Consider the following 71652-nt stretch of genomic DNA (forward strand, 5'->3'; position numbering starts at 1 on the left):
GAGGAAGAGAGTGATAGGAGAAGGGATGAAAATTGAAAGCATAGGAAAATAATGAAGAATGGGAAGATGAGGTGGAAGAGTGGAATAAAGGAAGGGAGGACAGGTGGAAGAGATGGAACAGTGGGAGGGAGATAGAGATTTATACAGGAGATGAAAAAGGGAGTTATGTGGAGAAAGAAATGGATGGAGGAAAGGAGGAGGAAAGGAGGGAGAAATGGAACAGGGAGGAAAGGGAGAGTAAGAGATTGAGGGAGGGACGTGGAGATGGGTGGGTAGGTGGGTGATTTATTGGAAGAGAGAGAAGTGGATGAGTGGAAGTATGTAGTGGAGGGAGGGAGGAGGGGAGGAAAGAAAGACGGAGAGAGAGAGAGAGAGAGAGAGAGAGAGAGAGAGAGAGAGAGAGAGAGAGAGAGAGAGAGAGAGAGAGAGAGAGAGAGAGAGAGAGAGAGAGAGAGAGAGAGAGAGAGAGAGAGAGAGAGAGAGAGAGAGAGAGAGAGAGAGAGGAAAAAAAGAGAGATAGGAGGAGGGAGGGAGAGAATCGAAGAATGTGGAATGGAGGGAATAAATGGTTGAAAATATGGGAGGGAAAAGGAGAGGAGGAGGAGGAGGAGAAGGAGGAGGAGGAGGAGGCTGAGGGAGGAAAAGATATGGGAAGAAGAATTGCTGGAGGGAGAGTAGAAGGAGGGAAGAGGCGGGGAGAGAAAACTGGAGGGAATTAAAGGAGGGAATTGAGGGAGAGAAAATAAAGAAGAGAGGAAAGCAAGAGGAGGAGGGAAAAGGAGAGGTGGAGAAAACTCTCTCTCTCTCTCTCTCTCTCTCTCTCTCTCTCTCTCTCTCAATTGATCGAGGTCGAGGGAACAAAAGAAGAAAATTTGAAGCTCAGAGTGTAGAGAGAATTCGATACAATACCTCCTCCTCCTCCTCCTCCTCCTCCTCCTCCTCCTCCTCCTCCTCCTTTTGTAGTACAGTCCCCTATTAGTGTTCCTCCTCCGGTTATTATTACTATTATTATTATTATTATTATTATTATTATTATTATTATTATTATTATTATTATTATTATATTAGGAAGGTGACGATACGGCTGACTTGTATTAAAGGAATGTGAGAGAGTAAGTGAAAGAGGAAAAGAGAGAACAATTTAAAGAAAAGAAGAGATACGAAACTAACAGACAAAAAGTTAGGAAAGAGAGGAAAAGAAAGAAAGAGAGAAAATCAGTGAATGGATGAAAATGGAAGGAAAAGTCGGGCAGTGAGAGAAATTAAAAAAAGAAAAATAATTATAAAAGGAGGAGACAGTGATGGAAAAAAGGCTCAAAAATATATATAAAGAAACAGAAAAGGGAAAACAAGAAGGAAAAAAATAGAGATGTAAAAATGATATATTAGAAAAAGGGAAAACGGACTGAGAAAACGCAATAAAAAATAATAAATAAAAGAAAATAAATGAAAAAAGCGAAGAAAACAAGAGAGAGAGAGAGAGAGAGAGAGAGAGAGAGAGAGAGAGAGAGAGAGAGAGAGAGAGAGAGAGAGAGAGAGAGAGAGAGAGAGAGAGAGAGAAGAAGAAAGAGAGTTTAAAGTTAATAAGACGCTCCAGAAGTTGAGTTAAAGTTAAATCAGTTTTAGTTTTGGTTACTTTCCAACGTGTGTGTGTGTGTGTGTGTGTGTGTGTGTGTGTGTGTGTGTGTGTGTGTGTGTGTGTGTGTGTGTGTGTGTGTGTGTGTGTGTGTGTGTGTGTGTGTGTGTGTGTGTGTGTGTGTGTGTGTAATCACGTCTTGCTTTCGAGATATTTCTATTGTGAAACTCACGTAGCTCAAACAACATATTAGAGAGAGAGAGAGAGAGAGAGAGAGAGAGAGAGAGAGAGAGAGAGAGAGAGAGAGAGAGAGAGAGAGAGAGACAGACACACACACACACACACACACACACACACACACACACACACACACACACACACACACACACACACACACACACACACACACACACACACACACACACACAAATAATAATAATAATAATAATAATAATAATAATAATAATAATAATAATAATAATAATAATAATAATAATAATAATAATAATAATAATAATAAGACCAAACCATTAAAACCTCAGAAAACAAATAGCACAACACATCAGTAAAACACACCTCCTCCTCCTCCTCCTCCTCCTCCTCCTTCTCTTCCTCCAAAAGGTGCTAACAAGGGAGAGGTAAGGAAAACGGTCGATCACTAACGAGTTATATTTAAGACCATGAAGGAGGACGAGGAGGAGGAAGAAGAAGAGGAGGAGGAGGAGGAGGAGGAGGAGAAGAGAGTAGAGGTGACGGTGGTGGTGGTGATGGTCTTAATTTGTATAGTCTATTGAGGTCATTCGTGTTGTTGTTGTTGTTGTTGTTGTTGTTGTTGTTGTTGTTGTTGTTGTTGTTGTTGTTGTCATCGTCGATATTACTATTTTATTACCATTTGTCTCTACCATTCTTCTTTTTTATATTTCGTGTTTTTTTTTTTCAATCCTATATAATAATAAATATCGTGGTGGTGGTCGTGATCATAACGTGTGTGTGTGCATGCGTGTGTGTGTGTGTGTGTGTGTGTGTGTGTGTGTGTGTGTGTGTGTGTGTGTGTGTGTGTGTGTGTGTGTGTGTGTGTGTGTGTGTGTGTTCTAGAGCGGTAAACAAACAGGGAATAGAGAAGACATACCTGGATTGAAATGGAGAGAATCGAAAGAGGAGGAGATAAAGAAGGAGGAGGGAAACGATACATAAGAGGGAGGAGGAGAGACGAAAAGGAGATGGAGGATGAACATAAAAGGAAGAGAGGGAAGGGAGAGAGGAAGAGACAGAGAGAGAGAGCGAGGAAAAGGAGACCAACTAACTACCTAAATAATAAATAAATAAATAGATAAATATATATATAACGTTATGACGGTAAGAGTCGCATCCACTTTCCCGTTCCAACACCTTCACCTCACCTGTGTATCGGCGCGTTCACCTGGCCAAGTGTGTGTGTAGAGCCACTTAATTAGAACATAGTGCCACTGACCCCCTCGTCTCTCTCTCTCTCTCTCTCTCTCTCTCTCTCTCTCTCTCTCTCTCTCTCTCTCAGGATTAGATATCAATATTACCAAGTGCTGAGAGAGAGAGAGAGAGAGAGAGAGAGAGAGAGAGAGAGAGAGAGAGAGAGAGAGAGAGAGAGAGAGAGAGAGAGAGAGAGAGAGAGAGAGAGAGAGAGAGAGAGAGAAGAGAGAGAGAAGAGAGAGAGAGACAGCCGAGAGAGAGACAGAGACAGAAAGAGAGAAAGAAAAATAAGGAAAATGAGAAATTGGAGAACACGGTAAAAGTTTGGAAAAGATAAACAGGTGAGAGAAAACAATTACCGGAAAAGGAAGATGAGGAGGGGGGAGGGAAGACTTATAGTGAGTTACAGATGGAGTTCAATGCCAGAAAGTAGTATTCTGAGAGTAGGAAGAAATAAAACCTTGCAGCAACACTCCCCTATGCAGGTCTAGCTATGAGAGACAATTATGCGTCTTACTGAGCTCCGAGTACCGTCTAAGGAATCAGCTACATTGAAATTCGGAATCGAGCAAATAGGGTACTGGGTTTCAGGTCTCAAGAAGAATCAGCGACGAAAGTAGTGAAGTCATTATTAAGATTTATTTAGCATTACTTGAACCTCATCTTGATTATGCAGTGCAGTTCTGATGACTTTTTTATGTAAGGGATATTGAGGCGTTGGATTCTAGGCAGAGAGGAATATAGTAAATAACATCTCATGGGTTTGAAACTTACCCTACAATGACAGACTGAAACGGCTATACTTGCATACGATTAATATTTGAAGGGTGAGCAAAAACTTGATTGAAAAGTTATTGGATGAAGGGTTCCTATACGGGCCATGGAAAATTAATAAGTCTCTGGTTGTAAAGGGGCAAAGTAGAACACGTAGCCATGGGTATAAGATAGATCAATGGAACTTAACAGAGGAGTGACCTGAATTACTTTGTTAATATACGAGTAGTGGTGGATGAGTGTAGCATACCTGTACTGATCGTGTGGAGTGTCAGTATGATAATAATTCTGATACACGGAAAGAGTGAGTGGAAAAGGTTGTGTTTGTAGAAGCTGCCTCGTGTACCTAATCCAACTGGCCTTATGATGACCCCTTACGTCCATATATTCTTTTGTTCTTAAGAAGGAGAACGAGGACAGGAAAAGAGAGATGGCGCCAATATAAACACTTGCCTGCGCCATGACGAGCTGGGGCCGAACACCATCCAGGCCCCTCAAGCAAGCCTACCGGCGCTATAGGCGTAGACGTAAAAGAAGGAGAGGGGAGAGAGGTAAAGAGAGGAGGGAGGAAGCTTATCAGATGTTGAGGCTGGTAGAGAAAGGAGAACACAGGAGGGGGGAAGATGAGAAGGGGAGGAAAATGAGGAAAAGAGAAGAGGTGGGAGGAAAATTGTATAGCTAAGGACGTGGAGGCTGGTGGAGGAGGTGGAACTTTGGAGGGAAGAAGACTGGATCGTGTGGAGGAGGTTGGAGGGGAGTGGGAGAGTGGGTGGGAGATGAGTGCGTCGTGCGTCATAACAGTATCCACGTGGCTGGGGAGACTATTATTGTCCTCCTTTCTCCCTCCTCCTCCACTCCCCTCTCCTCCTTCCCCTTCCGTCGCCATGTCTCTCCTTCGCCTTTCTTCCTCCAATCCTTTTTAATCCTTAGTCCTCTCTCCTCTACAACTGACTTCATTTTTCCTTCCATTCTCTTCCTTCAGTTCTCTCCATCTCCCCAACACCTCCATTCCTCCACTTCTCCCTTTTATTATATCCATCCCCTTTGCTCCTCTCTCTCTCTCTCTCTCTCTCTCTCTCTCTCTCTCTCTCTCTGTTTTGTTTTCTTTTTCTCTCTCTCTCCTCAGTCCTCCACCCAAGCCTCACTCCTTCAGGCTAACTATCTACCCCAGTATCCCCTTTCTCTTCATTTTACTCTTCCCCTTCCCTCTCTTCATTCCATATTTCCCGCTCAGCTTCAAAGAGATAGGCATGAATTGGTTTACTAGTGGAGTGGTGGGTGAGTGGACCAGGCTCTGAGGGCCAATACGTTAGATACATTCAAGAAAAGGTTAGATAAATTCATGGAGAGTGGGGTTAGGTGGGGTGAGGTTTACAGGAGCTGCCTTGTATAGACCTGACAACCTCCTGCAATTTTTTTTTTAATGTTCATGAGTGTTTTTTCACATTCATGGTAGAGAAGCCTTGTCGAACTACCACCAGGGTCATAAAACTACCCATGGAAATGCCCGCAACTCCTACGAAAGCCTTGCCAAATGTGTGTGCTAGGGCGTAATGTTTAAGAATAGACATTAAATTAGATATGAAATTAAAACAGGAGCAAGATGGAGAACGCTAACATCAGAGAGTGAGCTGGAGAACGTTGGGAAAGGCCTTTGTTCTGCAGTGGACTAGAAATGGCAACCCAGGAATTATAGAGGTCAGAACAAGCAGAGGACCAGGTGGAGAGGTGAAACTAGAACAGGAACAGGATGGAGCACACTAACATCAGAGAGTAAGATAGAGAACGTTGGGAAAGGCATTTGAGCTGCAGTGGATTAAAAATTGCAATCCATGAATTGTAGGAGTCAGAACAAGCAGAGGACCAGGTGGAGAGGTGAAACTAGAACAGGAACAGGATGGAGCACACTAACATCAGAGGGTGAGATAGAGAACGTTGGGAAAGGGTTGGGAAAGGCCATTGAGCTGTAGTGGATTAAAAATTGCAATCCATGAATTGTAGGAGTCAGAACAAGCACAGGACCAGGTGGAGAGATGAACTTAGATAAGGAATTGGATGGAACACACTAACATCAGAGAGCGAGGCGGAGGACGTTGGGAAAGGCCTTTGAGCTGTAGTGGATTAAAAATTGCAATCCATGAATTGTAGGAGTCAGAACAAGCACAGGACCAGGTGGAGAGATGAACTTAGATAAGGAATAGGATGGAGCACACTAACATCAGAGAGCGAGGCGGAGGACGTTGGGAAAGGCCTTTGTAATAGTAATGACGCAAGATGATTCCTCTGTCAACTTCCTCCCTTCATCCTTTTATACCTCCCTGACTTTCCTCTTTCCCTCCCCCTCCTCTACCTCTTCATTCCTCCCTCACACCCTCTCTTCATTCACCCTCCTCACCCCCCATACAGAGCTGCCCTTTGCCCTCTCTTCCCTTTTCTCTCTCCCGCCTCCCCCTCCTCCTCCTCCTCCTCCCCCTCCTCCTCCTCCTCTCCAAGCTTCTTCTTTGTCTTGAGAGTCTTCGTGAGCATCCTTGTATTTTTTGCCCAAATTGGGGGAGAGAAAGAGAGAAGGGGAGGGAGGGGGAGTGAGGGAGAGTAGGGGAGGGAGGGGAGGGAGGGGGACATGTACTCTTAAACAGGATATTTTCACTCTTACGTGTATGAGGCGGAAAAGCGATTATCATGTGTGAGGTGTTTGCGTTTCTCACTCTTGACGGTGTATATATGGGGAAGGGAGGAAGAGAGGGAGGTAGGGTGGACAGGGAGGGAGAGAGAGGGGACGGAGTAGGAAGGAGGGGAATTGGAAGGAGAGGGGAGAGTAGAGAGAGAGAAGGAGGAAGCAGAAAGGACAAGGAAGGAGAGATGAGGATGGGAAAAAAGATGAGGAAGGAGAGGGAGACAGGAGGAAGAGGAAGGGGGAGAAGGGGCGAAATAGGAAGGAGAGAAAGGAGGAATTGGAAGGAAAAAGGAAAGTAGAGAAAGGAGGAGGAAGCAGAAAGGACGAGGAAGGAGAGATGAAAATGAGAAAAGGATGAGGAAGAAGAGGGAGACGATGATAAAAAAAGGAAGGGAGGAGGAACATGAAGAAGAGGAAGAGAGTGTGTCAGCCTGGAGATAAGATAAAGAGAGAAGGGAAGAAAGGAATGGAGGAAAAGGGAGAGGAGAGTTGGAATAGAAAGGGTGAAGTAGAGGGAGAGGGAGGGAGGAATGAGGGTTAGGAGAGATGCTTGTAGGGGGAGCAAAGGAAAGAAGAACTGGGGAGGGGAGAGAGGAGGGAAGGGAGGAAAGAGTAAAGAGTAAGGGAGAGAGAGAGAGAAGAGGTTGATAAAGTGAGGAAGAAAGGGAGAAGGGAGGATAGTAGAAAGTTAGTTAGAAACGAAGAAAAAAAGGAAGAGGAGGAGGAGGAGGAGGGATAAGGAGGAAGGGAGGAGGGAGAGGGGTGATTGGGGGCGGATTTCAAAACTTAAGGGATGAGAGGAGAGGAGGAGGAGGAGGAGGAGGAGAAGGAGGAGGAGGAAGAGGACGTGGAGGTCTCTTCTCTTCTCTTCTCTCTTCTCTTTGGCGTTTCATTGTCACAGAAAGATGAATGAATGGGCCTGATGGAGGAGAGGAGGAGGAGGAGGAGGAGGAGGAGGAGGAGAAGGAGGAGGAGGAGGAGGAAGAGGAGGAGGAGGAGGGATTCTTTGCTATCAAGTGTCTCTCTCTCTCTCTCGACAAACACAAAACCAACGTGGATTTAGCAAGTCTTCTTCAGTCACAATGCTCTCTCTCTCTCTCTCTCTCTCTCTCTCTCTCTCTCAAGGGTCGCACATTTGTTGGTATCGTTGTGACTGCTGTTCTATTCTTCTCTCCATCCCTCCCTCCCTCCTCCTCCTCCTCCTCCTCCTCCTCCTCCTCCTCCTCCTCCTCCTCCTCCTTCTCCACTCTTCCTTTCCCTCCTCCATCTCTCCAGTGTACCCTCCCACTAGCAAAAACATACATACATACATACATACATACATACAGAGAGAGAGAGAGAGAGAGAGAGAGAGAGAGAGAGAGAGAGAGAGAGAGAGAGAGAGAGAGAGAGAGAGAGAGAGAGAGAGAGAGAGAGAGAGCACTGCTGCGAGAAATAAATTAATAAAAAGAAGTAGAAAAATGTATAGACGAAATAATCATAATAATAATAATTCAACTCGTTATAAATTACGAACACTCAATATTTTCCTTTTCCATTCAGACTCAAATAAGTAAATAAAAAGTATATAACCAAGTAAATAAGTAAGTAAATATAAATAAGTTAATAAAAAGTAAATAAGTAAGTAAATAAGTAAGTAAATATAAATAAGTAAATAAAAAGTATATAACCAAGTAAATAAGTAAGTAAATAAGTAAGTAAATAAGAAAATAAGTAAATAAGTAAGTAAATAACCAAGTAAATAAGTAAGTAAATAAGTAAGCAAATATAAATAAGTAAATAAAAATAAATAACCAAGTAAATAAGTAAGTAAATAAGAAAATAAGTAAATAAAAAGTATATAAACAAGTAAATAAGTAAGTAAATATAACTAAATAAGTAAATAAAAAGTAAATAAACAAGGAAATAAATAAAGTGACGTAGAACAACTGACAATGGAATGAGAGTCGAAGAGTAGAAGTAGAAGGAAGAGGAGGAGGAAGAAGAAGAGGAGGAGGAGGAGGAAGAGGAGGAGGAAGAAGAGGAGGAGGAGGAGGAGGCAAGAAATTAATAGGGGTTTCATATCTATCCACTTTTTACCTCCCCTTTCTCCTCCTCCTCCTCCTCCTCCTCCTCCTCCTCCATGCCAATTAATCTCCCCAGAAACTCCTCCTCCCCACCTTTACTCTTTTTTTTTCTCTCCCGCATTTTGTTCTCTCCACCCACAACCTCCTCCTCCTCCTCACTCTCTCTCTCTCTCGCTCTCTCTCAGTCTCGCGAAGTCTCCCAAAACCTCCATTGATCTCCAAGTCACCTCCAATCCTCCCCCTCCGCCTCGTCCTGGTCTTCCTCCTCCTCCTCCACTATTTTTCTTTTTTATTTCCTCTATTTTTCTTAATTTTATCCAGTTCTTTTCTTCATTCCCTTTAATTCCCTTTTTTATCCTCTCCACTTTCTTCCTTGCTCTCTTTCCTTCCTCCCTTTCTCTCTTTTTTTCCTCTCTTTTTCTCTCCATTCCTTTCTTTCCTCTCCGATCCTGCATTTCGTCTCCAATCCCTCCTTCATCTCCTCCACTCCCTTTCTTCGTTCTCTCTCTCTCTCTCTCTCTCTCTCTCTCTCCTGCAATCCTTTAATAAGTTTCCTTCCATTCCTCCAACTCTTCCAATCCCCCATATGGCCCCCTCCCCCTCCTTCTCCTCCTCTTCCTCCTCCTCCTCCTCCTCCTGCTCCTGCTCTCCCTCTCCCCTTCTATGACGAATTTCCTTCCTCGTGTATTGGCTCCTCCTCCCCCTTCCCCACCCCTTCTCCCTCCCCTCTTCCCCTCCCCATCCTCCCCATCCTGCCCTCCCCGGCTGGCGGAATGGCGGATAGTAAGCTACGACAATGCCATCATTCTGTGTAAAACGCATATGAGGACACAAAATGCCTTCACTTCACTTCACTTCTTTTTATCGTCATCTATTTTGCTTTTAATTGCCTTTCTGATTCCCCATTTGTAAGAAGGTACTCGAGCTCGGGTTTCCATGGCAACCGGGCTTGCGGAGTCTGCGGCGCCAAACCCAGACGCCCATTGGTCGATAGCCAACATAAATTCAGGCGCGGGCCAATGAGCGGAGAGCGGGTGAGGACGGCGGGGCTGGCGGCGGCGGGTGGTTGGGCGCGGGCCGTGACGTGGGAGTCGGTTTGGTGACGGGCGGGAGCGGGCGCCTCAGCCTGGCCGGGAAGGGCTGAGTGTGCTTGACTGAGAAGTGGGGCAGGAGACGCTAAGGGAAGCTTCTGATTCTACAACTTCATTATTCCACCTCCTCGGCGCAGGTTTATTTAAAATCGAAAACGTCCTCTTCTTCCTCCTCCTCCTCCTCCTCCCTTCTTCTTCCTCCTCTTCTTCTTCCTCCTCCTCCTCTACTTACTACCTCTTTTCTTCTCTCTGTCTCTCTGTGTCTCTTTGTGTCTCTCTGCTTCTCTCTCTCTCTATATTCACATTTTTCTCTCATCTTACCTTCCTTATCCAGTCTTTTCTATAATGTACAATACTCTCTCTCTCTCTCTCTCTCTCTCTCTCTCTCTCTCTCTCTCTCTCTCGCTCTCTCGCTCTCTCTCTGTCTCGCCTCTTCAGAGCCGAGACGCGCCACTCCAGCTAACAAGGTTTTCTGAAAGATTATTAATGGAATATGTCAAATGATAAGTGACTCTCATCCCAAGGCCCATTTGCTGATAATACACCACATAATGTTAGAAATAAAACCCCCTCTCCCTCCTACCATGACCCGCCCCTCCTCCCTGCTGTGCCCCTCCCCATTTCCTCCTCCTTCCTTCCTTGTCTTTCCCCTTCCCCCTCTTCCTCCTTCTTCTCTTTAAAATGGTTGTGTCTCTCTCTCTCTTCCCTTCCTACTCCTCCCTTCTCCTATCCCATTTGGTCTTCCTTCCATTCCGTTGTGTATTCCCCCCTATCCTACTCACTCTATCCCTTCCTTGTCTTTCCTCTTCCTCCTCTTCCTCCTTCTTCTCTTTAAAATGGTTGTCTCTCTCTCTCCCCTTCCTACTCCTTCCTCCTCCTTTCCCCTTTCCTCCTCCTTCCATTCCGTTGTGTGATCCCCCCTATCCTACCCACTCTATTCCTTCCTTGTCTTTCCTCTTCCTCCTCCTCGTCCTTCTCTTTAAAATGGTTGTCTCTATCTCCTTCCTACTCCTCCCTCCTATCTCCTTGCCCCTATCCTACCCACCCTATCCCTCCCTAGTCTTTTATCATTCTCCTTCCTCTCTTTAAAATGGTTCTCTGTGTGTGTGTGTGTGTGTGTCTCCCCTTCCTATATCTCCCTTCTCCCTCTCCCTCCTTCCCTTCCTCTTTAGCGTCGTCTGTCCTACCCATTCCATTCCTTCTTCTCCCTCTCTTTAAAATGATTCTGTGCGTGTCTCCCCTTCCTAAAACTCCCTTCGTCCCCTTCCCTCTTAATCCTTTCCCCCTTTATCCAGTTATTCTCCCCCTTTCCCCCCTTTCTCTCTCTCTCTCTCTCTCCCCCTTTGCTGTTTTTTTTTCCCATTTCCCTTTATTTGTCTCCCTTAATCTTTATTTTTATTTCCCCTCCCCATTTATATTCCTATTTTACTTCCCGTTCTCTCTCTCTCTCTCTCTCTCATCACCCCATCCTTCATCTTGAACCAACATCACCACCAGCACCACCACCATCATCACCATCATCACCCTTAGAGGTATTCGTAAAAGGAACATCAACTACAGCCTCCTCTTCCTCCTCCTCCTCCTCCTCCTCCTCCTCCTCCTCCTCCTCCTCCTTCTCTTCTTCGCCGTCCATCTGTCATAACATTTAATGGCGAAGGAACATCCAACAGACCCGCCACTCTCTCTCTCTCTCTCTTAGTCTTTCCTTATCTTCTATTCCTTCTTTCCTTCTCTTCCTCCCCTCTTTCTCTCCCTCTCTCCACTTCACTTATTATTTCCTCCCCTCCTCCTCCTCCTCCTCCTCCACCTCCTCTTCTTTCATTAAATTTTCCTCCCCTCTTCCCTCCCTTCTTTACCTCCCTTCCTCTCTTGCCTTCCTGTTTCTCATCTTTCTCTTTACTCATTTTTCCTCCTCTTCCTCCTCCTTTCCCTCCTTCCCTTCCCTTCAATTTCCATCTTTCTCTCACACTGTTTTCCTTCCTCCTTCTCCTTCCTTTCTCTCCTTCTCTTCCTCCCTCTCGTCATCTTTCTCTCTCGTCATTTTTTACTCTCCCGGAATGATGGTAGTGAAGGAGAGGAAGGAGGGGAGGAAGGAGGATTGGAGGAAAGGAGGAAAGATAGGAAGGAGCTGGTACAAGGACTCAGTGACCTTCAGGATTTCCCTCCGAGGACGAGGAGGAGAAGGAAGGAGAGAAGAAGGAAGGGAAGGAAGAAGGAAACGGAGGGAGGAAAAGAAGGAAGGAAAGGAGGGAATGAAGGAGGAGAGAAATTAGGTAAGAGGAGAAGAAAAAAAATAGTTAGTAAAGAAGGAAGAAGGGAGGAAAGGAGAAGGAGGAGGAGAAGAAGGAGGAAGGAGAAGAAAGGAAGAAAGGAGAGGAGAGAGAAGAAGGGAGGAAAGAGGAAGGAGAGAGAGGAAAGAGAGAGAGAGAGAGAGAGAGAGAGAGAGAGAGAGAGAGAGAGAGAGAGAGAGAGAGAGAGAGAGAGAGAGAGAGAGAGAGAGAGAGAGAGAGAGCGAGAGAGAGAGAGAGAGAGAGAGAGAGAGAGAGATAGAGAGAGAGAGAGAGAGAGAGAGAGAGAGAGAGAGAGAGAGAGAGAGAGAGAGAGAGAGAGAGAGAGAGAGAGAGAGAGAGAGAGAGAGAGAGAGAGAGAGAGAGAGAGGAAGAAAAATGACTCCCACTAATGATCTGACGAAGGAAGGAAGGATGGAAGGAAGGAAGGAGGAGGATGCTGGTACTCCTTCCTACTCTCCCTCTTTCTCCCTCCCTCGTACCTTCCCTCCACCCTTCCTTCTCTCCCTCTATCCCTCCCCCCCCCCCCACCACCTATCAAGACGAAGGTAATTAGTAGGTATTTTACGGTGTCCACTCCCACTCCTCAACATCACAGGAGGAGGAGGAGGAGGAAGAGGAGGAAAAAGGAAGGAAAGAGGAGGAAGAGGAAAAAGGGAGGAAGAGGAGGAGGAGGATAATGAAATGAGCCAATCACCTACCATGAACTGCTGCCCTTCTTCTTCTTCTTCTTCATCCTTTTCGTCCTCATCCTCCTCCTCTTCCTCCTCCTCTTCACACGCAGCTACAGGATCTAAGGAAGAGCACTCATTAGCGGCACTCTTGATCCCTCACCGTAAACAAATAAACACCACTCAGAACACACAGAGTACACACCTCATAAAACACACACCCCCAATAAAACTATAAGGCAACGAAATATATCCTGAAGATTCAATAAATACAAAAAAAAACAAAAAAAAAACATGAACAGAAAAGTAGTAGTAGTAGTAGTAGTAGTAGTAGTAGTAGTAGTAGTAGTAGTAGTAGTAGTAGTAGGTAGTGGACTTTTTTTCATTATTGTTTTTTTTCCCTGTGCTGTTTTCTTTGCTGTAAAAAAAAGTACAGTAGCAGTAGTAGTAGTAGTAGTAGTAGTAGTACCAGCATAAATAATAGTAGTACCGATAGCAGAGGCAGCAACAACAACAGAATCAACGAAGGTGAAAGAAGATGAGGCGAAGGAGGAGAAGGAGAAGGAGGAGGAGGAGAAGGAGGAGGAGGTGGTGGCGGCGGCGGCGGCGGCTTTGGCGGTATAGCGGTTTAGGTGGTGATTTTCGCAAACCATTGAAAAGCGGATGGAGCCAAGAGGCGGTAAAAGATTCATGGATCAGATAAGAGGAGGAGGAGGGGGAGGGGGAGGAGGAGGAGGAGGAGGAGGAGGAGGAGGAGGAGGCTTAAAGGGCTTAGCACCGTGCAGCACTCCAAGCCTCTTCATCATTCACCTGGACAAACACATGCAGGTGCTGTGTGTGTGTGTGTGTGTGTGTGTGTGTGTGATGTAGGACTGTGTAGGTAAAGGGCTGTGTGTGTGTGTGTGTGTGTGTGTGTGTGTGTGTGTGTGTGTGTGTAAAGCAGCGCCGGGGGGGTGGAGGTGGGGGGTGGGGCGGCACAACTAAGGTAAGCCGGCCCCAATAAGGTTAATTACCGGTGAGAATATCGGTGCGGCGGCGAAGGCATTCAGGCAACATTACTTTAGAGCGGCGAGCAAAAAATATTAAAAAAAAAAGTTATATAGTGCAACGGAAAACGTGTCGGGGAATAGCGTAACTTGATTATGGAAACTAAATATACGCAAAAACGCATAAATCACTAGAAAAAAAGAATGGAATAATTAGAAACCTTACGTAAAATTGAGGAAATAAAGGAAACTAATTCGACTTAAGAAACCGCGCACTAAAAATATATACAAGTCGGGAAACTGTATCAAAATAACCCAAAAAAATATGAGTAAGGTGTATAGAGAAGGGGTAAGGTATGGGGAAGGAAAATAAGGTAAAAAGGGAAGAGGAGAGAAGGGAAAAAATGGAGACAGTGGAAGGGAGAGAATGGGAAAGGAAAGAAAAGGGAGGGAAGGTAGAAGCAGAAGGGAGAGAAAGGAGAGAGGGAAGCGAGGAAACTCAGGAAAAGGAAGAAATATATAATGAAGAGAATTAATAGAAGCATAGCCAGGAAGATGGTTTTAATGCGTAGGAAAACGACATAGATATAAATAAAAAGTTTAATGGAAAAAAAAACAATAATGAACTAGACCAATAATAAAGAACTGAATATTGTGATGATTAAAAACGCAAGAGAAAACCATACAGGGAGAAAGGGAGAGAGAAGGTGAAGTGGGGGAGGGAGGGCATGATGGACAGAGCGGAGGTAAGGAGGGAGAATAGAGAGAAGGGGAGCCATTGAGGGAGGAAAATGAAGGGGAGAAAGAGGAGGAGGAGGAGAGGAGGAGGAGGAGGACGCTGGGGTGATGGCGAAGACGAACTAGGAATTATGAAGAATGAATAAAGGAGAAAAACAGGGAGACTCAGAGAAAGACGAGGATGAAGGGAGAGACAGAAAGAGAAAGGGAGAAAGACGTGGATTAAGGAAGGAAGAGAGAGAGAAAGACGAGAAGAAAGAATAACGAGGACGAAGAGAGAGACGGAAGGAGAGAGAGACGCGAAGAGAGAGAAGAGACAGGAAGAAAAGGCGAGGACAGGAGGCAGATGAAGAGAGAAATAGAGAAAGGAAAACAAGGAAGAAGAAACAGGAAAACGAAGGGAGAGTGAGGGAAGGAGAGAGAGAGACACACACGAAGAGAGGAGAGACAGGGAGGCGGGAGAGGAAGGAGAGAGAGGCAGGTACAGGCAGGGGGGGAGGAGGGAGGGAGATGAGAGCATAAAATATTCAAAGATCAGATAGGGCAAGAGGACCTGAGGCACTAAGAGAGCGCTGAAGCCCCCTTGCCCTCTTCATCACGTTGTTGGCAGGCCCACCCGACAAGCAGGCAGCCCCCACCCACCTACCCACCCAGCCCCCGCCTCCATGATAACCTGAATCCCCCCTCCCCTTCTCCCGCAGCATCCTCCTCCTCCTCCTCCCACGCCTAACTCAGACTCTCAAGCAGGCAGCCCCCACCCACCTACCCACACAGCCCCCTCCTCCATGATACCCTGCACCCCCCCCCCCCCCAATCCAGCAGCATCCTTCTCCTCTTCCTCCTCCTCCTCCCACGCCTACCTCAGTTTCAAGCAGGCACCACCACCACCATCACCTCCACCACCACCACCACCACTGCCATTATCATGATCCACCTCTACCACTCTCATTACCTCCATTTATCCTCCTTGCCTCCACCACCACCACCACCTCCACCACCAACAGCACCTCCACAACCTCCACCACCACACCCATTGCCTTCTCCTCCTACCTCTTCCACCAGTATAACACAACCCCTTACCACCACCTGCGACAAACCTCCGCAACACCCCACCACCACCTCCCCCTACCTCATCACCCCATTGGCAGGAGTTCTCTCAAATCGAGTCATCCGCCACTGGAACAACCGTCCTGCAGAAATAGTAAGTGCAGAAATCATCCACTCCTTCAAAAATCGTATCGACCGTTCCTTCGTTGCAAGTGAAGTACGCTAAACGTACGTACCGAAGTGCTCTAATCTGATCTCCAGGCACGAGGTGATTGTCGAGCCGATTAAAACACTAGAGCGGGCAACCTCGTAACGAGCCAATAAGCTTCCTGTGGCCTACCTTTCACTGTTTCCATGTTTCCGAGGTAAGTTCAGGTTTTCTAAGACACGGTTTTTAAGGCAAGGTCTCTAAGGTAAGGCTTTGAAGTTAAGTTTTCTAGGGGACAGGTTAAGTTTTCTTAGGCCAAGATTTCTAGAGGTAACGAAGGCGAAAGGAAGGTAAGGCAAGGTAAGGAGGACGAGGACGAGGACGAGGAAGAGGAGGAGGAGGAGGAGGAGAGGAAGGAAGGGCATTACATCACCAGGTAAACACCTTAATGACCCTCACCACAGACTGAACAGGTGTGTGTGTGTGTGTGTGTGTGTGTGTGTGTGTGTGTGTGTGTGTGTGTGTGTGTGTGTGTGTGTGTGTGTGTGTGTGTGTGTGTGTGTGTGTGTGTGTGTGTAGATGTAGAGGAGATATGAAGAGAAGGGGATGCAAAGTTGAGGAGGAGAGGGAAGAATAGGGATTAGAAGCGAAGAGGGGATAACATTTTAACATGAGAGGAACGAAAACGAGGAGATACACCACAGAGAAAAGGAAAAGGTGGAAGGGAATGAGGAAAAAGGAAGAGGAAAGGGAGAAAAGGGATAGGAAGGAAAGGGACGGGACGGGACGGGAAGGGAAGGGAAGGGAAGGGAAGGGAAGGGTAGGGAAGGGTAGGGAAGGGAAGGGAAGGGAAGGGACGGGAAGGGAAAGGACGGGACGGGACGGGACGGGAAGGGACGGGAAGGGACGGGAAGGGAAGGGAAGGGTAGGGAAGGAAAGGGAAGGGAAGGGAAGGGAAGGGAAGGGAAGGGACGGGACGGGAAGGGAAAGGAAAGGAAGGGAAGGGAAGGGAAGGAAAGGAAAGGAAAGGAAAGGGAAGGGAAGGGAAGGGAAGGGAAGGGAAGGGAAGGAAGGGAAAGGAAGGGAAGGGAAGGGAAGGGAAGGGAATGGAAGGGAAGGAAAGGGAAGGGACGGGAAGGGAAGGGAAGAGAATTAAAGGATAAGGTAAGGAAAGGAAAGGGAGAAAAAGAGAAGTGAAATGAAGGTAAAAAGGAAGGGAAGGTATGGAGAGGAGAAGGGGTAAGGTATGGGAAAGGAAAAGAAGGTAAGGAAAGGAAGAGGAGAGGAGGGAAAAGATGGAGAGATTGGAAGGGTAGTGAAAGAACAGGAAAGGAAAAGGTAAGAAAGGAGAGGGAAGCGAGGCGAAGATGGAGCGTAAAGGGAAGGGAAAAGAAAAAAAAAGGAGGAGGGGAAGGGAAGGAAAGAGAAAGAAAGGGAATGGAAGGGAAGGGAGCAGAAGGTGATAAAAGAAGAGGGAAGAGAAGCCAAGAGGAAAGAACGTGAAGAGAAGGGAAGAGAGAGAAGGAATGAAGGAACGGGATGTAAGTGAAAACGTATGGGAGAAACCCCTAGAATTTAACAGAAACGGCCTAAAGGAAATGAAATACAGGGGAACTTGGCTCGGTCATCTTAGACGCTACCGACTCTCACATCAATTATTTCTAAGGACCAAAAAAAGCGGTATATTGCGTTCTCATGAGTGTTTTTTAGAGTCCATGGTAAAGAAGGCTTGCCAAACTACCACAAGGGTCATAAAACTACCCTGAGAAAATCCACAACTACGAAAACCATGTCAAATATGTGAACTTGCCACTGCTTGGGCGACGGAATGTTTGATTATATGGTCAGGTAAGTGGAGAGAGGGGAGGATAGGGGAGGGGAGAGGAACACCTGCGCCGAACTACAGGTACACACAGGTAGCACAGGTAGGACACGCGCGGGCCGGCCTGGAGCACCTGTGTAGTGTTAACATAATGGCCATTGATTCGCGGCCGCTAAGAAACGAACTCTTTTGACGGGGCTGCTGAAGGAAATCTCTCGCCGACGTGATTACCACAAAGGCTTACAGGCGCAGGAGGAGGCGAAGCAATCCATAATGCGATGTAAAAATGATATTAAGAGTAACTTTAATGAAGAAAAATAGGATGAATTAATGGACTCTTAGTAAGCATGTTTGTATCTGTGGAGTATTTCATATCATTTTTATCTTGTGGTAAATGAGGCAACTCAGGGTTATGACAAAAAAAAAATACAAATGAAAAAAAAGCCTGCAGAAAACGGTTCACACAAAAGAACAGATCCAAAAAAACAAGGTGGTCAATTTAGATTGGATACGAGCGGATTTGGAATTTGATCGTATAGAAAGTGTTCAAGTCATATGCATGGGGAAATACGGACTAGGGAAGGCTGCTCCAGAATTTACTAGTGATAGAGTTGAAATAATGAAGATACTGGCTGACTCTTGCTTTAGAAAGTTGGACAGCATAGGGATGAAATGGAGTAGAAAGCCAAGAACAGCGAGGACGCGAGGGGAATGAAGGCATTGAGTTAGCAAGTTCAAAGGAGCAATTAGCATGAAAATACTGATACAAAATAGAAAGAAAGCAGCATTACAGTGGATCTTAAGAGGTAGAAAGCAGTCAATTAGAGGAGAGGAGCTAATGAGACGAAGCCTTTGACTCCGTTCAATAGAGCTGTGTGCGTGGAGCTGCCGCATCTACTCAACATGAATAGCTTAATGGCACAGACACAAAGCAAGATATTAACCTATATAATGATATTTCACATAATTAGCAAAACAAAACAAAAAACAGAAGGAAGTCAAGAAACGTGAAAACTTCCGTAATATAATCGTTAAAAACATATACTTGTCGTAGCTATGTGAACCGAGAAAAGCAATAATTAAAATGTAATAAAAATCGCGATATTAGTAAAGAAACTATAAATTACCCTCGAAACTTAGTAATAGAGGAAAACGTTACTGATATTTTTTTTTGCGTTATTTATTATATTCACAAAAAAAAACAGATAATGAGGTCATGAGATACTCGCAAACTTCCCCTCATTTTTTTTTTATATTAGAGAGAGAGAGAGAGATTGTGAGTGTGTTGGAGGAGAATATGGCGCCTCTATAGAGAGAATAAGAGGTAAATATTTAGAGTTGGGACCCTCTCTCTCTCTCTCTCTCTCTCTGCATTTAACACACACAGGTATCAGTGGACTCCTTATCCTTATTCTTCCTTCTCTTCTTCCTTCTCCTCCTCCTTCTTCTTCTTCTCCTCCTCCTCCTATTTTCTTTTATTTTTATTTTTATTTCCTTATCATTATTATCATTATTCTTATTCTTATTCATCATCATCATCATCATCATCATCCTATCATGTTGTAACTCCTATTCAACCTCTTCATCACCATCTTCATCACCATCTTCATCACCATCTTCATCACCATCTATATCAGTATCTCTGTATTCTCTTGCCTTGGTTATTCCCCTTCATCATCCTTTTCCTTCTTCTCTTTATCTGTCTCACTCTCTTCCTCTTACATTTACTCCTCTTGCCTCTTGCTCATCTTTCTCCTCCTCCTCCTCCTCCTGGTCGCCCTCCTCCTCCTCCTCCTCCTCCTCCCGGCCGCCCTCCACAGTAAATCCTCATTAATGCAGGATATCATAACAGAGGCAAATATTATTACACTGAGGCAAAGGAATTGGGCTTTACAGAGACCAGGATGAGTGTGTGTGAATCTCTCTCTCTCTCTCTTGTGTGTGTGTGTGTGTCCCATTAGTTTGAATTCCTCACACACACACACACACTCACACACACACACACACACACACACACACACACACACACACACGCACACACGCACACACACACACACGGACCAATGATGTGCATATAACTGACTTACTAAAAAGATACAAAAGAAAAAGATGGAATGAAAAGGGAAAAATTGCCTTTCTTTCGGAGGAGGAAAAGAAAAAATACATTCGTGTAATTGGAGCTGCCCAGTCTCTCTCTCTCTCTCTCTCTCTCTCTCTCTCTCTCTCTCCCCCCCCTTTCCCCCCACACCTCACTATCCATCTTCCCTCCTATTTCTACCGCCCCCCTCCGCCCCCTCCCACCCCACCCCCCACACACCAATGTTTGCCCCCCATCTTGAGCAGGGCTATCCAGCAGCGCCACCCTCAGAGCGGCGGTGGGACTGATCACTAAATGTTGCAGATACTGTGGCTGCCTTCCATGATTGCCTATCAAATATGTACAGGTAGGCAGCCAGGCAGGTAGGCAGGCTGGGAGGGAGGGAAAGAGGGGAGGGGAGGGAGGGGAGGGAAGGGGAGGGAAGGGAAGAGAAGGGAAGGGTGGGGAGGGGTGAGATGGTTCCCTCCTCCTCCAGCAGAATCACCAGCAGAATACGGTTGGTCAAGACTGGGGTGCGGGTTGCAATATTTGGCGTCTTGAATCTCAGTTGCTTGGGCGAAATGGATGAGTGGATAAATGGGAGGATGAATACGGGGTGGATGGAGGAAATGGATGAAAATGGATGAATAAAGTATAGTAAATGGAAGGATAATTGGGTGGATAGGATACAATAGAAGACTGAATGGATAGAGGATAAGAAAAATGAAAAAATTAATAGATGGAAAAGATTATAAATGAAAGGATAATGGATACCTAAGGGATGGATAATGGAAGGATAAGGGATGATACCAGGGATATATAATGGATGTGTGTTGAATGAGGGATGAGTTAACGCTCCGTCGGCAAGGTTTGTACTCGTAATAATTCATATCTCACTGAATGCCTGATAATTTTGTTGACTGATCTTTTCATTTGTTTTCAGACCATTTCAATTATCTATGAAATCACACTATTTTCTAGAACTAAGTTTATGAGAGCAATATACAAACATTTATACTACTACTACTACTACTACTACTACTACTACTACTACTACTACTACTACTACTACTACTACAGCTATTCCATCGTTAAAAAAGTAGTAGTATCAATCTTAGTAGTAGTAGTAGTAGTAGAAATAAGTAGCCAAATTCTTATACAACACACACACACACACACACACACACACACACACACATACACACAGTTTCCTCATTAATACCATCAACACCACTATGATAGATCTCTCTCTCTCTCTCTCTCTCTCTCTCTCTCTCTCTCATAGTATTTGAGTTGCAGGTTCTGTCCTGTGTTGACATACGATCCTCCTACGCCCATTGCCTTGGGGGAGACGGGGGGAGAAGGGAGAGGAATGGGGGAGAAGGAGGGGGAGGGAGAAAGGGAGGGGAGAGAAAAAGGGGGAGGAGGGGGAGAGGGGAGAGGAAGGGGAGGGAGAAAGAAAAGGGGAGAGAGGAAAGGAAGAGGGGAGAAGGGAGGAAAAGGGAGAGGATTGGAGAGAAGAGAAGGGAGGGAGAGAGGGGAGAAGAGGAGAATCAGCTGACGGACAGAAAGGGAATAGAAATTGAGAAGAGTGAAAGGATTGGAGAAGGGAAAGGAGGAAAGAGGATGAGGGGAGAAGAGAAAAGATCCGAAGAGAGGAGGGGAAAAGAAAGTAGGGGAAAGGAAAAAAATTGAATAAGGGGAAGAAATTGAATAAGGGGAAGAAATTGAACAAGGGGAAGAAATTGAACAAGGGGAAGAAATTTAATAAGGGGAAGAAATTGAACAAGGGGATATCTACCTATCTATCTATCTATCTATCTATCTATCTATCTATCTATCTTCATATCAATTTATCTACGTCTCAACATTTAACCATATAGTGTGTGTGTGTGTGTGTGTGTGTGTGTGTGTGTGTGTGTGTGTGTGTGTGTGTGTGTGTGTGTGTGTGTGTGTGTGTGTGTGTGTGTGTGTGTGTGTGTGTGTGTGTGTGTGTGTGTGTGTGTGTGTGTGTTATGACCTCCCCTTCATCATTACCATCATCACCAGTGTCCTCAGAAACAGTGACCATCAACACCATTCTCATAAATCACCACCATCACCACCACCACCACCATCACTACCACTATTCCTGTTACTACTATATAAACATTACTACATACACTTACTACCATTACTTTTTGCTATCATCTTACTACTACTACTACTACTACTATTACTACTACTACTTATACTCCACTATCAGAATTACAGCAAAAAAAGGAAGAAAATAAAGAAAAACAAACACACACACACACACACACACACACACACACACATGGTGGATTTCTCGCAAGGTTTCGTAATCAATTAACGACTGTCAGGAAAATACGGCAAATAAAAGACAAACTGACCTCCGCCCCGCCCTTAGTGGCCACTGGTCAATAGGACGCAGACCCACGCACCCTCCACCCCCCATCACCCCCAACCTCACCCCCCCTACCGCGATCTCTCCCCATACTCTCTACAGACGCACCCCGACCACCATCTCCCCAAAATCTTATGCACCCCCTCACATACCCCCCCCATTCCCTTTCACCCCACACACGCACCCTTGACCCACCCTCTCATTACCCTCCACACTCCCTTCCCCTCTCACCCCATTCTCAGCTCTCACGTACCCCTCCCAATATCAAAATCTCCCCCATCCTATAATCCCCATGACTTATACCTCCTCTCCCCCCAATCTCCCATGCTCGTGCACCCCTACATCTCATAACCTCCCCACCCCATACTCACCCCACTGCTTATTCTCTACCCCGTCTCCCCCACGTACCACCTAAGCGCCCCTTCTTGCCCCCCTCACCTCTATACACCCCTTTTTCGAACCCTACACTATGCTCCCCACAGCATCCCTTTCCACCCCATTCTCACCCCTTCGGCTATCTTTCACCCCTCCCAGACTTATACCTCCCCAAGCCCCTCCCCTTAAAGTGACAATGCATTCCCTTACACCCCATGCCTCCCCACGCTCTCTCCCTCCCTTATTCCCTCCCCTTCCTCTTCCTCCCTCTTTTCCTTTTTCTTCCCTACCTCCTCCTTCTCCTCCCTAACTTCCTCCTATTCCCAACTCCCCACTCTCTCCTCCTCCCCTCCCCACCACACTCCCTCACCCCCAAGGCTCCTTTATGACCACCCTCCCCAAATCATAACACCCCCCTTTCCTCCCCTCTCCCCCCACCGGATAAACGACCTCCCCCCCCCCCCCCTCTCACATTATACGACCAATTAAAGATGTGCACTGACCACGCCGCCCCCCGGGAGTGACCTCTGCCCCGGGGGTCATGGGGGAAGGGGGGAAGGGGAGGGGAGAAAAAGAGGGGAAAAAGGCAGAGAAGAGAGAATTAGGTATATTAAAGGAGGAGGAGGAGGAGGAAGAGGAAGAAGAGAAGAAGAAGAAGAAGAAGAAGAAGAAGAAGAAGGAGGAGAAGAAGAAGAAGAAGAAGAAGAAAAGAAAAAGAAAAAAAATATGTGGATTCCTTTACTTCCTCAAATGAGAGAGAGAGAGAGAGAGAGAGAGAGAGAGAGAGAGAGAGAGAGACGCCCATTGATCATCACTCTCTGCACAGGGTCTCGGCGCCTCAAGTAATGGGATTTCCCCCTCTCCCTCTCCCCTCTCTCTCCCTCTCCCCTCTCTCTCCCTCTCCCCTTTATACCCTCTCCCTTTCACCTATTCCCCCCACATGCAGTCTCCCTCACCCTCTCCCTCTCCCTTCCCTCTTCAGTGGCACCCTCTTAACTTTCTCCCTCTCCCTTATCTCCCCTCTCTTTCCTCTCCCCTCTCGAGAGGTCCCCTCTCACTTTCACCTGTTTCCCCCACCTGCAACGACCCTCACCCTCTCCCTCTCCCTTCCCTCTTCAATGGCACCCTGTTCACTTTCTCCCTATCCCTCTCCCTCATCTCCCCTCCCCTCTCTCCTCTACCTTCTCCCTTTCATCTATTCCTCCACCTGCAACCACCCTCACCCCAATCTTCCTTCTCCCCCTGCCCTGGAAATCTCTTGGTTCTCTCCCTTTCCCAGACACTCATCCCCCCTCTCTCCCCTCTCCCCCCTCCCCTCGCCGAAAGTAATCTCGGGGCAACAATTGGTTCTGAACAGCTTGACAGATTCCCCTCAACCTGTACCTGGCTGGATAGGGGAGGGGACGGGAGGGGAGGGGAGGGGAGGGCGTTCCGAGGAAAATTGATCGAATGTTTCAAAATACTCAATGGTTTTACGAATGTGGACAAATCAAAATTGTTTATGATCGATGACACTTTGCGAACAAGAAAGAATGGCACGAATCTTAAGTCTGAACAAGTAAATTCAGACTGCACCAATTTTTTCTTCACCAACGTCGTAGTGCGAGAATGGAATAAACTCCCGCCTTCAGTGATCCAGTGCAACACGACTGAATCCTTTAAAAACAAGCTCGACCGACACTTCTTTCAACTTAACATTTACTAAAGTAGAAATGCAGTTTTGGTGACACATGATTTATATAATTTCACTTAGGTTCAAGGACAAATCACCTAGTCTGAACCATTGGGTCTGTGTGGTCTGAATTTATATGTAAATCTGTGTAAATCCCTCACAATCTTCCCCTCATCCTCTTCTTCCCCTCTCTCCCTCTATAACTCTCCTCCTTTTCCTCCCTCTCCTCCCTAACTCCCCCACCTTCCTCTTCTTCCAAATTCCTTCCTCTGTCTCCCTCTTTCCTCCTTCCACCTTCCCCTTTCTCCCTCTTCCTCCTCCTCTTCCTCCCTAACTCCCTTGTTCCTTCCTTCTTCCCATCTCGCCCTTTCTCCTCCTCCTCCTCTTCCCCACTTCTCTTCCCCCTTCAGCCTCCTCCTCCTCCTCCTCCATCTTCCTCCCTCTCTTCCCAACCGCTCTCCTCTACCTCCCTGCTTCCCTCCTCCTCCCCTCTCCCACCCATGCTGGCCACCATTGATTGACCGCCGTCCGGCCATCAACATTTGCATGCCTCGCCCTTAGTGTGAGTCTTGTCGCCGCCAGGACACACGGCGGGGGGGCGGGGGGGGTGGGGGGCAGCGGGAGGAAGAGAGGAGGGAGGATAGGAGGGGACAGGGAAGTAGAGAGGAAGGAAGGCGAGAACGGAGGCTAGGGCGCATAGAGGAAGAGAGGAAGACATAGAGGGAGAGTGGCAGGAAGAGAGGGTTGGAGAGATGGAGGGAGGTAGACAGGGAGGTAAGAAGGCAAGGAAGAAGACTGGGAGATGTACAGAAAGGGAGAAGTAGAAGGAGGGAGACAGACGATGGGAAGCAAAACAGGAAGAGAAGGGAGATGAACGGAGAGAAGGAAGGAAAGATGAAGGGAGAAAAAGACAGGGAGAGGAAGGTAGAGAGGATGAGGAGCAAGGAAGGAAAAGAAACGAACATAGAAAAGGAAGAAAAGAAGGGAGAGAAAAAAGAAACAGGGTCACAGAGGAAGAAAAACGAAGACAGGGAGAAAAGTACGGAAAGAGGAGACAAAGGAAGGGAGAAAGGGAGGAAGGGAGGCTGAGAAGAAGAGAGCGGTAAGAAGGAGCAAAGTTGTGGAGGAGAATATTGTGAAGGAGGATGGGAAGGAAGGAAGGATGGAAGGAAGGAAGGAAGGTAGAAAGGACGGACGGAAGGAAGGAAGGAGAGGAAGAAAAAAGCAAAAAAAAGGGAGGTAAAATAATAAAAGGGAGAAGAAAAGGAGTGAATAAAGATGAGGGTAGAAAGGAAGAAATTAAAGATGCGAGGGAATAAAAAAGAAAGAACGAAAAAGAAAGAAAAAAGATAAAGAATACAAGAAAGAGAAAGCTGATCAGAACTAAAGAAAAAGAGGAAACAGATGGAATATAAAAAGAAAAATAGGCAACAAGAGAGAATAGTAGGAAAGCGAAGAGGAAGGAACGGAGAGAGGAGGAAAGAAGAGGAGGAAGGAAAGGGAGGGAGGGAGGGAGGAAGGGAGGGAGGGATCGACCGGTCACTCATTCCATCGACTTGTTATGGTAATTGACCACTATAGGAAACACTAGACAGAGAGAGAGAGAGAGAGAGAGAGAGAGAGAGAGAGAGAGAGAGAGAGAGAGAGAGAGAGAGAGAGAGAGAGAGAGAGAGAGACGCCGCTCGAGGCTCACCTCGCCTCATCCTTCACCGTAATTAAGTGAGAGAGACAAGAATAACGTTAATGAGGCTGTCGAGTTCAAAGGTGAAGGAGAGGAGGAAGAGGAGGAGGAGGAGAGAGAGAGGGAGGGGGCAGTGGTAGCGGTGAGAGGACAAGGAAAACGAGTACGAGGACGAAGAGTAGTGGGAGGTACTGGAGGAGGAGGAGGAGGAGGATTTCAGGGTACAGGTGGAGGAGGATAGGAAATGGAGGAACGAGACGGGACGGTGAATGTGGATTCCCTGGGTGGAGGAAACAAAGGAGGAGGAGAAACAGAAACTGCCTGCTTTAGTAATATAAGCCGTTCGACAAACACTGCAGCAAAATGCAGAACAAATCAAAGCACTCACTGCACGTTTGAAGCGGAGCGTTCAATCAAATCATGCCGCGCTGGAGTGGCGGTCAGTGCGATTCTTAATATGTTTTCACACGATCAAGTGCAGGAAACTTGTCCCAAAGGCGGCTGACTCGATTCGAAAAAACTCTGCCACTGCCAGTGTTGAATCATCTCGCTTGGATCGGTAAACTGGTATTTCTACTAACCGGGTTAATTTGGAGCTGACTTGTTCTGGTACTTGAAGACCTGTATCCAGATTAAAGAAGTCGAGTCGCTGGAGTCTTTCTTCATACGATCAACGATCTGATCTTAACAGTCTACTTTTCGTTGCGCGTCGAGTTTCTCTCTAGAGTAATTCGATGTCCTTCATGTAAATGGAGAACTAGAGTCGCGCTACATATTCCAGGAAAAGTCGCCAACGAGCTGTACGAAGATGGAGTTACCGGGGTCTTACATATAAAGTTCCACGCGAGCGATGAACCTGTGCAAGGTATTCGCTTTTCTACAGGCAGGCTTACAGTGTTTTGTGCTTGAAGAGGAGGAGAAGAGGAATAAGAAAAAGGAGGAGGAGAAGAAGGAGGAGGCGGAGGAGGAGTAGCATTATTTTATAAACATGATTAAGTAAGTGAATTTACTCTATTTTTTTTTCTTTATTTCTATATTTTCTCTTCGTTTTTTCGTTTTTTTAATTCTTACACCCAAACGGCCTTTTTAAAATACAAAAAATTGAGCACATTTCTTTAACGAATTCTTAATAAGTAGCAATTTCGATGCTATTCAATTATACTTTTGAACTCCGATAACAATAATATATGGATATATAAAACACATAAGGGGTGGAGGGGGGGGGGGTTCTATTCGTTCCAGTCTCCCACTCAATACTTCGTTTTCTCTACACCCTTCAGGAGTAACACGAGTATTTGTACAGCGGCTCATGCATGTCTGCTTGTTACATCTATATAAATATTTTGGTCATCACTAATCATCAAGGCAATAGCTCAGAGCCCCTAACATGGTCAAGGCTACCTAAGAACTCATCGCAGCGGAGAAAGAAGGAAACGAGAAAACTGCAGTATATATAATAAGAATCAGATAATCTCCACTTAACAATCACATATACATTACCTAAGCAATAACTTTGACAAGACAAAATTAAAACTACAGGTAGAATCAACTGCTTATATATCATCTCAGATTCCACCCCCTACAACACTCCCTCACCACAACACAGTACAGACAAACTATTAAAAGCATATCCACCAATCACCATGCAATTAACATTCTTACGCGTAATACAATCCATCAAAAAGGGAATACATTTAAGGGAATGACCGGAAGAGTTACCTTTACCTACAAATTAACTATCAACGAATAAAAATAAAAGGGAATAGAATAAATAAAAGGGTAGACATGTATATATGAAGAGGGAATGAAATAAATAAAATGACATGAACTAAGGGAATGACATGAAGAGGGAACAAAACAAATAAAATGACAAAATAAACAAAATGACATGAAGGGAATGACATGAAAAGGGAATGAAGGGAATGATCGACATGTATAAAGGAAATTAAATAAATGAAATGACATGTTAAGGGAATGACATGTGGAGGGAATAAAATAAATAAAGGGGAATGACATTAAGTTACCTAAACAAAGTATCAACAAACACGTAACAACTCACATTTATCTGCCTATCTTCCTTCCTGCGGCTCTTATATTATGGGTGTAGGGAGGAGCAGGAGTGAGGGAGTGCGAGCCGGTGTGATGCGGTTCAGTATATATCTCTCCCTCCTGTACTTAACCTCTACCGCTAGTCTTCTTCTTACACCTTCGTCTAAGGCCTGAAGTGTAATTTGAGGACATATTTTCAAGTTTTCGATAAATTTTAGCACACCACCAACCACTAGCATTATGTAAACAATGGGTTGCGGACTCCCTCCCTCACTGTTTTTTGCTGCGTCTAGGAACAAGGAAGTCTTTAGAAAATTGACTGATTAGCTTAGTTGATTGACTGATTGATTAGCTGATTGATTGATGGATGGATATGGACTAACTGACTGATTGATTGACCGATTAACTGACTGATTGATGAACTGAGTGATTATTTTTCCTTTGGTAAAGTGTAAACATATGCAATTTATCGAAGATAGTATCCTATATATCAAAGTAGTTTTCTTTTTTTATTAACAAGTCGATGAAATTTTGTAATGTTTCCTCATTTTTTTCTCAATCTTTCAGTGTCTTTATTTATATCATTTTGTTGTTGTTGTTTGTTTTTAAGGCATTCTATCCTGTTTTATTTATTTATTTTGGCTGGTGAGATGTCTTACAGGGGGGATACATAGAAGATAGATAGAGGATAGAATGCATTACCTATGAAGGAGAGTATAAACAGACGATCGGGCTCTTCAGTAAAGTTGCAAGTGGCGCCTCATCGCCCCAGATTGACAGAAAACGACACCTTGTAGGGGTGGCTTGATTATTTCATGGTGTCTCCCCACCCCTAGCCTGCCATTTTAAATTTATCAATGAATAACGGCAATTAATGTTATTGGTTTATTCAGTTCACGTACCTCCTCCCTTTCTGGTGTCGCAGTACATCATTATCTATCAGACACTTCACCAGGGAGACTATACAGTATTCTAATTAGTAATTAGTATTCACCTTACGTATTGTCCTCCAGTCAAATTTCGCTCGTTTGCCTGGAGGGTTTCGGGTGCCCAACAAGTACAGGGAAGGTGAGCCTTCGTAGACGGTGTAATTAGAACACAAAGGTTGCCCTGCAGCTGCCTCCTCCCTTGCTGTGAATAAAAAGAAAAATTGCGATATTTTTGTCAGTTTTTCCTAAACTCAATATTTGCCCACACTCTTAATTGTTAGAGAAAAACAAACATAGAGAAATCCGTGCTTATTACCCATGGCTCAGCCTCCCCTGGAAGTTCCTAACACCCCCTCGGGGGGCGCACTCCCCCGTATTCAGTGATATAAAGGGCCGCCCGCGGGCCGTGCAGGCCGCCGCGTGCTGACGTCACAGTAAACAAACGGGCCGCTCGACCTCCCCGAGTTTCTCTTCTTTTACTCAGAGTAAGTTCGTGTTCCCGAGATTATCTTGGTGCAGAGGTCGTGTGTGTGCTGTGTGGCGGCCCGCCGCGCCCAGAGGAGGCCCCCGCCACCCTATACATGTGTGTGGACGCGACCAGCTGTTGTATTAACACACACGTCTTTTAACCTGCTCCCCGTGCCTGCACAAATACCGGCTGACAGGTCTCCTCACACACACACTGACATGTAGCCACAGCCGCGTGCTTGAGGCATCCTGGCACGGGTCATGACGCTGGCCACTGTGCCGGGCCACCACTCACCTGCTGCCTTGTGGTGCTAGCAATAAGGAACACTCCTAGGAAATTATGGCAGACAGATAAAGTAAAATTTCCCAGTAAAACCAACAGTCAACAGTACATGTAAGACAACACTGAAAAGTAACATAAGCTAAAGTGAATTAAAAGAACCAAATAAAATCAGGTACAAAATTATCAGACAACTTGGATCCAGCTTAAGTATGGGCCAATAAGTGTGCAAGCTGGAGTGATACACAAGCTAATCGTTTAATCTGTAATGAAATGGACTGGGTTCTACTTTTTCTTCCTCTGTAGACCTCTGATGCTTTGTATCGCTTCTTACGTTGTTACACCTTAATCTTCTTTCCTTTGTCTCCTTCAGTTACTTATCTTTTTGTTTCCAGCATTCAACCAATAATGTTTTCAAGTGTCTCACTATTGTATTGTGTGTGTCTTTCTCTCCCATCGATCCCAGAACAGTTTTTAGTTCCCTGCCTTCCCCTCCTTTGCTTCTTCCCACACCTTCCTTCCAATGATTTGTTTTACACAAATATGCGTGTTATGCACCTATGCAGGTGCCCTGCGCATCATTAATCCAGATCCTGATCCAGACTTGTCTGTCAAGTTCATGGCAGGGTCAACCCCACCTGTTAATGCTGGGCAGGTCAAGGGGGAAACAGGTGGCCCAGTGCAATGTAGGATGAAGTATGTCATTGAGTGCAAGCTACTGTTCAGTAACAAAGAAGTGTTCCTGAAGCCCTCCCTTTAGTTGTGCCAAATTATCTTCCACAAACATGGCCTCTTAATATCAAGCTTCAAAGCAAACATGCCACTTTAGCGCCCTCAAACACCTTGCTGCATTCTCTTACAAGTATTTTGGTATGTTCACACATAATCTTGGTGCTGAGTAGGTGCTGTTCATCCAAATAAGGGTAGTGCTGCAAGCCTGCCATGGGGATATATATTTCCAGCTGTACTATTGAAAGAAGTCAAATATTATGTGTACTTTGATGTGGCATTATATGTAAGTTGTTTCCAGGTATACATTACTAAATATTAATAAATTAAAAGTTTGGAGTGAGAAAGTATAAATAAGAAATACACATATGGAAACTCTCTCTTAGAGTTGTTGGGTTTTTTTGCCAAAGTGAATTATAATCAAAGGAAATCATATCCTTCATTAATGTATGACCTTTATCTTTATTTTTTCCTTCCAGAACCATGGAGAAAGACCCAGTTACCGCCTCAGAAGATCTCAATAACCAAGTTCGCTCACGCTCCAAGACTAAAAAGAAGAGGGCTTCATCTTCCTCTTCTTCTTCCTCCTCATCTCCCTCACCAGAGCAGAAGGAAGTCAAGAAGAAAAGAAAAAGACAGAGACCACCTTCCTCCGACTCATCTTCCTCCTCGTCAGACTCCTCCTCCTCCTCCGACTCATCTTCTTCCTCTTCCTCCTCCTCATCTTCCTCTTCATCACCTTCCTCTTCTTCATCTTCAGATTCCTCTGGGTCAGACAGTGGAGTGTACAAGAAAAAGCTAAAAGGCAAAGCTTTGAAAAAGGCTTTGAAGAAGCGGAAAAAACGTGAAAAGCTCTTGAAGAAGAAATTAAAGAAGTACAAGAAGCAGGCCAAGGAAGAGGAGAAGAAGTCAATCAAGAAGAAAGTGAAGCGCCTGAAGAAGAAACTCAAGAAAATCAAAAAGGAGCAAAAGAAGGATGCCAAAAGAATAAAGAAGACACAGCAAACACGTGCGGTCAAAAAGAACACGGAAAAGAACCACATCAAGACTGACAGCACCCATGGCCCCGACAGCAAGACAGCAGCCAACAGGTCGTCCAGAAGACGCTCGGATGTGGTCGAGAACGGGTCAGCCTCCATGATAGGACCGAGCGTTGACCTGATGACTAGCCAGGCGACAATGACCCCGATGACCCGAGAGGAGTGGGAGAAGCAGGAGGGAGTGGTGCGTCGAGTGTATGACCCAGAGACGGGGAGGAGCAGGTAGGGAGGATAATCATTATTATTTTGTTTTCTACCAATTCAATATTAAACATTACCTTCATTTTCATCATATTTATCTCTACGTCTACTTTTAGACTATATTTCCTCAGTCATTATTTGTAATTTTTCTTTAGAATCACTTAATAAGTTATGTTATCTGAAAATATAAGGTTGTTAGGGTGTTCACACACTATCCTGGTGTTTTCCTTATTTTTTGGCTGCAGCCCAGAATACATTTGGGGGCTGGCAACCCTCAGGGGAAACCTAATTTCAGTACAGCATGTGATCAGACCATGGGGTGAATGACACACACACACACACCACTTAGTTTGCAAATCATCATATGTAAAGTGACTCAATGTGCTGATATTCTTGTTCTTTGTCATGAGATTATCCTTTCTTGGCACAGGCTGATCAAGGGCTCCGGGGAGGTGCTGGAGGAGTGTGTCAGTCGGGATCGCCATCGCGCCATCAACAAGTCCGCCACACAGAGCGATGGGGAGTTCTTCCAGGCCAATGCCAAATCCCGAGCCTCCAAGCCTTGACTCTCAATGCCTCAGCAGTTAGGTCTCTTTCCTGTATGATATGATCGTAATTTGTTGTCCTCAATGGGGGCATATTAGCATGTGCGTGTGTGTGTGTGTGTGTGTGGTGTGTGTGTGTCAGCTAATAATGATGCTTTAGGATGAAGCCTAGAATTAAGTGATGACAAGTTTGTTTTTTTAATGATATAAGTTGTTTTCTGTGCAAGACTTGGCGTGAATGGAGTGTGTTACGTATGATGCAAAAGCAATGCTACAAGGTATAGTCTGCATTCAAGTATGGATATGTTTTTTCTTCTGTGGTGTAACATTTACCTAGATGAAGTATATGGTGTTGATGGAAAGTATTATGTGCAGAAAGGAAACAGGAGAGGTGGTGTATGACACAAAACAAAGCTGCATAAATGAGTTATCAAGTTAATTATGAATTTAAAAAGATGCTGGTGCTTATGGATGGACATAGATATGTATGAGTTGTGTAATTATGTGAACTTAGCTGTCATAACTTAAGACATCAACATTAAATGCTAAATTGTATTTTATTTAGGGATTTCATCCATAATGTTGACCTGTGTATAAGTAAGGAAGCCCTCCTTTGTGTTTAATGTGGGTTTTATAATATTGCTGGGTCTTGGATCAGTAAAGTTCACAGAAAAGGTCAGCAGAAAAAATGTGTGTGTGTATGTGTGTGTTACTGCAATGCATGCATGTGCTTGTCATTTATAATAATGAGAACCCCTCATCCAAAGGGACACAAAGAGGGAGAGAGGAATCACTACTTTGTTGGCTTGAGTGATGGGATCAGAAGTAAGGCAAGGTAACTTTAATCCAGATTTTTTAGTTAATTATTTATTTATTCAGTATGTTTTCTTCTGCTTTTTCTTCTTTTCAATGACAAAAAGAACATTAAACATATGTGTAGTTCAGATATTTGTCTTTCAATTGTTTTTGTTTTGTTTTCTACACGACATGTGTTTCTGTTGTTCCTTCTTGGTAATGTATGATTATATTCTTTTTCTCTTGACACAGTTGTATTCACTAATTCCTTGCACCCCAGAACTACTATCAGGAGGATATCCAAAACATACTGTGCACTACATCCTGACTTCCCTGGAAAATATTCCAGTGTAATAGAATTGATTTTTTATTAAGAAAGATCCCATAGCAACAGCTTGAATTAGGCTTGTTCAGGAGTCTGGGATGGAGCTGGTGTGCCCTGATGATGATGTGGGGTGAAAAGGGTTAATGTGGTTTTGTGTAATACAAGAAACCGTATTGATTTTTTATTTTATTTTTTATTTTTTTATTTATTTTATTTTTTCAGCAAAAGTTCAAGAGCTAAGTTTGTGTAATAACCCATTATTTTCACTGATCTGTGTATGATGCAAGGCTGTCCACGAGGTGTAACGTGTATACTGTGTGATCCATTGGTGTGTGCTGAGATTAGGATCACTGTGCTCATAGAAATTAGCCTTCCCATAAGACACTGTTCGTCACACAAATGAAATGTTGCAACAGAAGTTGTATGTACAATTTTATGAGGAGTCTCTAGGTGTTACCTGCTCTTGCAGAATCAAAGTCTTGATAAAAAATTATGTTTCATGAATGTTTTAGTTTTGACACCTGCTTAGTCAGTGAAGCAGTGTCAAGAGATGACCTTCCTTCCTTTGGCAACACTAAGCCCAGTCCCTGTTGTGTTGTGGCCACTGTTGCTTTGTTGTATGAATACTGCAGCCAACATAATAATTCAGTCAATACCCAGATTGTTTTTCATCCATGTTTGTAGGATAATTGACACTGATGATAATAATGCAGACCAGCACTTACGTCATTTACTTAAGAGGTTCTGACATAAATAGCATAGATAAACAGTTATATGAAGAGTCCTTTGTACACATTTTATAAAGCTCAAAATAGCATGTGGAGAAAGTTGTTGTAAGGTGTGTGCATGAGTAATTATCATTAAATTAAGGTGTGTTACTGCTGCTGCCCCATAATGGATTGATGAGAAGTGATGTGAGTGAGGTGTTTGTAGCAATCTGGTACCCTTGAGGATGTGTGTGTGTGTGACCACCTAAACCATAGAATTTCCCTGTTAGTCTTAGTGCATAATTATAGTGTAGCAGTGTGGAGGCCAGGTGTTGGCTGCAGTGGGTGGGTACTGGTGACACAGGCAACAGATGTGTTCTGGTTAATTAATTGCCTGTGTGCACCTTTTATGTTGCATCACTTCTGTTCCATTTGTTGTGCATGTCTTGTGTTCTCTCCCATGTGGCCAAATGAGAGGTTATCATGGTTATCAGCTGCAGCATATGTGTTCTCTGTATTCATCTGTCTTATACTGATTTAAACACTCGCACATTTATTTTTTTATTTATACTTTAAACAGGGCTGTCTATGCACTGAGGTGGAGTGATTTCAAACTTGACTCAAGGGTAAAAAGACATGAGAAGGCAGTGTGTTGATTACCTTGTTGCGTATGACAGCCATTAATGTTACTAATGTGCCGTTGATTAGCCTGTACCAGGTGTATGAGGGAAGGGAGGATTCATAGCTTGGTATCTGAGTTATGGAAGAGGCAAATAATAATCACTTAAGTCTCTCTGTTTGTGTATTGATGGTCTTCACTTTGTATATGGAGTCTGACAGGAGCATTTGCCATTTGCTTTCCATACTTCAAGTTACCCAATTCTCCATTCATGAATTTACACTAGCTATTGGTTGTAAGAAACAGACTTGTATGTATATTAAGTTTTTCACATTTTACAGAACCCTTTTTTTTCATATCACAAATTAATGTTACTGAAAACTTAATGCCTTTGTAAGATTGAGGCGGCACTTGGCCTTGGAAATAAAACATCATCACTCTTGTTCATAGACTTTCACTCCAACATAATCTTCATATAGTTGACAACCTATTAAAAAGTAGTTCATTCTTGAAGGGATCCATTCCATCACTTTTATTAGGAATGGAATGGATAGTGAGTTGAGGTAGAATAAGGAAACTATTGAAGGAATACTGTTTTTACTCATTTTATATTATACACTTATTTATTTGCCTTTTCTGGTGTACATGGACTGGATGGTGACCTGAGGCATAACAAGGAAACTGGGATTAACATTATTTTTACTCATTTTATTTCATACATTTATTTATTTGCCTTTTCTGGTGTACATGGAATGGATGGTGACGAGGTATAACAAGGAAACTGGGATTAACATTATTTTTACTCATTTTATTTCATACATTTATTTATTTCCCTCTCCCAGTGAACATGGGATGGATGGTGTACATTTATTTATTTCCCTCTCCCAGTGAACATGGGATGGATGGTGAAGAGTTAGAATATGGATACTTTTGGGGTTAACAATTTTTACTCACTTTATTTCATTCATTCATTTATTTGCCTTTTCTGGAGTACTATTTCCTAGAGTGGCAATGCTGTACGGTGACATTTGGGTGACTGACAGCAAGGCATTTTCCAGCACTATTTTTCTGGAGAGAAGTATTGATCCTTCAAAGTGTTGTATACGTAGAGAGCGGTGTATTGGTGAATTATGTATTAATGAGGGGGAAAGGTCATCCTCCCGCTAGTACACGTAGCCTAAGACATCTAATTTTATCCTTGTCGCTGCCATGAGGTATCCAGACTTTTTTTTGGTCTTGTGATATCGCGAACGAGCATAAGAGGAGGAGGAATGAAGATAAGGAAAGAAAGGATTATTCAAAATTTGTTTAGTTTTTCATTTTCTTTGCTTTCAGACTTGTGTGGGAAGGAGGGATTGAGAGGGACAATGTGTAATTAAGGAAGTGGGAAGGGAAAGTATAAGGTACGTGAATGAAGGAGGGAGAGAGAAGGAAGGAAAGAAGAAGGAGGGAGAGAAAGTATTAAGAAGGAGGGGGAGAGGAAGGTATATAGAGAAGGGAGTTGAAAGAAGGAATTCATAGGTTTTACTTGCAACAATAAACTATTAATCAATCAATCAATCATAGGTAGAAGCTAAAGAATGAGGGAGCGATATTTTTGTCTCCAATAAATTCGTTCCATTTGTAATTTTTGAGGATTTTTTTCTGAAATTTTATCTGTAATGTAAAATGCTATGTTATTTGATATGTTTTTCAGTATAACACTAAATCATATGGCAGTTTGGAGAGAAAATAATGTTGATAAACCAGTATGTGACCCTGTATTAGCAGAAGTAGGACACGGTAGCTGATAAAATATAGGTTTTTCGTGTGATATTTTTGTTCATTACGTTACAAATGGAGGTAGTAATATATGCTTGATTATTTGCTGCGGTAGAAAGCGAAAAATTTGGGGCAATCTTAAAAAAAGAAATTATTTTTGCTGCTGTGTAAACCTTAGTTAGTAGACAGCGGCGACAGCTACACAAACGTTACCAGATTATCCTACTCAGCACTTTATATATTCCGGTTTCTGATCCACAAAAACTATAAAATCATCAGTAATTCACGATTTTACAATTTTAACAAAAAACTATAAATGAATATCGTCATTGGGGCGGGGGCGACACTTAGTTTTCTGATCTGAAATCGGCAAATAAACATCCTGAGGACAACAGCTGGTAACGTGTGCTGACCAGTGCTGGGCTCCACGTGCTGAGGAGGCTGGAGGTGGCCGTGGCATCATGGTGGTGACGAGGAAAAGAAGCTGCAGCGCCAGTGAGTCAGCCACGGCGGCCACTGGGACAACACGGGCAGCTAAATTAAAGAAACAGGATGACGGTGTGGGCAGCCCCGCCCCCAAGACCACCACTCCCAGGTGCGTGGACCCGAGTTCGACCCCCTCCTCTTTATGGAGGTGTTCCGCTTTGTTTCATTTAATAGGGAAGAATAGATGATTTCTCGGACTCATGATATACGGTAACTTGCTCTGGTTGGTAAAACCACAGAACAACTACTTCTCCCCATCCACCACTCCAGCCCCCCAACACAAGCCTGTGGACCTGTGGGGGAACCGGGTTTTTTTTGGGGAAAGGCAAATTTACTGAAAATGGGCTTCCAAAATTTCGCTAAAATAGGGAAAATTCTCTGGAATAATAGAGATTCACTACGTGCCTCCAATATTGCCCCCACACGAGAATAATAACCTTTCCAAGGTCTCATATGCTGTTATGCTTCTCCAGTTTTACTGGTGCATCATACATATGGGGGGGTCCAGGGTAGGGCACAGCCCCTCCTGGCTAGGAGGGGGGTCCAGGGGGGCGAAGCTCCACCGTAAGTTCGGTTGGATAGTAACACATCATGAATGTAGTCCTTTAAAATTATAAAATACAAATACTTGTGCCGTTATTTGCTTTAATATAGAGAAGAAAATAACCTAGAACTCTTAGGACAATTTTATGTCCGAAATCATAATGATCCATGGACGTTGCACATATTTCTAAGAGAGGAACTACTTTCTTCAGCGCATGAATACCAAGTCGAATCCGTTACAAGGTTCAGTCAGAGGGAGAGCACCATGGAGAACAGATAAACATTGGACTTTGAAAATCTCAAGGCATCCCCACATATTTAAGCCGTTGACACAGTAAATTGGTATGAATCGGTAACTAAAACGTAAACAAATGTGAAGCAAATGAAGTATCCTATCTACACTGCATGCTATTTTTTCGGTATATTAGAAGCAGTAGTTAGCTAGATTAACCCTCTGGTTTTGTTAGGTTAAAACAATTTACTATAGGTCTCAACTCAAAAACTCGTATGCTTCCATACTAATGAGAGACCACACGACAAAGTGAAGTCATTCTTCGTTGATTTATACCATAACGTGCTGGCTATCATGTGTTTGAAGATACCCCAAACTTAACCTTGGGTAACCTAATAAAACCTTAAACAGTTGCATTAGGTCTTGACTCAGAAAACTCATATATGCTTCCTTGCTAATGAGACTCTTTTCAACAACAAAGTGAGGTTTTCTTTGTTGATTTATACCATAAGGTGCTGGCTATCATGTGTTTGAAGATACCTCAAACTTAACAATATCACAAAAAGTTAGCATACGTCTTGACTTAGAAAAATCATATATGCTTCCTTTCTGACTGAGCGTGGTCATTCATTGTTATTTTGTGCCATAAGCTGTTGCCTATTATGTGTTGAAGATGCCCTAAACATAGCTTAATGGTATCAATCAACAAAGAATGACGTCACTTTGTTGTATAGAAAGCCCCATTAGTAATGAAGCATATATGAATTTTCTGAGTCAAAACCTGTAGTACTTGTTTGGGATTTTGTTAGGTTAAGTTAAGGGTATTCGAAACACATGATAGCCAGCACCTTATGGTATAAATCAATGAAGAATGGCCTCACTTTGTTGTATAGAAAGTCTCATTAGTAAGGAAGCTTATATGAATTTTCTGAGTCAAGACCTATAGTAACTCTACGGGGTTTTGCTAGGTTAGGTTAAGCTTAGGGTATCTTCAAACACATGATAGCCAGCACTTTAAGGTATAAATCAACAAAGAATGACCTCACTTTATTGTATAGAGAGTCTCATTATTAAGGAAGTATATTGTCCCACCATCCTTTTTATCTTTATCTTCCCTTCTTTAAACCTTTTGTTTCCAATTTTGTTTTTATTCTCTGTTCCTATTGAGTTATTGTTGTCTCTCCTTTCTCACTGCATCCTTGTATTTCTTCATCCAGTTGCTCGACCCCCACCACCAGGCGATCTCGCAGGGTGACAGATTCCTTGGTCGATGCAGCCCCTTCAAGCCCCCGCCCTTCGAGGGCAACACGCAGCAGCAATGACAGCACCACACAGGACACCCGGACACCTGTGAAGACAAGGACGGAGAACAGCAGCGATGGATCATATGACAGCCAGGGCGGGAGGCAGCTTCGGGTCACCCTCAGGGATATCTCCACGCCCTCCACTCCATCCACCAGGTCGAGAAGGGCGTCAGGGGTTGGAGCAGGCGATCTTGATGCTGCTGTGAAGTCCATCAGTTTAGACTCAGCAGATGTGGCAGGCATCTCCACCACAGTCTCCACTCCAGTCCGCCGGTCACGAAGGCTTAGTGGTGATGGAGTGGACTCGTCAGGGCAAGGCACGCCCAAACAGCTGTCCTTCTCCATTGCACGCATCATTGGGAGTGAAGGAAGCAAGACCAAGGAAGAAGTAGCTAGTAAACAGACCAGCCTCCCAGTTATTAAAGAAGATACAGAAACTACTAGCCCCAAAAAGGATGATAAACCACATGCAGCAGAGGGAGAGAAAATTACCACAGAGAAGCCAGATCAAACATTACAGACTGGGTGTGGTGATGAGGTGGAGGAACTTAACTCGAGTAGTGCAGAGTCAGCCGTTCATGACCTCCCTGTGCCTGTTGAGGATAAGGAGTCATCTAGCCCTGCACCTTCAAACAAAGAAGCGGAAAGTAACGGCAAACTTGTTGACGAGCAAACAGTGGACTCGAGTATATGTGACGGAAAACTTAGTAGTACCCAAAGCATTATTGAAGATAGTGAAGGTGGAAAAAAGAATGTCGCTGAGGCTGAAGATACTGAAGGTGAAAAGAAGGATGTTGTTGAGGTAACCAAAACTAACGATGGTGAGGAAGAGCAGATGACAGCCTCCAGTGACAGCAGTATTGAAAGTATAAGCAAGAACTTGAAAAAGGATGCAAAAGAAGAGGAACAGAATAATGCCATTAGTACATCAGACTCCATGGAGGTGACAACTAGTCCAGTCAAGCCTACCAGACCTGAAGGCAAACACAAAACTGCTGCACCAAAGGAAGAAGTAACTAAAGAATCCTCTACCACACAAGACACACAGGTAACATCCAGTGCACCTGTTGATGAAAATGGCAATAAGAACTTGAATGGCATAAGTCCAATGTTATCAGAAATCAAGGCAGGTGACAAGAAGCTTCTCAAAGTCATCCCAGAGCTGGAGAAGAAGATTGAGCAGCTCCGGAGTGTTCCCAAGGGACAGCCAATCTCTGGGAAGTGGTGGAAGAAGGAGAAGCAAAGGTAAAGTTTCCTATGTTTCCTTCTATTTTGTAACTTTGTGGAGCCTTATTTGTTATTGGGGCTGTGACTTTTTACCACAGGGCGGGGATGTAATGTGAAATTGGTTCTCCCCGTATGGCAGTGTTCTGACATTTTTCAGAAAAATGTTCACTTTCCATTATCAATTTCACGGCTATGCCTATGCCAATAGCTTTAAATTTATGGGCATTTCCATTATCCACCCTTCCTCTTCAATCTGCCACAAACTCAGTCTTTGCATCATGTGGTGTCTCCATGGTGATGTGATGGAGTGCAGCACCATTTACCTCGCTGCATCACCCTCATGTTCTGAATTTGATAACCCTGAAGGGTGGTGGGATGAATCCTCAGGGGCTTCAGCATCACTTCCACCATCACCATAATGAGATCGATCTACAGGAATGCCACCAAAGCCAAGTTGTACAAAACAGGGCTCAGCCTTCCTGATAAGACAAAGGGCTGGAGTTCAACGCTTCTGTTACCTCTGTCTTTACCACTAACTCTGCTTTCGAAGCTTGAAAAAGTCACTTTCCGGTCTCTCCCAATTGCACTCACTGAGAGCTCTATTGGGAGCAAGAGGAGGCTTATGAAGAGTTAAGATCACTGGCTGTGGACACTTGAGTGCAGAATCAGATGAAGATCAAAAAAACTCTCCTCCTGCCACTGTTACAGTCACGTAAACACTGAGAATGGCACTGGGAAGTTGTGAGGCAGCAGAGGAGTCACGCTGACCCAAAAATTCTCACACAAACTTCAAAATTCCAGTGGAAAAAGGCAAGCTGGAAAAAATTGTCACCCTCCCTCAACCTGGCAGCTGGAAAACCCGTCACCTGCCCTTAACAGAATTTCAAGACTCTATGATTAGAAACTGGTATAAAACAGTTAATCAGTTATTCTAGTAATTACCTTGGAAATGACAGAATGCAGACAATAACTCAATTTTTCAAATTCTTTGAACAAAATTTCTTATAACCAAAGTTATGGATACCAAAAGACAAACAGAATTTTAAAATTTGATGGAAAAATCCATTAGTACTAATCTCCAGGTAGGCCAGAAGTGGCAGGTCATTTACGTACTTGTAGATATGAACTATGAACTTCACCTGGTTTGACACATTCCAATACTATAAGTGCCTAATTTTGAGGTGGAGGTGAATGAGATTTTGGGTTCTGGGGTCAGGGGTTCTCACACATGAGTCACAGCTCCACGGTGATCCACATCCTGCCCTGACCAGCCAGCATGTGATATCCGGGGGACAGGATAAGCTGCACCAAACCTTTGAAAATTATATCATTTAGGGTATTTTTATACAGAATGTTTTTAGATAATTAAGAATTTTATTTAAAATCACATCTAGCCTGTACAATATGTCAGAGTGTAGGTGGTGACAAGGGACCTGTTCTTAGTGAGTGTCTGACCTACAGGTTCCGGTCCATCAACAAGGATGCCTCAGGGAAGAAGAAGTGGTCCAAGAAGATGCATCTCAAGCAGTGGCGAGGAGACGTGATGGCGAGGAGCGCCGTGATAGAGGCTGAGAAGCAGCAGAAGAAGGAGGACCTGAAGGAGCGCCAGAGGATCAACAAGATACGCCGCGAGGAAAACGCCAAGAAGTCAGAAATTGTGCAAGTGGTAAGACACCTCGTGTTTGTGCAGTGTGGCCAATTTTTTGTTATCCATTGCATTATTATGCATAGACCTCAGGCAGTCATTCAGTTAATTGCAATCATTTGATAATTCCCTGTCATCAGCATGAGGCTTTGATATTTAGTGGCTCCAGTGGATGTCCAAATATTGCTCTTATCTGTACCATTCATCCTGTGGTAAACTAAACAACAGCCAGAAGCAGACAAGACTGCATTACATAATTTCTTTCCTTTAACCCCTTCACTCCGGCAACGCAGACATCAGTGTCTGACGGCGTCACTGTATGGAAAGGGTTAGTCCTCTTCTAAATCTCTTAATCCTCTTTCATTTCCTCTTAGTCCTCTTCTAAACCTCTTAAGAGGAAATGGAAGAGGATTAAGAGGAGGATAGAGAGGTTTAGAAGAGGGTTAATCCTCTTCCATTTCCTCTTGACCCTTTCCATACTGTGACGCTGATGTCTGCGTCACGGATGGAAAGGGTTAAATGCCTGACAACCAGTCCATTCTTATACCATATTTTACTTCTCCTCTTTTACTTTTTAAGAACAGTTCCAAGGTTACAACTGGGCACCAAGGTAGTGCGAGACATTGCATTTATGTCACAGCATGACAAGGCATTGATACCACATTCTGCTTTGATTTTTATTGTTCTGCTGATATACAGTTACTTTACTAATGAAATTATTATGTTGTATCTTTTTACAGCATATTAATCTGTTATATACTCTTCTGATTCAATATCCATGACCTTATGTTGTTCATCCATAATATCATTACTAATATATCTACATAGCTTGTGACCACTTGGGATGTCATTAGGGTCAAGAGATATCCATACACCTTGGTAAAACATGTAAATTTTTATTTTTAGATATAGGTACATAGGTGACTCACCATAATGTATTTTTTCATTCCATAAATAGGGACTTTTAACTTAAGAGGTTGAAAAAACATTACATAATGTAAGCCGAGGAATTTGAAAAATTATAGAGCGATAGATGAAAAACGTAAAAGAAAACTTGTGTGAAGAAGGGAGGCAGCTGGAGGCGATGAGGGAGTAGAGGTGTCAGGAGGGAGGCCCCCGGAGGAGTAGAGGGAAAATTAACTAATGGGGAGCATGTGTTTACGGGTGCGTCGCCTGCCTCATATATATATATATATATATATATATATATATATATATATGTATATATATATATATATATATATATATATATATATATATATATATATATATATATATATACATACATATATATACATACATATATATACATTAATCCCTCGCCATATTGCAGTTCACTTATCGCGGTCTCGCTGTATTGCAGATTTTAAAATTGTAAATATTTAGTTTCGTATCGCGGATTTTTCGCTATATCGCGGGATTTTACGGTATAGAGTTATTTTAATATATTTATTATTTTACTTATTTTGCAGTAAAAGCATTTTCTAGCCAAAAAAAAATTGTAAACAATATAAAAAATTAAGAAAGTATTAATAAGAACATATTAAAATAATATTAAATTGAAATAAAATACATAGCGCACAGCAGATGAGTAGACAAAGACTCGCACGTATGTAAAATGCAGCTACGGCCGCTTCCGCTTGAGCTAGTGTGCCCATATATATATATATATATATATATATATATATATATATATATATATATATATATATATATATATATATATATATATATATATATATATACACAAATCAGGTGCAAGACAAGTCATTAAGACAGGTGCTCCTCTCCTCCTCATATATATATATATATATATATATATATATATATATATATATATATATATATATATATATATATATATATATATATATATATATATATATATATATGCAAATCAGGTGCAAGACAAGTCATTAGCAAGACAGGTGCTCTAAGTCTCTCCTCTCTCCTTCTCTTGTTTTTCATCCTCTGGAAAGATTAGCACAGTATAAGAGACTTGAAACTGTTACATTAGCCTTATCAAAACTGTCCTTCCTGCTATCTTTGGAAGCTATATTTTTACACAGCAAAATTGTACCTCCTCATGCCCCTTTCCAGTTCCCTTATTTTTTGCCATCCATTATCTCAGTAACACTGTTCTTCTCAGTCTGTTATAGTCACCTGTACCGCACTCCTCCCAACAGATCAAGGACCCAAGGAAGATCAAGAAGATGAAGAGGAAGCAGCTCCGGTACATCGAGACCCGAGACACAACCAACCTCAAGCAAGTGTAGCCAAGCCTGCCCCTCAGCCCTGCCAGGCTGCCACCACTGCTGCAGGAGACACAAGCACTCGTTATATTTATCATTGTATTTTCTACTGAAAATTCTTGTTGTGGGGATATGGATTTTGAGATAATAAATAGAACTTCTAAACCCTAAATTATCTTTTGCTTCCCCACTTCACACTACCTTACATGAAGAAAACCAAGCCACAGCAGATGACACTGTGAAGCCCCACACAGATACCCTGTTGCATCCCCCATCTGGGGTCCGTGTGGGCAAATGTGGGGCCCATATTTGCCTATCCAGGGCCCACCAAGATTACCCAACTGGGAACCCATATTTTTGTCCACATTTTCCCATATGTTGCCCACCTGGGGCCCACATTTTTTGCTGGCTGGGTGGAGCGTACGCCCGTACCGAAGGTAAACGAGGATCAAGCCTCTCCTGTAATCCCTGAAACTACACCTCACCCATCGTGAGTAGAGGGGGGGATTCAGGAGCTGCCCTGTGTAGGCCACTCGGCCTCTTGCAGTTTCCCTGTGTTCTTATGTTTTCTCTCTCTCTCTCTCTCTCTCACCTCACCACAGGTCACAGGAACCCACAGTTTAGCGCTATACCCTCAGAATGAAGCAAGCACGAAACTCGAGAGGGTACTGTATATGCAAAACATGAACTTGACACTCAGAGAAATAAGAGTTAAAAAAGGAAAGTATTATAACAAAAATCAAAGAATGGGATACATCAAGGTGGAGGAGGGAAGCAGAACAGAAATCTACACTTAGTATATACAGAAAATACAAGAGTAATATAGAAGAAGAAAGCTGGATAGACAACACTGAAGAATCAAGATTAATGATGAGAGTGAGAACCAACACGCTAAGTTTAAACTGGAGAAATGGCTACCAAGGAAAGAGTGAGCAATGTGATGACTGTGGCAAGGAAACATTACAACATTTTCTTTTAGAATGTACAGGATATGAAGATATAAGAAACAAATTTGACTTACATCTAACTTCTCACAACACACAAAAAATAATAGCAGAATCACTACTTTTCAGTGAACAAAGAATCAAAGATATACAAGAAAGAAAAGAATATATTAAAACTATCTGGAAAACAAGACACAGAAAAACACAGGAACTGCAGCACAACTAAAGAAACAGTCTAGTGGGAGCCGAGGCCAAGGCTTATCCCACGCCTACTACTGAACTGAACTGATGTTCTTATGTTCCTCCAGTCAAAATACATTTTCCCTTCCTTCCTTTCCTCCACAGTCAAAATACATTTTCCCTTCCTTCCTTTCCTCCCCAGTCAAAATACATTTTCCCTTCCTTCCTCTCCTCCCCAGTCAAAATACATCTTCCCGTCCTTCCTTCCTCCTCCCCATTCTGTCCTCCCTTCCTTCCTTTCCTCCCCAGTCAAAATACATCTTCCCTTCCCTCCCTTTCCCCATTCCGTCCTCCCTTTCTTCCTTTTCTCCCCAGTCAAAATACATCTTCCCTTCCTTCCCTCTCCCCATTCTGTCCTCCCTTCCTTCCTTTCCTCCCAAGTCAAAATACGTCTTCCTTCCCTCCCTCTCCCTTCACTGTCCTCCCTCGAAGAAATTCCTCCCCAGCTCCCATCTCTTCTTCTTGGGTGTTTTATGGGGCTAGTTAGGCTGTGGGGCCACAGCCTCTAGACTCCTAGAGCCCCGAGCTCCCATCTCTCTCCCTCCTCCACCATGGCGCTTGTTTTCCCTCTATTTTCTCCTCTTCCACAGCCTCCACATGCTTCCTGCACTCACCATAGACAGCACGGAGTGGCTTTTCCAACACGGCACTCGTCTCCCTCATCTTGGCGGCGTAAACCACGGGTAAAAGGTAGAAATATGGACTCGGCGGGGTTGGTTTAGGTCCCCGCTCTCTCTCTCTTGCTCTTGCTGTACAGGTGACCCATTGGAGAGTCAGGCCTTCTCATCGGCACAACCTGTAAAAATAAAACAACACAAGCAGTATCCATTACAAATCTTCCAATTCCCTATTTCTTGCACACCACATCTTTTCCAGAAAACTCTTCATGGCTTCTATAATTCTATCATTTGCTTCATCACTCAGTCCCAGCAGCAGCAGCATCCATTCCCTCTCTGTCCTTGCAATCCTCCCATTCACATCCCAGCCCATCTCACTCACTGCCTCCCTCATCATCTCCGTCCTTTCTCTCCGGTGCCTCCCACACACCACATGCACGAGTTTCCTCCACACCCCTGTCACACATCTGACACACTTTGCTGCGGGACTCAGACCACCTGTAATTTCTTGCATTCACATTCATACACTGCACTCGAGCTTGGAAGAGAAAATCACCACCCAGGCTTCCATCATACCAGCTGACACACTGCGGGGCTTCCTTTTCCCTGTACCACTCCATCGCATGCTTCCACCTCCTCAGACCGTCACCTTTCACTGCACTGTCTATCTCTTTTTTCCACTTTCTCACATTCCATTCTAGACCCTCACTGTTTCTGTCAGTCACCTTCCATTCAAAGAAACGCCTCCCTTCCTCTCTGCTCACCCACCTGACTCGCATACCACTGCCACCAACCATTCTCATGCAGTTCTTAATCCATTTGCTCTCATGCACACTCCACAAGTAAACCTTGATCTTCCCTTCCCTCCCTCTCCCCATTCTGTCCTCTTCTTCTTCGTGGGTGTTTTATGGGGCTAGTTAGGATGTGGGCCCACAGCCTCTAGAGCCCTGATTGTGTTGGCCGTCCTGTCACCAGGGCGGGAGTTAGATCCTGTCGAGTTGCCCGACTTCTGCAGGAAGGTTTGCGCGCACTTGAGGGCGTGGAAGGCAGTGTTGGGGCTGAGGGCGTCGCTGCCCAGCGGTTGGCCTGTGAATACGGAGACTGGTTAAGGATGCTTTGAGGGTGGTACGGAGGGAGTGGAATCTTGGGCAGTGGAGATGTTCTGGTGTGTCAAGTTGTGTGGGGCACCATGGGCAGTGTGGATCTCTCTTCCTTTCCTCCCAAGTCAAAATACGTCTTCCTTCTTCTCAGCTGATCTTGGTCCTGGTCTTGGCAGATTATAGTACTCAGAACATCATATTTTTGGCCCCTAACTAATGCAAATAACCATCAGCAATGAACGATTCTAGTTATGACTATAAATTAAGCTTGCTCTGGGGGTGGGCATAACAGTTTTTGCATCAGTTGTCGTACTTATAACATTGTATTTTCCTGTTTACTTTTACCCCTAACTAATGCAAAGAACATCAATAATTAACGATTTTGGTGAGATTTTAACGATAACTATAAATTAAGCTTGTTATGGGGGTAGGAGCAACAATATTTTCATTAATTACCGTACTCGGAACATCATATTTTCCTGCTTTTGACCCATAACTAATGCAAAATAACGTCGGTAATGAAGGATTTTAACGATAATGATAAATTTAGCTTGTTATCGGAGTGGGCGTGACAGTTTCTGGTCGGTGCCCAGCCTATTACGGTGCACACATATATATATTTGACAAGGCTTTCGTAGGCATTATGGGCATCTCCAGGGGTAGATATATGACCCTGGTGGTAGTTTGACCCTTCTTCTGCACCACGAACCTTAGGAAACACTCATGAGTACCCGATTAATCTCCTTTTTGACCTTTGGAAATAGTCGATGTGCGAGGAAGCGTCTATGGGAGAGATTTTAGCGCCCAAGTTCACATTATTTGACAAGGCTTTCAAAGACATTGTGGGCATTTCCAGGGGCAGATTTAGGACCTTTCTTCTGTACCATAAACCTTATAGGAAACACTCATGAGAACCCGATCAATCTCCTTCTTGACCTTTGGATATAGTTAATGTGATAGGTGGAAGCGTCTATAGACATGTCTCCCCTTGGCAGGTATTCATGTGTGTTTAGCTTCTTAATTAATTCTGCATCACAATTAATAACAAGTGACATTACTGAACGGCAGAGTGACTAACAGGTTGGGCAAGTGATGGCATTAAGATTGTCTAAAATGAGGGATTTTAAATTATAGTTGGCTGACGATTAGAAATGGATCATATTACCAGTGCGAATTGCTTGCAAGTGTGCGATTGCCACTATGAGGAACAGCTGGGATAATTAAAAGAGATCGAGGATTAAAGTTACGAGGGCGATCTAGATAAATATGAAGATAAAGACAACACACACAGCAGAGATAAGAGAGACATAACTAGACAAGAATTATGATTGACAAATTATGAACTGTGAGGTAAAGTCGACAGAATACCCAGATCGAGATAAGAGAGATATATATAGAAATAAGGCAAGAATTAAGAGATAGAGAAAAATGATATACTGTGAGGTAAAGACAGAATACAGAGAGATAAGAGAGACATAAGGCAAGAATTAAGAGATAGAGAGAAATTATAAACTGTGAGGTAAAGACAGAGAGATCAGAGAGACAGATAAGGCAAGAATTATGAGGAAGAGAGAAATGATGATCTGTGAGGTAAAGACACAGAGATCAGAGACACAGATAAGGCAAGAATTATGAGGTAGAGAGAAATGATGATCTGTGAGGTAAAGACACAGAGATCAGAGAGACAGATAAGGCAAGAATTATGAGGCAGAGAGAAATGATGATCTGTGAGGTAAAGACACAGAGATCAGAGACAGATAAGGCAAGAATTCTGAGACAGAGAGAAATGAAGAAGAAATGTACTGAGGTAAGGGAAGATTAATTAAGCTAGAGAAGTAGAACTTTATATCATGAGGTAGAGAGAAATGAAGAACAGTTGTGAGGTGAATGAGAATAAAAAAAAATAATAAAGAAATATGAGGAGAAATGAAAAATTAAGAATTGTGAGGTAAATTAAGACAGATTACGAAAACTAAAGAAACCAGGACCTTATATATAGCCTCCTATAGTTAAAGCTGGAGGAATAGCTAAGATGAAGATCGAGGATTAAAAAGTTACGAGGTACAGATCTATATATATGAGGAACAACTGTGAGGTAAAGACAATATACAGAGAGCTATAGAGAACTTTATTATAGCATGAGGTACCTACCGTAGAGAGAAATGAGACACACTTGTGAGCTAGGTGAATGAGAAAAAGATTAACAAAGAAATGAGGATCGAGAAATGAGGAACAATTGTGAGGTAAAAACAGATTGTATACAGAGAGCTATGTAGAGAACTTTATATTATGAGGTAGAGATAAATGAGGATCTCCACTGAATAAGAATAAGAAAGACTAACAAAGAAATGTCAGAAGAAGAAATTTAATGAGGAAAAATCAACTGTGAAGTCAATATATATATATATATATATATATATATATATATATATATATATATATATATATATATATATATATATATATATATATATATATATATATATATATATATATATATATATATATATATATATATATATATATATATATATAGGTACCACAGATCGAGATAATTAAATGCTGAACAGTTTTGAGGTGAGTGAGAATAAAGAAAAAGATTAACAAAGAAATATGAGGAGGAGAAATAAGGAACAATTAACTGTAAGGTAAATTAAGACATGCAGATTACAATTAAAGAACAATAGAAACAAGACTTAACGTATGAAATGAATTAAGAACGTACAGCTATAGCAATATAGGTAAAGAAGAAAATTAAAACGAGATTGTGAGGAATATTATAACAGTTTGAGATAATATGAGATAGAGAGAAATGAGGAGGAATTGTGAGGTAAAGACAAAATACAAAATTATAAAGAACTTACACACACACACACACACACACTTACATTACAGGCGGCGCGGAACACATAAGGTCTGCCAGGCCATAGGGGGATGTGATCTTCTGAACGGCCGGGAAAGAAAAATAAATAAATAGATATACGTAAACATTATCGTCGACCTCTGGGTACTGCCAGGACCTCACACCCCCATCCCCCTTGCTCAAGGGGGGGACAGTAACCACTCCTAGTCAACGGAAAGAATCCGGCCTGAGCGGGGCTCCAACCGCCGCCTGTTTGGCCGTGAAGCCTTGCAGCGCGGCGCTCTAACAGATTGAGCTACCGGAGCGGTGTGTGTGTGTGTGTGTGTGTGTGTGTGTGTGTGTGTAGGAAGGAAAAAAAGAAAGAAAATAAAAGAGAAAAAAGAATGTATGTATGTATGTATGTATGTATGTAAGTATGTATGTATGTATGTATGTATACACTGTCAAGCACAAAACGGTCATTAAAGATGGTAATACAGCGGCAAAGGTCAACCTTACAGGTGCCATACACGTCGCCTGCCACTCTCCCCATCATAATACACAAGCATATTACGTACTCATCACTGTCACCAGACAAGTTCACTTGGTGCCTCTACAGTACACAGTCCTCCAATCACTTTGACTCCACCTTACACTTAAAATCAAGTAAATATGAGAGGCAAGAAGGAGAGAAGGCACACTTATGACTTTCGCGTTCTCTCTCTCTGCCAGAGCCATCCCAATCTCATTTTTTACATAGATTTACATAGAAAATCAGACCACACAGACCCCATGGTCCAGACTTGGTGGTCTGTCCTTAAACCTAAGTGATTTTACATTAATCAGAAGACTCCAAAACGTTGCATTTCTACTCTTCTTCCTGTCTCCCGCTACAAATACTACTCTGCCAGTTGACAGCTTGACATCGCACTCTACACACAATTTTATGAACCCATCATTTAACACCTTACTTTTTTTTCACTCAGAGCACACCTTATATCCTACCATTAACTCAAAACAAAAACAAAGGCGAAATGACTCGGTCAGTCAGTGCCACTGAGCTCTCAACTCCACACACACACACACATTCGTAATCGTAATACTAATATATACATATTCCTATTATTTTCCTGTAACATTTATTTATTCATTATTATTTTTCTTTGCAAAGGGGGGGGGGCATGGCTTCATGGCCCCCTCCCTCGGTACACCACTGCCAATACCACATGGGAAACACTCCACTCCCGGTGGGGTGCTGGGAGCGCATGGGTTCGAGACCTGCCCGGTGCCATGGGAGTGGAAAGGTGGGCTCTTTCCGACGCCCTCAGCCCCGTTGTTGGGCCTCCTCCTTGAAAAAATTGGGCATCTCTCTCCAGCAGTCTGGGTGGTTGCACCGCCTTCCTCCCTTGGGCAAAAAGTGGCTGCTACAATTCAATGAAGAAAAATATATAGTCCTGCACCTTGGGAGGGGATATCCAGCATACCAATACCACATGGGAAACAATCCACTATCCACCACAGAGGCAGAGAATGATCTGGGAGTACTTGTTACCAGGCTACCAGTGAAGGCGAAATCCGTGCCAATCACAGCAGACGGGTAAAAACATTTGCTAATAATCTGAACTGTCCAAGAAAACATATGAAAACCAGTGGAGTAGATACCAACCTTCAGCTTTGGAATGACCACAGACACATACATTTCATTTAAGGTGGATGTCATTATTTAGATCCATGAAAGGGGCATCAAAACAAAAAAATGAGACCCAAACACTCCCTCAATGACACGACATAAATAAGTGCAAATTCAATACCTTATATATAGAACAAATAATAGACTCAAACATTCCCCTTAATAACAAGACATATAAGGGACACTAACATCAGTATAAAAAAAATAAGTGAAAATTCAATACCTTGAGTTAACCACAAATAGTAGAGATTTTTGGGTATTTGGTAAGCTTTGGTTCTTTCTGGTAAGGCACTGGTAGAGGTTTTATGTTTTAGGAAAGGCTTTCATATGGGTTGTGTTGGTAGTATTTCCGTGTGTAGATTTGCGAGCCTAGATAGTTCAACAAGGCTTCCACAACAACACGAAAAACACTCATAAACCTGACTGGTATCCTTGGAGGCTTTGGGAAATAGCTGTCACAACCCAGACTCGCCAGATTCTATGCAGTGTAGTGCAGAGGACGCGGAGACAAATACAAAGACTCTGGGGTCAAGACGTTGGCCAGCAGCTGTAATAAATAACTCATTTTTTCAACCCTTGTTACGTCTACGCTGCTGACGGAGAATGCAGGCAAACATTTTATTCAACTTTCTTTTCCTTATTATGTATATTTGGTTGTTTTGTACAGAGATCAGAATTTAGTACCCTTACTGCTAACATGGTAGTGTATGCAGGAAACAACAGAACCTTATATGTTTGAGCCCTCTCAACCTTTGTGTTCTCATAAGACTGAGACACTTTCATGGAGTATAAGATACTTATTTTCGTGACTGGACTTTTTTTCCACACCACCTCTGAGGTAAAAGTCCCAGGCGCGTTTTTATTTAAGAGGTGTCCCCTGAAGGCCTAATCCTCTCTTTGATCTTTGATCAGAAAATTCATCGGTTGGGTTGTTGCCAAGTTGGCAACGTACAGCGGGTTGTGACAGCAGAAGCAGAAGTGGCGCAGGCGAATTTTATCTCTAGTGACTGCCATGATGCATGACCTGCTTGGCCAACGCTGCACGTCAACCAAGCCACTGTTTGAAGATCTGGGCAGCGCATGGGCAGCAGCAGCAGCAATGTGGGTTGTTGTGATAATCGAAGCAGCGGAAACAATACAAGTTTTTTGATGGAAGCAGCAGTAAGTTATTGCAATAGCAGCAGTAAGAGTTGTTACAATAGCAGAAGCAGCACGGGTCATTATGCGATAGCAGTACGGGTCGTTGCGGCAGTGGAAAAAACACGGGTTGCTATGCGTCATGCAGCAGTACGGGTTATTGCAACAGCGGAAAAAAACACGGGTTGCTATGCGTCATGCAGCAGTACGGGTTATTGCAACAGCGGAAAAAACGCGGGTTGCTATGCGTTAGCAATACGGGTTATTATGCAGAAGCAGAATGGGTTGTTAAGACAGGAGCACCACAGTATCCCCCAGCACCTTAAATATATTCAATCAATACTCTTACACTCTAACATGGGTGTGGAGTCGGATATAAAAAAATTTGACTCCACAGTAAACGAACCATACTGCACAACAATAAACGAACCATACCACACCACAATAAATGAACCGCACAGCACCACAATAAAGGAGTCGGAGACCATTTTACCATCTCCAAAGTACCTTATTTAAATGCACCGCAGTATATCAGACTTAAATATACCCTTGATACATACATCACACTTCAGACCTCTCGTATAGACAGAAAGAGTATCCTCTCCTGCCAACTTCACACTGGTACCGTTAAATATATCCTAAAATACCTTATCTAAATGAACCGCAGTATATCAGACTTAAATATACCCTTTGTAAATTCATCACACTTCAGGTATAGACAGAAAAAATATCCCTTCCTCCTGTTTTCCCTCTTCTTTCTTCTTTCTTCTTGTCTTCTTTTCCTCTTCGTTGACTGGGCTCTCTTGCAGGCCTGGAAAAGATGGTACTGTCAGTCGCTTCCACATCAACTATTTCAAAAACACCAAAAAGGAGATCAACTGAGTTCTAGTGAGTGTGTTTTCTACGTTCATGGTACAAAAGAAGGGTCGTTTACCTCTATCACCAGGGTCATAAAACAACCCGTGGAAAGACACAGAAATCCCTTGTCAAATATGTGAGCTTAAGTGCTGAAATGGTTTATTTAAGTATGCCCCAAAATTTGTTAATCAGAGAAAGGTTTACATTTTCTGCAAACTGAAAAGGGTCCAACTGCCACCAGGGTCTTAAAACTACCCGTGGAAAGGCACAGGAATCCCTTGTCAAATATGTGAGGTTAAGTGCTGAAATGGTTTATTTAAATATGCCCCAAAATTTGTTATTAATCTGAGAAAGGTTTACATTTTCTGTAAACTGAAAAGGGTCAAACTGCCACCAGGGTCTTAAAACTACCCATGGAAAGGCACAGGAATCCCATGAAAGCCTAGTCAAATATATGCAAGCTTGGGCGCCAAAATGTTATGTTAATGTTAACCCAGTAGCAGCGGGGATAATGTTTCTTAATGGTCCATCCAAGCGAAAAAAATGAGAAAAAATCACCCCTCACACAAACCATTTCATAATATATATCAAAGCATTTGTGATCAGATTATGTATCATCTATTTTTTAGGGTTTAAATCATGGCACAAATTTGGCCCGTCGCTGCTACCGGGTTAAAATACGTCTGTAATTAGAAAGGTTTACACTTGCAGAAGACTTCACGCTAAATGAATTCATGTCCAATAGCACTATGAGACCTCTACCCATAATAATCCATATGAAAAAGTTTTGATTGCAACAAAAGAAATCAGTCGGTACCTTAACCCGCTGTGTGTGAGGGTGGTGCTGTCGCCTCCTTCCCCGACACACACACACCGCCTCCTGCAGTCATCTTCCTCCTCTTCACAGCATCGACCATCTGGCTGCCTGGAAGAAACTCTGTTGTTAGTCTAATGAAGGTTACATTTTCTGAGTCTACATGAGTTTGTGATTATCCAGGATGAGGGAGACAGAAGTTGGTGGTCAGAGATGCTTCCTCCTCTCTCATTAACTATTTCCAAATGTTAAAAAGAGATCATTGATGTTCTAATGAGTGTTTTATTAGGTTCATGGCACAGAAGGGTCAAGCTACACTTTTGCCTCTATCATTACTATTTTCAAGGGCCAAAAAGGAGATCAGTCAGGTTCTAATGAGTGTTTTATTAGGTTCATGGCACAGAAGAAGGATCAAGCTACACTTTCGCCTCTATCATTACTATTTTCAAGGGCCAAAAAGGAGATCAGTCAGGTTCTAATGAGTGTTTTATTAGGTTCATGGCACCCAGGATAAAGAGATAGAGCTCACCTTTCTGTTCCTGCGTCTCTGCTTCTTGCCTCTTGCCTCCTTGTGCTCGAGTCGTATCTCCCTCCGCCTCCTTTCACCTCCTCGTCCTAGTGCTCCTCCTCCGTTCCCCAGCCAGCCAGGGGAGGAGGAGGGGAAGAGAAGAGACGAAAATTAGTGCACATCCCTAAACAGAGGGTGCAAAACCTATTACAATCTCGCCACCTTCGTAAAGAAACCGCCTAAGTCGTTATTTTCTATTTTTCAAGAAGAGAACATCATCATCTCATTTGGCTTAAGATTTAGGCAGAAATAAAAAGGTCAATTCTAGAACACTCAAACCCTGAATATCTGAGACAACTTAACAAAAATGGAAATCACTGAAAAATGACTTAGGCAATTACTTTATGAGGGTGACGATATAACAGCAGGAGGTGTGTGTGGGGGAGGGGGGGTGAGGAGGAGGGGGAAAAGATAGGAAAGAAGGCCATGCTATTTGCACCTCTGTGACATGTGCACCGCGGGGAGACTTGACATGAGAGCCCCGCCCCGCCCAACGGTGTTACGACGTCGGGATGACATCAGCTTCACTCACTCTCTCTTCTGCCACCACTTTGACATGTGCACCTCAAGGGAGGCAGATCCTCAATCCGACTGAACGACAAACAACCCAGACAGTGGTTCAGGCCACCCTAGCCAGCCACATTCCGCCGAAACGGAGTGGAGGTGTCGGCGCAACCCTCCCCACCTTAGGGGTGCCGCCGCCAGCTTCATGAGTCCCCCCACTCCCAAACGGGTGTTACGACGTCGGGATGGTCTCGCCGGATCTCGGGACGGACAGATTCACACAAGGAGGTAAAGGAAGTTGGAGGAGGAGGAGGAGGCAGGCTGAGAAAAAGATTAAGGTTCGTTAGAAAGTAAAAAGTTTTGAATAGAAGGCAAAAATGAGGCCAAACCCTCAGAATGTCATAGTGAGGCACTTAACTTAGTAATGCAGAGCTCTTCCTCCTCTTGCTGTGGTCTGGGCAGGGCAGCCCCTTGCTTGCTGTGGTCTGGGCAGGGCAGCCCCTTGCTTGCTGTGGAGGGCAGCACTCCCATAGCAGCTGAGGAGAGGGAAGGAAGTGGTCACACCAAGGTACATATCATTAACCCAGTAGCAGCGACGGGCCAAATTTGTGGCTTTACCGTGTACCAGCGAAGGGTGAAATTTTTGCCATGATATAAACCCCCAAAAATAGATGATGCATAAACTGATCACAAATAAGTTGATGCATATTATGAAACGGTTTGTGTGAGTGATGATATTTCTCATTTTTCTCGCTTGGAGGGACCATTAAGAAACATGATCCCCGCTGCTACCGGGTTAACCCACCCCCGGGAATGCCTGAAACTCCTATAAAACCCTTAAAAACGTGAGCTTGGGCGCCAAAATATTTAAGAAAATGACCCAGAGAAGCTGGCAATGATTCGAACACATGAAGAGAGGAGAGGGTGGAGTGCTAAGGATGGTGGAGGATACTGAGGTACCCAGAAGGAGGACAGTTAGAAGACCCAAGGATAACATGCAGAGGAACAGTGACACAAGACCCGGAAGTGTTAGAAAGAGGAAGGCTTAGCACTGGACCCAGCAAAATGGAGGAGCATCAAGGCAAGTCCGCCATCAAGACTGGAAGGACTATAAACAAAGAAGGAGAATATGGAGCAGCTAACGACTCTGTGTATATCTGAGGTAGTGTTACAGAGGCAACCAAACCAAGGCGGAGTTCTGTTTTTGGTGGCATCTGGCGGTTGAATTCTTGCTACAGTGTGGTGTTGGGTTACTTGGCCAAAGTGACAGAGATGAGTGCTGAGGCCATGTGCAGCTTTAGCCTATGCCCGAAAGCTTTCCATGATCACCTCCATACAAAACAGCAATAGAGAAAGAATTAACCCCTTGACTGCGGATTTCCTACAAGAAGACATCACCAAACTACAGGAATGGAACAAAAAGTGGCTGCTACAATTCAATGAAGAAAAATGTAAAGTCCTGCACCTTGGGAGGAGATATCCAGCACACCAATAGCACGTGGGAAACACTCCACTATCCACCACAGAGCCAGAGAGAGACCTGGGAGTGTATGTTACCAGGCTACCAGTGAAGGGATATCCAGCACACCAATACCACATGGGAAACACTCCACTATTCACCACAGAGGCAGAGAGAGACCTGGGACTATATGTTACCAGGCTACCAGTGAAGGGATATCCAGCACACCAATACCACATGGGAAACACTCCACTATCCACCACAGAGCCAGAGAGAGACCTGGGAGTGTATGTTACCAGGCTACCAGTGAAGGGATATCCAGTACACCAATACCACATGGGAAACACTCCACTATCCACCACAGAGAGAGACCTGGGAGTGTATGTTACCAGGCTACCAGTGAAGGCCAAATCCATGACAATCGCAGTGGCCGGGTTAAAAGTGTCACAAGTAAATTAAATATGAATGGTAAAAATCCAGGATAAAGAGATAGAGCTCACCTTTCTGTTCCTGCTGCGCCTCCCTTCACCTCCTCGTCCTAGTGCTCCTCCTCCGTTCCCCAGCCAGCCAGGGGAGGAGGAGGGGAAGAGAAGAGACGAAAATTAGTGCACATCCCTAAACAGAGGGTGCAAAACCTATTACAATCTCGCCACCTTCGTAAAGAAACCGCCTAAGTCGTTAATTTCTATTTTTCAAGAAGAGAACATCATCATCTCATTTGGCTTAAGATTTAGGCAGAAATAAAAAGGTTAATTCTAGAACACTCAAACCCTGAATATCTGAGACAACTTAACATAAATGGAAATCACTGAAAAATGACTTAGGCAATTACTTTATGAGGGTGACGATATAACAGCAGGAGGTGTGTGTGTGGGGGGGGGGGTGAGGAGGAGGGGGAAAAGATAGGAAAGAAGGCCATGCTATTTGCACCTCTGTGACATGTGCACCGCGGGGAGACTTGACATGAGAGCCCCGCCCCGCCCAACGGTGTTACGACGTCGGGATGACATCAGCTTCACTCACTCTCTCTTCTGCCACCACTATGACATGTGCACCTCAAGGGAGGCAGATCCTCAATCCGACTGAACGACAAACAACCCAGACAGTGGTTCAGGCCACCCTAGCCAGCCACATTCCGCCGAAACGGAGTGGAGGTGTCGGCGCAACCCTCCCCACCTTAGGGCTGCCGCCCCCAGCTTCATGAGTCCCCCCACTCCCAAACGGGTGTTACGACGTCGGGATGGTCTCGCTGGATCTCGGGACGGACAGATTCACACAAGGAGGTAAAGGAAGTTGAAGGAGGAGGAGGAGGCAGACTGAGAAAAAAGATTAAGGTTCGTTAGAAAGTAAAAAGTTTTGAATAGAAGGCAAAAATGAGGCCAAACCCTCAGAATGTCATAGTGAGGTACTTAACTTAGTAATGCAGAGCTCTTCCTCCTCTTGCTGTGGTCTGGGCAGGGCAGCCCCTTGCTTGCTGTGGAGGGCAGCACTCCCGCAGCAGCTGAGGAGAGGGAAGGAAGTGGTCACACCAAGGTCCATATCATTAACCCGGTAGCAGCGACGGGCCAAATTTGTGGCTTTACCGTGTATCAGCGAAGGGTGAAATTTTTGCCATGATATAAACCCCAAAAAATAGATGATGCATAAACTGATCACAAATAAGTTGATGTATATTATGAAACGGTTTGCGTGAGTGATGATATTTTTCTCATTTTTCTCGCTTAGAGGGAGTGGCCTTTAAGAAACATGTTCCCCGCAGCTACCACCACCGGGTTAAACATACCAGGTTTCCATTACAATTACGTACCTCCCAAAAACCACAGAGAAGATTACAGGTTTTCGTGAGTCTCTGTTCCAGATGCAGAGGTCTTGAAAAACTATCACCGGCATTACAAAACAGTACACGAGAATCCCAGAACACTCAATCAACCAATCAATAATGGCATACGCAGGGGGGCGCGTCGCTTCACCCACCCTATGACACTTGACCCAGGAGTTTCTTAGGTCAAGTCTCCATGCACGCACCTTTAGGAAATAACTTAACCCTCCCTTCTTGGGTATAACAATAATCAGCAATTGTATACAGCCCTGGATATTACTCGATCGATACGTCTTGATATACTACACAATTCGTTAAAGTCGTTAACATAAATGGTGGATAGCATGGTTACAAACTATTCCGAATTGTTATATCTCTCTCTCTCAAACGTAACTTCAGTGACGTTGTGTGGGGGCAGTGAATGGGATCGGACACAGCAAGCAAACGCTGACCTCAGCGCGCGGCTTTTCCTGCCCCGGTGAGTCGAGTCAGCACACAGCCGAAACCCGAGAGCACACCCCGCCCCGCCCCGCACCTCCACACAGCCCGTGCGCCCCACCTCGCACCTCCACACAACCAAGTTTCCTTGGAGGTGTCTCGGCACTTGTTTCTTCCTACGGCACAACCAGTCGTAGGTGCGCACTTTTCTTCGCCAGGCAACTCGGACCTTTGAGGGTGACTGGTGGGCGTATATTGTCTGCCCGCCGCCAAACCCTCCCCGCTACCAGACGGGGGACGGCAGACCCTGCCACCCCTGCAGCCCTGCCCCAGCCAATGGCAAGGCGAAGGACACGAGCATGCTGAGTAGTGGGGCATCGAGTTGCTGCTATCTTTGAGGTTTTTAACACATTTTAGCTGACACTACATTGGATTCAGTAATTACACCACTTGTAACATGATCTCAGGTGAATTACTATTATTATGTTCACATGTTTAGGCGTGTGGGGCCATATCTAATCTAATAGATTTTTCAGCTGTTGATTTTTCTGGCGTGTGGATGTTTAATATTTTTCTTGAGTAACACTGTTACGCATTTTATGTATAATCATTCATTTTATTTTCGCCTTTCTTTTGTGTGTTTTATTGCACAGTGGAGAAGTTTAATATTTTTCTTGAGTAACATTGTTACGCATTTTATGTAAAATCATTCATTTTATTTTCTCCTTTCTTTTGTGTGTTTTATTGCACAGTGGAGAAGTTTTGTTTTGCTAAGCCTCACTCATTATTCTTTTTCCTCTTTTATTATGCATTTTAAAAGCATCGGGGAGAGTGAGCACATACTTAGCGGTGAATGATTATTACTTTAATTATTTTTGCAACAATATTTCTTTTTTCTTTTACCATTTTACTCCTCATTTTACTAGTAACTCTTTTAATGACAGTGAAACCTGACCCGAAGTTATAAGCTCTCACTGAGGACTAGAAGGAGTGGGTAAAGGAAAATGAACAGTGACGTCTAGGATAACGGTAACTGCTCTCATGTAAGGAGTTGTAGCAGTCTTCAAAGGGTGCCTCCTCCTTCTTCTACGCTGCATGAGCAACCAAGAGGTATTTACTTACCTTACTAATCCCACAATGGCTTCTGCCCCTAATCACCCGCTAACAGCAACAGCAGTTAGGCCTTTCGCAGGGTAGCAAGGGAGGCAGATTATTCGTCCAGGGACTTCTTGTTTCAAAGTGAGATTGTCATGGACATTTCATTCGTGTCAAATCCGGGAGATAAAATATCTCTCAGCCACTCAAAGGTCAGTCCCAGGAACGGGAACGAAGAACCTCATAAACAGGAGCACGTTCACAGGACGGAAGGGTTATGATGCGTTTTGGTCACTTTTTCTTTAAACATTTTGGGAAGATGGGCAACACAGCCTCGAAAAGGGTATAAATTTTGCTGTGGACACTGTGCAAACGTGTGGCCTTATTAACAGGCCAGTGGACGCCTATAGGCTATCACTGATTTGATCTTGTGTTTTAAACAAGGAAACTGGACAGATGGAGAAACCATTTCTGTAGCTAATGCTGGATTATTACTAGAGTTCCTTGTGTACATGATTGTCCTTAAAGTTCCTCTTTGATGGAGTGCAGTATCCCTTGACTACAGCCCCACTGACAACCTACACAGTTTTATCAGCCAACTTTTATGGCCCTCAAAGTAATTTTGGGTCCTTTTTGAAGCTTCTTTTGCCGTCGACACGTTCGTCGGGGAGGGGGCCCTTCGACCCTCTGACCTAAATCAAATTTGTGGCTTTACCGTGTAGCAGCGATGGGCCAAATTTGTGCCATGATATAAACCCCCCAAAATAGATGATACATAATCTGATAACAAATGCTTTGATATATATTATGAAATGGTTTGTGTGAGGGATGATTTTTTCTCATTTTTTCTCGCTTCGAGGGACCATTAAGAAGCATGATCCCCACTGCTACCGGGTTAATAAGAAGGCATTTGTATTTAGACATAGAAATAACTCCCGCTTGATCTACTACACACGCAATACTGAAGCATGTCAAAGGAGGCAGAAGTGAGTGTATCAGTGAAGTGTCAGCTGAGGTAAGGGAAACTAATTATATCACTTATACCTCCTTACTGAGATATAATAATAATAATAATCTTTTGTATATAGACATAGAAATAACTCCATTGGACTTGATATTCTGCTGAGGCAATACTACAGCATGTTTAAGGCAGCAGCAGCATACCTAGTTGATATATTAATATTGAAAACCTTGTAATTTATAAGTAAATCTTGGTGATAAATTTGCAGAGAACAAAATACCTGGCTGACATATTAAATGAAAACCTTGTAAGTATATAGGTACAGAAGACTGAGAATATGTTTGAAGGGAGGAGGAGGAGGAGGAGGAGGAGGAAGAGGAGGAGGAGGGAGGGAAGAGGAGAGAAGAAAAGGAAGGGAAATGAGAAGAAAAGGAAGGAAAATGAAGAGAAGAAAAGGAAGGGAAATGAGAAGAAAAGGAAGGGAAAGGAAGGGAAGGAAGGGAAGGAAGAAGAGGAAATATATTACAAATGAAAACCTTGCAATATATTAGTAAAGAAAACCTTGGTAATAGTTAATCAAATACCTGGTTGATAAAAGTGAAAACCTTGTTAGTATAAAAGAAAACCTACCTAGTTGACAGAATAGTAATGGCTCATAGTAAATATAGTACCCAGTTCACAAAATAATAGTACCTAGTTGACATAATAGTACTGAAAACCTTCGCTTTCTATCATACACCCATACAGCAGGTAAAATCACATACACACCTTTTGTAGAGCCGCCCTGCCGCCAGTACTCCATCCCATATCACTTGTACAGGCGCCGTAACCAGGTCAGTTCAGTGCAGTGTAGTTTGGAGGGAGTGCCTTGGCTTTCTTGTGCTGCCTTTTCTTCTCCAATCTTAAGTGATTCTTCCAAAAGTCTTGAGTATATTTAATTTCCTCCCTTCCATTTGTTTCCAGTTCTGTTCGGAGGGTTGCCTTTGCCCCTCTAAATGGTCTTCTTGTGCTTGGTTGTGCTGCCTTCTCTTCTCTGATTTTTAAGCGATTCTTCTAAAATTCTTGAGTATATTTAATATCTCCCTTCTGATTCAGTTTACAGTTCAGTTCAGTGCAGTTCGGAGCCTATTCTTGATTTTCTTGTGCCTGGTTGAGTGCTGCCGTCTCTTCTCGGATTTTAAGCGATTCTTCCAAAATTCTTGCATATATTTAATTTCCTTCCTTCCATTTATGCATCTGTTTCAAGTTTCTTGATTAAAGCTGCAATATAGTAGTAGTAGTCTGTGTAAAAAGGAGGGGTCCAGTAACTTGTGTATTGTAAAAGAGGTCAGTTTTCTTTTCTTCTTCTCTTCCTCCACATTCTTCTGATCAGGTCTTTCTTGACTTCACATTCTTATTGCTTCTTTACATAACAATAGTTCTAAAATGTCCACCTTGTTTTCTTGGTATGGCTGTGCTAGTATTGTGTGTAGTAGCATGTCGTGGTAGGTATAGGGTGCTGTAATCTTGTTTCTGCCCCTTACATGTTGTGTCAGGGCAACTGTGGAAGAAGGAGAACAAGAGTTATAAGACACGGTCCCGTCACGCAGGTGGGTTGGCAGGTAACACAATACGTAACACTGTCCCTGAACACACGTCACACGCCTTCCCCGCCCGTCACAATGTGTAGACGTAACACAGTACACCACAGCACCGTGACGAAGCTATATAGTGTTGCAGATAACGAAATCATAACGTAACACTAGTTTAGGGTACGAAATCAATCTCTGGCACTGCGTAACACCTTCAACGCGTCACACGCCTCCCTGACCGTCACCTTAATGCGTAGACGTAACACAGTACCATACATCACCGTGACGAAGCTATATAGTGTGGCAGGTAACGAAATAATAACGTAACACTAGTTTAGGGTACGAAATCAGTCTCTGGCACTGCGTAACACCTTCAACCCGTCACACGCCTCCCTGACCGTCACCTCAAGACGTAGACGTAACACAGCACACAGGAGCACAGTAACACAGCTGTAGAGTTAGTCACGCATGCAAATAACAACGTGTAAGTCTCTCACCTCAAAATATATATTAATCACGGCCCTGCCACGACTGCCCGGCGGTCACCTCAACACTAGACGCCACACAGCCCTATTACGCACTTATATCATTGACCCAGCAATAATATAATGACTCATAGCACTGTCTCACCTCAAATTACACTCCACAAGTCCCTGGCAAGCTCGTGGAGGCAAGAAAAAGTGGGAGCCAGCGGGGCCATGGCGTGGGGCTGACAGGTGGCCATGGCTGTTGTGACGCGAAGACTCCCAGCCAATCAGCGCACAGGAAGCCCCGGGCAGCCAATCAGAGCACAGAATAGGGACGCTGCCCTCTCCCGCCAAAGCCAAAGATATATTATAGTTATTTCCAAGCCTGTTTTAAGCCTTATTCTGTTACTATGGCTTTCCGGGAGGTTAGAATTAGTCTTTGCACACTTTAAGTATAGTTTTCAAGGAGCTTTGAAGGTTTAGAGGCGTGAGTGTGAAGGAGCGAGAAATTGGCGGGTCCATACACACATATATAGTTATTTCCAAGCCTGTTTTAAGCCTTACAATGTTACTTTGGCTTTCCGGGAGGTTAGTTTTAGTATTTGCACACTTTAATTATGGTTTTCTAGGAGCTTTGAAGGTAAATGCAGGTGTGTGGCAGGGTGCGAGAAAATGGCGCCAAAGATTCTTATGACCGCGACCAAGCCTGTTTAAGCATTACACTCTTACTATGGCTTTCCAAGAGGTTAGTTTTAGTCTTTGCACACTTTAATTATGGTTTTCTAAGAGCCTTGAAGGTTAAGAGGCGTGTGTGTGAGGGAGCGAGATTTTGGCGCCAAAAGTGGCAATGAGGGGGAAGCTGCTGACCTGGTGCCGCGACCAATCACAGAGCAGGAAAAAAAGGCGGGAAGCTCACAGCCAATCAGCGCACAGCAAGGCCCCCAGGACAGCCAATCAGAGCAGAGAATAGGGACGCCCCCCATTTCCCGCTCAAAATCACTCAAGAAAGCCACGCACAGATATATTATAGCCATTTTCAAGCACTTTTAGAGGCTTAAACATAATTATGGCTTTCCTTGAGACTAGTTTTGATATTTTCACGCTTTAATTATGGCTTTCCGGGAGCTCTGAAGGTGAATTAACGCGTCTAAGAGGGAGAAAGCGGTGGGCGTCTTCATACCTCGTCGAATTATTAATAAAACCAAAACTTACCGGCGTGGAAATATAATATGAATAAAATTAAATTAAAACTTACCTGAAACTTGCTTGGTCCGTCTAGTAAGAAGGGAAATATGAGTAACGAAGCCAGTCAGAATTAGTTTGTCTTACAGGAATATAAAATCACACTAAAAACCATAAATTAGATAAAATGTAACAGATATGGATAATTAATGTGATAAAGAAGGTAATACTGAAGGAATAAGTGATAAGGGAAATAAATAAGTTAACCAGAATCTCGATAGAGCATAAAAAAAAACTGCAAACCATAAATGACTTCGAAAATATGAAATAAATTAATAAAAAGAAACTATCAATGGAATATCTAAGTTTACCCTCGCAACACACACTCGCTCACACACATACACTTCAACCTTATAACATGACCGCTTCGCCCCCTTTCTGCCCCCCAGCTATTATCTTACCTTAATTAAGTAGTGCTATTGCCTAATAACCGGGCTGCGGCGTTATAATCGTGAATATTTGGCGCCATCGTGAGGAGCGTCTTGCCGTACGTCTGCTTGGGATGGAGGTCGGCCCGGGAATGGCGCCAACGCTCGCTTCCCCGCCAAGCTTAGTATCTCAACCACGCTTATTAATGGTCTTAGGCAGGGACGAACTATGAATTAATGACTATAAAAACACAATAATATAGCTCATAACCGTAAAGCTGAAGGACATTTAAAATACACGAATATTTCAGAGAAGAACCAACGCGCTGACCCCGCCAAATTTACCATAGTGCCTCCCCCAAGCGTATTAATGATCTTACACAGAGACAAACTATGAATTAATGACTATAAAGACACAATAATATAGCTCATAACCGTAAAGCTGAAGGACATTTAGAATATTCGATCATTTCAGAGAAGAACCAACGCGCTGATCCCGCCAAATTTACCATAGTGCCTCCCCCAATCGAATTAATGATCTCACGCACGGACGAACTATGAATTAATGACTATAAAGACACAATAATATAGCCCATAACCGTAAAGCTGAAGGACATTTAGAATATTCGATCATTTCAGAGAAGAACCAACGCGCTGATCCCGCCAAATTTACCATAGTGCCTCCACCAAGCGTATTAATGATCTTACACAGGGACGAACTATGAATTAATGACTATAAAGACACAATAATATAGCTCATAACCGTAAAGCTGAAGGACATTTTAAATACACGAATATTCCAGGAAAGAACCGACGCGCTGACCCCGCCAAATTTACCATAGTGCCTCCCCCAAGCGTATTAATGATCTTACGCAGGGACGAACTATGAATTAATGACTATAAAAACACAATAATATAGCTCATAACCGTAAAGCTGAAGGACATTTAAAATACACGAATATTTCAGAGAAGAACCAACGCGCTGACCCCGCCAAATTTACCATAGTGCCTCCCCTAATCGTATTAATGATCTCACGCACCGACGAACTATGAATTAATGACTTAAAAGACACAATAATATAGCTCATAACCGTAAAGCTGAAGGACATTTAAAATACACGAATATTCTAAAGAGCCACCCACCGAGTCCAGTGTTGCCAGACTGGTCTTTTTGAGGCTAAATGAAACCTCAATTTTGGCTTTTTGTGTCAAGCGTTTGGCCTAAATCAATTCACTTTGGCCTAAAATACCTGATCGGGCACAATTTTGCCTGTTTTTCATAATGTCTGGGTCGGCATTCTTGAAAAACGCCTACGATTCTCACATCAGTTATGTCTACAGGGCAAAAAACGAAGTTAAATGCCCCTAATAAGTGTTTTTTTCACGTGAGAAAATAAAATAAAACTACCCTAGGAAAGGCCCATGACCCCTATGTAGGCCTTGTAAAACGTATGTGGGGAAAAGGGTTCTCGTCAAGGTGTTGAATTTGTCATTGTTACTTTGCACACCCCTAATGATCAAATTTTCTTTGCTAATTTATATATTCACTCAGGTGCTTTTCCTGTTCAACATCTCCCTGACTGTATTTTGGAAGAAAAGACTGTACTCATGGGTGATCTCAATGCTAGATGTAAGGACTTGGTAGCCATCAGACCTCAAATGTGAATGGTATTAGATGGAAGGCACTTCTTGACTCTACTGGTGCAATTATGCTTACAGGTGATAGTGTCCCGACTCATGTGCAAGGTGGTAGACTCGATTATGTGGCTCTTATCAACATGCCTCTGCCCTCTGCTAGCACTGTCCTCCTTCATTATCTTCTCAGTGATCATTTAGCTTTGGAGATGACCCTCCCCATTGTCTCGGCTCCTTTTGTTCGGAGACGAAGGCTCAGTGTGCCTTTGGCACAAGTGCCTCATCTTGTCACCTGGGTCAGTGCCTGGTATGCTGGCACAAAGGGCACCTTTCCTGATGCAGACTCTTTGTATCAGGGACTTGTTAGTACAATTGAGGACTTTATTGGGCACAGCGGGATTCTTTCCAGGTCACCGGTGTGTACCCGTAGTAATATCTATGCCAGGGACCCAGTCATAACTTCCTGTCAGCGGACGCTTGCCATATACCAGAGGCGCTGGCAGCAAGATGCCACCAATCTAGATGCTTGCGCTGCCATGACTACTGTTGCTCGTCATTTGACTGAACTCCGTCAACAAGTGAGGAAAGAATATTGGGGGGCCTTTTTAAATGATGTACGTGCCACAAAATCCATAACAGGAATTTGGCATCATGTAAATCGGGTGAGAGGTCAGGGCCGGCCCCTCGCCAGTGATCCTGACCCGCTGGGAAGGCACGTGCATTGCTAAGCACCTGGGCTACAGCCTCAGCACTTGCCAGCTTACCTGCTGCTCACAGAGGTGCCCTAGACTGCCACAGGTGACACAGACTAGCCAGCGTTCAATACAACTTGTTGCTTCTTGATGATACCTGTGTACCCATAACCCGTGACGAACTGCTTTGTGCAGTCAAATCGGGCAAGTCTACAGCTCCTGGTGCAGATGGGCTCACTTATGATGTTATCAATGCCTTACTAGTCATGAAAGATAACCTATCTTAGATTTGTTTAACATGTCTTACAACTCACAATGCCTACATCTGCCTTTTTACCATCAGCTTTTTTTTCCACTGATGAGCTAATTACTATTCTGGAGCCCATACATATTGGCAATCAGATCCTACATGGCTACAACAAAGGTAGATGGATTCCACATCACAGTTCATTAATCCATCAGCCTGTGTGTCTGTCTCCATGGAGGTGTATCCGGTTCAGCTGTCAAGGATATTATATTCAAAATCTTTATTATTCACATGATACAAGATGCAGGGTTCTCAAAATACACTTTACATATTTACTACAGACCAAGAAGCCCCGTGGAACAAATAAGGCAAAAGCTCATCAGTAAAGGAGTCTGTGTGCATATTCTAGACTTTCTACATAACTCAAGAGACTGACATTGGAAAATAAGATTGTAGAGTAGATTTAGAGGTAAACCACATAAGGAAAAACACATGTCTATCTTAGAATGCGGAGTCTAAAGAAATAAGTGGCAATTTCTAAAATATCCTAATTGATAATGTTATGATGTGGCAGCCTGGAATTAGGGATATCAGGACTTAGGATTTTGCAGCACCAGTGTAGGAGTTTGGATAAGAGAGTAAGTATCTGCAAATATATAGAGAATTTCAAATGGGGTTCATCAATTTCTACACGAAGGAGTCAGTAAAGGCTCCTATAAGTCAAACCATTTCAAATAGTCCGTTCGGGAGTTCGATTCTGTGAGTCCTTTCCTCCCCTCTGCTCTGCCACAGTTCCAACACCTATCCCTTCCTCTCATATCGTCACCCTCATAAAATAATTGCCTAAGTCATTTTTCAGTGATTTCCAGGTTTTTGTTTACCAGGTACATCAATTTTTTATCATGTGACGCCCATTTTTGTATAGTTGCCTTCGTTATTCAGGGTTTGAGTGTTCTAGAATTGCCCTTTTCATTTCCACCTAAATCTTAAGACAAATGAGATAATGACTTCTTTTCTGATTTCCTGAAAAGTAGAAAATAATGACTTTGGCGGTTTGTTTACGAAGGTGACGATGTGTTAGCTATAGGTAACATATGAGAGGGAGAAATAGGTGTTGGGACTGTGTGGCAGAGCTGAGGGGAGGAAAGGACCAACGGAATCAAACGCCCAAATGGACTATTTGAAATGGTTTGACTACTTCTAGTTTCCTGATGAACACAACAAAACAAACGGCCCACAGCCCACAATGAGTAGCGGGAGGAGCTACATGGGGGCTGTGGGCAGGTGAGGAGGACAAGCAGCAGTTAGTGGGAGTTAGTGGAATTTGTTAGCTTGCAACCTGCTGTGAGTCAAGCAGGGAAGAAACACACCAACAGATCCCATATTGATCAGATGGGAGGAAGGAGGGAAGGGCATAGGAGAGAGGAAGAGGCCAGGAAGAAAATAATAAGTCAGTTGGGAAGGGATGAAGAGGATGCTATTAGGAGGGAGAAATAAAAGCAGAAGGGATCGGGTCCAGCTGGCTAAGGAAAATACACCGAAAGAGGATGACAAAGAAAAACAGATATGGGGACAAGTCAAAAAGGATGGGAAGGAAGGAAAGAGGGGAGAGTGAAGGGGGAGAAAAGGAGAGGAAGCTTTGAATGAGCTAAAGAAAAGGGAGGATCAGCTGGACAGAGGTTGTAAGAAGCATTAATTAACAATGATATTAGAAGTCTCAGGGAGGGAGGAAGAGGAACAGGGCTGGGTTATGCTGTCACAAGATCTTGGACCAGCGCACCAGAGAGGTTTCCTGGGTTTACGCTTACTTAACTTCCTTACAGTGGTGAATGGTTCCATTGACTAGTGGCTTGGCCTCTCCAGAATCAGGCAGCCATGGACTTCCCTCCCTGCCTCTCTGCGCTCTGACCCATGTGTTAAGCCAGGCCCGTTGAGGCCCTGGAAAGCTGGTTTGGTCTAACTTTCCTTTCCTAAAAATGAGTATCATATTCTCTATAAGGAAGCAAACTAAGCAATAGTATCTTGTAGACTCAAAGTAATTTCAGTGGTTCACATTAATACTACTCCAGACAAACTTTAGGAAACAGAAATCCTTAGAAGAGAAGCATCATTACGTAATGCAGAGGAAGAACAAGATAATTAAGTTTAACATATGGTTATGTAACAAATTTTCTTTAGGATTTGCTCAGAACTTTGCATTGGTTAAATTATCAATATTAGAATAAGCCTTGCTACTCACTGGTTGTACGTGTGGGTTCCTAAGGGCTCCTTGGGCTACAATGAGTATTTGTGGTAATAGTACTGTTGTACTTGCCTTTACATTCTGTACAATGATCCTGTTTGTGAAACTTCTTCTACATCAGTCAATCTACATTCAAAATTGTACATTCACACTTTGTCTTGTATTTCAAAATAAAGTGAGTCAATTTCTTATTCCGGTTTAAAATATACATATGAACAGTAGCACAATATAATAATTTGGAAGACCTATGGATATATGTAAATACATGATATATACACTGTACAGTTCACAGAGCAGCAGCAACACCTTGGGCACTGCCGAGAGGCCTCAGCAGTGCCCCCGCCTCCTCCACTGTCTCTCTGACCTTTGGTACCCAGGCAGATGAGTTACACTTTTGATGCTCCTCAGAAGCAGTTTGTCACCTTGAGCCAACTGGGACAGATACATTCTCCCTCACTTGTCTTGCTTCTTACTACAGCTGCCTTACATCTCTTCCTTCAGCTTAAACTCTTCGGATATTGACCTTGTTGCCTTGCTAACTGGTTCACTAAGTCTTGATCCTCGAGGGATGTACATTCAAACACGTACTCAACATTCTCAGTCAACTCCTAGACAAATATTCTGAAATCTATACATTTGTAAAATATATACTTTGTCTATACTGTACTTTCATAAGGCACATTATAAGGATACAAAAATAGATTGTATACATACAAAATAAGGCCAATTTACACGTCAGGGAATGGCTGAGTGGACGGACAAACACTACAGTTGTTACACCTCACTCTGAGCAGGAAAATGGCATCAGTGAGTGGCCGTCTCTGCTCTCGATCAGTGTCTCACACTCATGAACAAAGGCAACAGTCTTTTATTACTTAGCTCTTATTTATTTTGATATTACTTATTGATATATTGGCATCACTAGGATATTTTAAAACTTTGCCAACAGTATACAGTAGTTTTATTCATTCCCTAAGCTTATTTTATTTACTTTTTTGTCTATTTTGTTGAAAGAATTAATATATATATATATATATATATATATATATATATATATATATATATATATATATATATATATATATATATATATATATATATATATATATATATATATATATATTCACACCGGTTATAACTTTCAAATATTGCTCAATCCTTCCTCTAGTTTGCTTCCTTTACCTCTTTTACTCTTGTCAAGTTGAAGACCCACATGGCCAATAATTACTGATGGCTGTGGCTGCATGGCCCTTGTGATATATCATATGACTTTCCCCACAGTGTGGGCAGTGTCTTTTTCCTTTGCTTAGTTGTTTTATAAAGCTCTCTACTTATATCCATCTTCAAAAATACATACAATATACAGATAAATAATTATTGATGGCTGTGGGCCACTTGTGGCTTCACTTTCCAGCAGCAACTTCCCAATAATGATCAAGTTAAGAAGAAAAAATCTTAAACGTGTCTTCAGACCAGCGACGACTCCCCAATGATGATCGTGTCGCCACTCAGGTTTGGTGTTGAGAACTTGGGTGCTACTCCCGGCTTGGGGGCCACCGCGGGAGGGAGGCCGTTGTTGTAGCGCAGGCCAGGGGGGGCGGGGTAGCCTGCCTCAGGCCCCACCACCTTCCCTGCCTCTCCTAGGCTGCCCCGGCCCAGCTCCTGCCTCTGGGCGTCACCATAGGCAGCGCACCGCCCAGCCTCAGGTGTGGCTGCTCCGTGGTGGGGCCGCACGTCACCGTCTGGCAGCATTTCATGGCCACCTGAGGAGAAAGTTTATCCTTAAAAGGTGGCTGAAGAAGATATGCGAGTAATTGCTTAAATGGCATGCAAAGGCTTATACAGCAAGCAATTACATGTGTGAATGGTATGAATGCTAATATAATTTCAACATGACAGTCTGTTGCTTCTACTTTCTGAAACAATCTGTCATTATCTTTGTCATTTATCTTTCATGAGGGGCAGAGGAGGCATGTAATGATTTATATGGATATTCCTGTTACTTCCATGTGCAACAGAAGACATTTAGCCCCTTGGATTAGGACCTCCTACAAGAAGACCTCACCAAGCAACATGAATGGAGCAAAAAGTGGCTGCTACAATTTAATGAAGAAAGATGTAAAGTCTTGCACCTTGGGAGGGGATATCCAGCACACCAATACCACATGGGAAACACATACTCCACTATCCACCACAGAGGCAGAGAAAGACCTGGGACTATATGTTACCAGGCTGCCAGTGAAGGCGAAATCTGTGCCAATCGAAGCAGACGGGTTAATGGCTCCAACAAGCTGAACTAAAAGGTAAAAGTAAGGTACAAGTCTCTATGACAAGCCGTGTACCCACCAGAGAGGGCCGGTGAGGGTCCCTGCGAGCCCGTGCAGAGCCTGGTGGAGTAGCCCGAGTCATTGTGAGAGTCGTGCTCC

The 71652-nt window shown here is 43.5% G+C and overlaps 3 protein-coding genes and 1 long non-coding RNA gene across 5 annotated transcripts in view; 2 read left to right on the top strand and 2 right to left on the bottom strand.

The window, feature by feature from the left end:
- Positions 1–28841: 28841 nt before the first annotated feature.
- On the top strand, positions 28842–34669 carry LOC126983093 (ADP-ribosylation factor-like protein 6-interacting protein 4). Of its 2 annotated transcripts, none has more exons than XM_050835595.1 (3): positions 28842–29002; positions 30474–31256; positions 31666–34669. In XM_050835595.1, exons 2-3 carry the CDS (start codon positions 30478–30480, stop codon positions 31799–31801), a joined length of 915 nt encoding a protein of 304 aa, XP_050691552.1. In that variant the 5' UTR covers positions 28842–29002; positions 30474–30477; the 3' UTR covers positions 31802–34669. The 2 variants fall into 2 exon arrangements, with proteins under 2 accessions (XP_050691552.1, XP_050691553.1); XM_050835596.1 differs by having other exon boundaries at positions 28959–29100.
- Positions 34670–36353: 1684 nt separating this feature from the next.
- Positions 36354–43848, top strand: LOC126983092 (coiled-coil domain-containing protein 86-like). The gene is made up of 4 exons (XM_050835594.1): positions 36354–36582; positions 38466–39797; positions 41241–41445; positions 43611–43848. Exons 1-4 carry the CDS (start codon positions 36449–36451, stop codon positions 43698–43700), a joined length of 1761 nt encoding a protein of 586 aa, XP_050691551.1. The 5' UTR covers positions 36354–36448; the 3' UTR covers positions 43701–43848.
- A 5279-nt stretch (positions 43849–49127) lies between these two features.
- On the bottom strand, positions 49128–63093 carry LOC126983094 (uncharacterized). Its single transcript, XR_007735509.1, has 6 exons — positions 62964–63093; positions 61531–62302; positions 56950–57950; positions 54448–55526; positions 53922–54029; positions 49128–53057 (listed from the first exon to the last, which is right to left on the bottom strand). It is a non-coding gene; the product is annotated as an uncharacterized LOC126983094 (long non-coding RNA).
- A 7244-nt stretch (positions 63094–70337) lies between these two features.
- LOC126983095 (uncharacterized) overlaps positions 70338–71652 on the bottom strand; it is a 17269-nt gene continuing 15954 nt past the window's right edge. Inside the window, exons 10-11 of the mRNA XM_050835597.1 lie at positions 71573–71652; positions 70338–70989 (exon numbers count right to left, since the gene is read on the bottom strand). The exon at positions 71573–71652 is cut by the window's right edge and continues 108 nt beyond it. Of these exons, the coding sequence (XP_050691554.1) occupies positions 70694–70989; positions 71573–71652 (376 nt within the window). The 3' untranslated portion in view covers positions 70338–70693. The remainder of the gene's footprint in view (positions 70990–71572) is intronic.

Source organism: Eriocheir sinensis, chromosome 52 (genome assembly GCF_024679095.1).
Source record: "Eriocheir sinensis breed Jianghai 21 chromosome 52, ASM2467909v1, whole genome shotgun sequence".
Lineage (NCBI taxonomy): Eukaryota > Metazoa > Arthropoda > Malacostraca > Decapoda > Varunidae > Eriocheir > Eriocheir sinensis.

Bases quoted from the DNA above. Each gene is read 5' to 3' on its own strand.
- LOC126983093 (XM_050835595.1), top strand. From the start codon at position 30,478: ATGGAGAAAGACCCAGTTACCGCCTCAGAAGATCTCAATAACCAAGTT. The intron at 31,257-31,665 runs GTAGGGAGGATA...TTCTTGGCACAG, and splicing joins CCAGAGACGGGGAGGAGCAG to GCTGATCAAGGGCTCCGGGG.
- LOC126983092 (XM_050835594.1), top strand. From the start codon at position 36,449: ATGGTGGTGACGAGGAAAAGAAGCTGCAGCGCCAGTGAGTCAGCCACG. The intron at 39,798-41,240 runs GTAAAGTTTCCT...TCTGACCTACAG, and splicing joins TGGAAGAAGGAGAAGCAAAG to GTTCCGGTCCATCAACAAGG. The intron at 41,446-43,610 runs GTAAGACACCTC...TCCTCCCAACAG, and splicing joins AGTCAGAAATTGTGCAAGTG to ATCAAGGACCCAAGGAAGAT.